This window comes from Anopheles moucheti, chromosome 3, assembly GCF_943734755.1.
Source record: "Anopheles moucheti chromosome 3, idAnoMoucSN_F20_07, whole genome shotgun sequence".
Lineage (NCBI taxonomy): Eukaryota > Metazoa > Arthropoda > Insecta > Diptera > Culicidae > Anopheles > Anopheles moucheti.
Genome location: NC_069141.1, coordinates 1,132,347 through 1,197,668, shown reverse-complemented (window position 1 = coordinate 1,197,668; position 65,322 = coordinate 1,132,347). Strand labels below are relative to the sequence as shown.

The following is a 65,322-nucleotide window of genomic DNA, read 5'->3' as shown; positions in this document are numbered from 1 at the left end:
GTAGGAGTTACAACAAATTGCAAAACTAGAGATGGTAAATGATAGACGATGCGTATTGTTTGTGAAAAGGTTATTTGTGTGTTGGTGCGAAGAAAGAAAGAAGAAGATGTTCTGTTTTAAGCTCCAGCTAAAGCAAGGCAAAATGCTTAGGTATTATGAAGCGTCATTATTTTTTGGACTGTTAGCATATTCTGGTTGTACGGTGTATTTAAGACACTTTAATTTATTTCAAATACCTTTCATCGTCTATCGTAATATTCGACCAAATCATGCAAGGACAGGAAGGAACAACACGAAAGGAAAACAATACGGCCAAAAACCAACATAAAAAACCAACAGACAAACTGTAAGATAAATTCCAAATTTTACTTGTACATACCAGTAATAACACTCACGGATAAGTACTAAGTGTGGGGTATTGCAGCAAAAAAACTTACGCACCATCGAATGGGTGGGTTCGTTGTGATGATCGCAAAAATATATTGATTGAAATTTAAAGTACTAAAATGAAACACTTAAAAAATATTCCCCCATATGGACGACCATAACTCGAGTTATGGTAAAATGCGTGGCAAGATAAAACTTCTGGACAATACGAAAAAAGAAAAAAAAAGCAAAACATTAGACAACGTAACGAAGCTGTATGTGTGGTCGGTGTAATGCGAACACCCGTTTATTGCAATTCATCACTTTAATTCATCTTTAGGCAAGTTCACTAGATTCAACTTCTCATACACATGGGTGGTGGGAAATGGAAATATGAAAACTCATCAAGATCGCCCACAAGGCATGATCTACTTGATCGATGGAATGGAACCATAAGACAAAAAAAGAAGCCGATAAGTCAAAAACAACTACACTAAACGCAGTGAAGGGTGTACTAAAACCAGTTACTATAGTTCAGGTTACATTGAAAGGCCTACCAAAAAAAAGGGATGCCATTTTTCTTGGGTTGTAGCTAAATGTAGCTAAATGTAAATTGCACCAATACAGATAGCAGAAAGCAGCAGCAGTAGCAAACATCACCATCCTACCCCGATGGTACGATGGTTAGTGTTAGGTTACTACATCCATTGCAGAGATTAGCATGTGTGTGTGTGTGTGTATAAAAATCGTACTTACAACGTGCAACGGGCTTAGCGAAATGTTAGTTTGTGATCGTTATGTTTACATTAAAAAATGGGTGGGCTTGTAAAGGTTGGTTTTCAAACAAGCATTTATGCTTAAAAGCTGCTAGCAAGCCACAAAACCCTCCACTCGTGGTGGAGTTTGGTGGAGAGTCCTAGGAAAAAATCTTAGCCAATACTACTCCGTTCCATTGCTGTCAGTTTGCCATAGTCAGTGCTGTCATCGACTTAGCGGGATGGAGGGATGGGCAGACGATGTTAGTAAATTATACTTTCACTTGTGTCTTGGCTTGCGCTAGTTGAATAATTCTATGACCTGAACGACGTGTGAAATGAAACGAGCTTAGTTTGGGTACTTGTGTTTGTTATCAAGGCAAAAAGAAATTAAAACAGATGAAGGCAAATACAAAAGACATAATATTAACTTATTTCCAAATCTCTAACATAACTTGACTCGTTTCGTTACTGACTTCAAAAGAAAATAATTCAAACAATACGGAAACAACTATGAAACATGAAGATGATTAAATTAATCGTTACAGGTGGTGGGTAAAAGCGTAAACAAACAAATCTGGTTGTTAGTCGAATAATTAGCAAATGTGCCTGATTGATTTCGTGTTTGCCTTTACTAATTACAAATAGATCAAATTCATCTTACGTTACGATTTGATGTGTTGAATGTTTCACTTCACGAATGCAGAAATTAACAGTAAAAATTCCCGTATTCCACTTTTGTTACATTGCAAAAGGTTATATTAAGAGATGTTATAAAGAATTTACGAAAACTATCAATGAAACCGCACGATACAAATGAACGAGCAGCAATAAGCGAACCAGATTCGAGCAACGATCGAACGATGCATTATTAATATTTGCTTTTATGAACATGGCGAGTACCAGAGCGTGTGATGGAAAAGCAGAACGTGTGGCCGATTAGTATGATAGTGTCGTTTCCTTCTTGGTTCCCCTTCCTTCTTTTCACTCGCAAAGCCCCTTATGAGCCCTGTTTTACGAACAGAAAGAAACACTAAACTGAAAGTGGCAACAGCGTTCCAAAACATACAGAAACACACACTATCGTTATCTTTTCAGAAAAAAATCACACATAACACATTTGCCATTCATATCGTGTACCGCCAAGCTTGTACATTTACTAACTAAGCATCTATACGAAACATTACGAGCAAAACTGACCGTTGCTAGTGTATCAGCGTACGGGCAATAGAGTCATTTACACGCTCACTCACTACACTCACATGCATTAACTTGCCACATACAATTTTTCCATATCACGTCAGGATTCAACGCTCTCATGCTATTTCATAATCTGTTCCAAGTGACTATATTTCCATGGGAATCATCTAGCGTTAGTACACGAGCAGTTACGGGGCAGGTAGGAGGTACGGGTTGAAGTACGAAGGAGAATATGCATTAGACAAATTGGTGAAAAAATGTCGTAAAGGATCGGTAAAGATCGAATCGTACCGATCCACAAAACTAACACAATCGAAATGAGAAGAAGCGGCAGTAAAGGGTGAAGTGAATCGGGATGAAAAGACGGAATAATAATTTTATATAATGTCTTCCATATAGTACTGTAATGTAATGCAGAGTAAGCAACACATAGTTATAAACTACACAAGTACACGGCTCTACGATGGCTCTGACAGTGGACGATCATCTTCTATGAATCAATGTGGTACGAGGTCAGAACCGAAAGATGCGACAGGAGGTGTTTCTGGTTCCGCTTCCGGGTGGGATTCTAGCTGGAGTAGGTTGAAATCCATCCGCAACTCCAAATTGACTAAACAACGGAACGGTGTTTGTTTATTTGAACAAATTATATATACATATATATACATAAAAAAACCTATAGAAATCTAATTAAAAGAAAAGACACACACACTCTAGCTAGCTATTAAGGTATCTACAATATTTTAAATGGAACCATATCTGATTCTCTGTACTGGCACGAAAGGTAAACAAAGAGAAAACGAGAAAACTTTTCCCTTTAACAATGAGGGGAAAGCGAGATAAAAATCAAAAACCTTTCAATACGATGAAAGAATGTGTTTAATTGTATTAAATTCAACTTCAAAAATGGGTTTCATTTGCTTTTTTTATTGTTTTGATCGAGCAGTCCCTTGCCAGTTGTAACAATTCGAACTGTTTATGCGGGGACAGAGTTATGTTTGCAAGGAAAAGTGTTTTTCTTGAAACAAACAAAAGAAGCTGGAAAAAATAAAGTTTTCCTTTAGCTATGAAAGCACACGTAGCCGGTGGTTCTTGCGTGGTCGGGTGACATTATGAAATGTGAAAACAGCAAACGAGAAGAAAAACAAGAAGGTGGACAAAGCTGAAGTGAAAATAATTAGATAGTTCGATATTGTAATTGCACTTTAAACACAAGAAACAAAAGAAATAACAACAAATAAACCATCTGACATAACAACAAAAAATATACGAAATTTCATAAAGTATAAAAACGATCCATAAACAAGGAAACATCAGCAAAAGAACAAAAGCCACACACTCACACACATATACAATTAATAAAAATAATAAAAATCACCTTTGTATTCGAGGTGGATGAATGGGTTTACTTGCTGCACCCGTTTCAGTTGAAAAGCTCGAATTCGAAGAAACATTTGTAAATAACATCAAACAAAGGAAACAGACACTTTGAAATGGAACAACCGTACACAAACTAGCATGGATCTGGAAAGAAGAAAATAAAGGTATAGCAAACGGAAATTTAGAAGAAAGTTTCCGGTTGGAGCGGCGAAACTACAGAAGAAGTAAAATAAAAGAAACTGGAGATGTTTTTAATTTAATTTAAATGATTATTTTTGAAATATCTTTTAATTCGAACATTCGACATACAAGTTCAATAGGGCAATATTGTCATGCGAATTGCATTAGAGCGAGTGTTTCGATCAGCGGGTTGCATGTTTAGCAATAACATCCAAGTATGAGATAAATGCCTGAAGTAATACTATCCACACGACATGGTTGCCTTCTTCTGTTTACTATTCCAGTTAGTATGAACCATTCTGCGGGAGAAGTGTTAGTCCTGAGAAAAAAAAATACCCACAAAAAAACTGTTCAGCAGATCAGTTTTCAGTTCCAGGCTTATCGAGGTTGTATGTGTCGCACAAATTTTGTAATACAATATCATCGGCAAGACAACTACTTGTAACGGGCATATCAGTTGTTCAGGTTGTATGTATTTTGTCGTTGTGTTTAAGGTCAATTGTGAGAGTTTTTGTTCTTCAACCACCCGATTGTAAACCAATCACATATCAGGAATCAAAACATTTCAAATCTGTAAACTTTTTACTGTTTTGGCGTGAACTTACATCATTTGTATACAATAATAATCGAATAATTAAAAACCTGTACCGCACTAAGATTATGTTAACATAACCAGTCTCTTTTCACGCACCGTAGAGGTTATTGTTATAACTCACGAAGAGTCTATTAATTGAAGGATGGTTTTATTTCATTGAGGATGATAAAAACAGGACTAATATCTAATTTAATTCGATTAATTCTAACAAGTCGTTTAACCTTATGTCAAAAATGCATACCTTTTCGAAACTATCGAAAATACAGACTATCAGTGCGGTGAAGAAGAAACCACCTGGGAAACAAAATTTGAAATAAAAACATTCCACAAGAATGATGAAGGATAGTGAAGCTAGAAATAAACGTAGTCACAAAGTCATACCTTACACGAAAGGAAACAAAATACATTTGAGCAACAAAATGAAAAGCAAAAACATATTTGGAAACATTTAAGTGTACAACAGAAACAGACAAACTATCAAACCATAGTTCACCCTACAACACACTCGTCGCTCATATCGACTATCCGCATACCAGGACGATACCAAAAATTAAATCAATCACAATCGATTTGGCCTCACACAGGGTAGAGGCAGACGTGTCGGCCAACAGGTAATGGGAGCTGTTTCGTGCTTATTAAAAAAGTGCGTTTGTATGTTGCGAAACCGGGGATGGTGATAAGGTTGTTGGAAGTTGTAACATAAATTAAACCAACTCGCCGAAAGCATGGATAATGTTTTAAGCTGTAGGCAAAGGGTAGGAAGTGTGTGCGGATAAGAAGAGAATCGAAACAAAAACATAGCGACAGTATAATGAAAGAGAAGGAAACCAGTACACACCACGAGGGCAAATATTATTTGCGTGCGAAAAACAAGCAAAAGAAAAGAAACAAGAAAGAAACACAAACAAACACTAACTATTATTAAATAAAGTCGTACAGTGAATAAGTGACAAATAAATTAACTAAAACCGAAGGCAGAATGTTTCACATTGAGAAATATCACGGTAAAGCTAAATTTTAACCCAAATCAAAAACATTTACTATTTACTATGAAAAGATTGTCAAATAAAAAATTAATTTAAAAAAATAAATAAAGAAATTAATTCAGCAACGGTTTTATTTTCCACGAAATATTTCAATTAAACAATGCTGTTGAAATATTTCAAGTAACGTGTGTTTACGTCTCTTAGTTCGGTGGTCGTGTTCGAAAGAGAAATATGCCATAGTTTGACAACAGAATTCACCATCTCTTTTCAACAATATTTGCCCTCTCGCTCTAATTTTCGTACATTCGCAGGCCAGTTGTTCCAAAACATAAACAGAACGCGGTAACTATGGATAACAAAAAACGCTTTCCGGGTCTAATCGAGCATAATAAAAACTCACCGTTGAAAATACTGGACGTACGATCGATAAATGAGACACTCCCCACATCCAGCTACACGCTACACAAGGCGGAAGCAGCCGAACAGTCGGATGATTCATCTGGAAGTGAAAAAGAATTGGTGATTGACATGGAGGACGCCGAACCCGAGCCTCAGGATCATGAAGAAGAGTTTTTCGTGCAACAATTGGGCCTTGAAATACCGCATGCAGCGTGTAAAATCGAATTAGCACCACCGTCATCAGCATCGCAAACGACCCCAAAGAATCGAATCAATAGAAGAAAAAGCCAACACATTCGGTTGGAGAATGCGGACATAATGTTTGAGGCGCCGATTGACCCAGGATCAGCACTGGAACCAAAATTAGAACCAGAAACAGAACGAGATGAGTTGCAAGAGGCTATCGAATCGAATCGTTACATTATGCAGCACATTGCGCTGTTGCGTACAACGATAAACCATCTGCTGCAGCAGCACCATCAAAGTACGATCGCTTTTCCCAACAAAGCGTGTGATTTCGAGACGGTGGAATCATGGATGGAAAGCTACGAGCAGATAAAGTACGATACCTTGCCAGGAACTAGTCAAGCGAAAGTGAAAAAATAAGCATAGCATAGTATACTGTTTAAAAATGACTTACCATAATGTATAATATAGTAATGTAAGCATACGGCAGCAGTAACTAATAATAAACATCCATTGGTTAAAACGTATCATTGAGCATAGTAATATATTTTAGAGGTAAATGGCTTATCAGGTTAGGTTTGGTTCAAGGATGACTAAAAAAAGGCCGTGCAGTACATTCAGATGTAATTTGTTTTATTAAAAATCTTTCCAGAGTTTTCGTGGTACATTAAAGAAATCCAAAACCAATAAAAAACTAACATGTGGTGTAAAGGATTTCCGTAGAAGAAAAGTGGAAAAGTAAAGCTTAGAAAGGAATACGAAACATGAAGGTAAAATATCCGACAGTAACGCGCTCTAAAGCATAATCGTTTAAAAACGTTCAGTATTTTTTTTATTATTATTGAGATCTGTTTCATAAGTTCACCCCCTAATTCGAATTACAATACTCTCGCACACTCGCTTTCGAAGACAATTCAAGGATATGCACAATAGTTTCACATTTGTTCATCAGTTTTGTTTTTTTGCTAGCTTCGCTTAATTTTCTAGGTTGTGTGTCTTTTTCTGCTTCTTTGCTTTGTTGCTCTATTTTCAATAGAATGAAAAAGAAATAACCGCATACACGGGGAGAGGTTTTGTCACATCACATCGCGTTAGATTGTGAGTGAATAAGTACTTGTACCGGTACGCGAAAGCGACACTCGACAGCTTAGCATAGTTGGCGCGCTGGCAAGTGGCCCAGGAACAACTGCAGAGCACGCTCTGGTTCAAGTGGTCGGCCACCTCGGGTTTGGCCGGGTATCGATGTGTATTGTGCTGACTTAAACAACTTTTATCGATGCAACGCCGTTGCACGTCAAACGCAGCTTTCGGGAACGCGTGTCGTCAGCAGCCGGTCCTTGATCACGTTGATATCGAGCTCGGAACTACCGGGACCAGCACTGCTGGGTACTGCTTTCGATGAGGGCAGAATACCGACGATGCTGCCGTTCGTCCGATACTCGAGTGTGTCCTGCGTTGACACGATGGGATGGTCGACGGTGGCCATTTGATATGTTGCCTGATTGGATGCAAAGTCTCCGTACCGCTGTGCGTCCTACGAGCGTGAAATTTAAAAAAGAAAGGAAATGTTAATAGGAGGACTTGCTGACTGAGCAAAGATTAATGAAATAGTTTAATGTTTTACCTTTTCCCGGGTAGTAGTATCACTGTGCTGTGGTGTCGCAATTAACGGTGTGCAGGACACTGAAAGGGATATGATGCAAATGTTAATTAAGAAAAAGATTAATATGTATTTGCATCCTCTACATCTTATATACATCTTAAACGTTCTCGTTTATGGTATCCTACATCCGAAACGTTCATCCAGTTTCATCTTATCGAGTTGAATAGTTGTACTAATCGGGTGAGAGGTCGTTCGGACCTGAATTACTTATGCGGTCTGGGTTCAAATGCCGATCAATCGATCTGATGACATACAAGAAATGGGTTTCTTCTTGTTATTTACCGGCAAACAACCTCAAGAGGTTTAAGCTCTGCCATTTCTGGCCTTCTTCTTTATTTAGTCGAGGGGGAAGATCTCATAGAGAACCAACATCCCAGAAGGGGAAGCCTGCTAGTTGACAGGAACCACCCGGTCATGGCACTGCCCGATTTGCATTATGCACCTACGGACTAGAAGCCCCTCTATCCTCGGCAATACTAGCGGATCGCCTGTAATGGCATTAACTTCACTAGCAAAGACCTTACGGCACGCTCGAAAACCTCAATATCGAACCTCCCACGGCAGCCATTTGTGGCCTTATATGATTTTTATTTACACGAAGCCGGAATTTCGACGTGTGAAGACAGGCATCGCTACCAATACACCATCGTGTCGCCCTAAATCATTTTCGCTTTGATTAAAAGCAGGAATAATGCAATATCAACCAAAAAAGGTTTGCAATGCATTGCTATCTTATCGAACATTATTCAAACTTCGATTTTTATTAAAATTCTTTGAAATTTTGCTTATTTCAATAACCCAACATCAAGCATTAGCGATTATGATTTCTATAACACCCACTCAGCCGGTTCGTTTTAATTAAGTTCCCCGAGGACTAGATTCCAATATAAAAATGCGACATTTCGCTCTGCATAAACATGCACATATACAATCGTTTCGCATGTAACGTATTCACAAGCACGTAATGATGACGCACTTACCCATGTTGAACTGTGCCGGTATGACGTCCGGTTCCGGTTCGTCATCGTTCGAGTCCTTGGAGCAATTTTTCTTTCGCGAACTGTGCCTCCGTAACATTTGCACGTTTTTCAGCTGCAAAAAAGAGCAGAGAGAATAGATATAATGGAAACAAATTAATTGCGCTTCGAGTAGTCAAAAGGCAGGCGCGGCTGCGGGCGTGTTTTGACAGTTGATCCGCGTGGAAAGATGAAAAGGTCACTGTTACAATTAACGAGCTTGGGTGGCAATTTGCCCCCCTTATCTTCAACCAACTGCCTAGTGTGTGTTTGAGTTGATCTTCAAACGGTACCCATCGGAATAGATCGTCGGCGGCCACTATTGATGGCAACCTTTTGCAAACGTACCTTCAAACAGTGTGCACCACATTCGTATTCGTCCGGCAGGAGCACGTTCTTCGTCTGCTGCTCACCACTTTTATCGCTCGCATCGCTACGTTTCGCGGCCCCACGGCAGCACCATCCGCTGGGCGCGAAGCACCGGTTCAGGTATGTTTTGGTGGAAATTGATAGAGCCAATATTATGACGGTGAGCAAAATGCCAACGGCTATCGGTAGCCACTCGACGCTGTCCGTCCGGCGTTCGGTTACTGTTTGCGTGCGGGGAAAGACCAGCAAAAGAACCGGTGGGAAATGAGGAAGGTAATCGAAGTGTTACGCGCGAGAGCTGCCGCTGGTACTTACCGGGCCGATAGGGCTGGATGCGACCAATTTCAAAGTCCTGTATTAGGACGGGTGTGCTGCGACCCTTCTGATTGATTGCGTACACCACGCAGGAGAGTGAATTGTTCTCCAGTGTCATCAATGCGCTCAGCTTTTCCAGCCGGTCCAGCACGAAAAGTGGCTCATTTTTGTTGGAAAAATTAAACCTGCAGTAATGGGAAATTTGTAAAACGGTTGCGTAGATAAAACAGTTAATTAAAACGTAACTTTATTCGAATTTAAATAAGTTTTTATCTAAAATATTATTTCCAGGAAACATAAGTTTGTTTTGTCTTCAAGTTAAGCTTTCTAAACAGATCATAGGGGTTTAATCCATTATATCACAACGTATGAAATTTTATACCTAAAAATAATTTTCTTTTAAAGCTGTATTTATTAAACTTTAAGTTTCATGTTTATATATGTTTAAACTATACGTTTCTCCCTCGGCATTTTTTAAAGGGAGTGAAATGATAATTTAAGAGTGCTTTAAGTTTCTGGAACACTTTATGGGTAGGCAATAGACCGATAATAGACAACGTTTACCGTATATTTGAGGATAAAATTCAAGATAAATAAAGAAAAAGGAAAAATTTGTTCTGAAGATGATCAAAAGAAAATAATGTCATATGAATAAAAATCCTCCTATGAATACAATTTTAAACTAAATTATGTGTTGTGGATTGCATACATTCCATCTTTTTAGAATGACCAATCGATATTGCTATTTAAATGATGATATTGCTATTTATGGGGGTTTTGTATCGGATAATTTTGTATTTCGTTTTGGATTTGTATTCCAGATTTTCTTCATTACAGTATTTTTATTGCAATTTTCGGCTTTAAACAGCCAGGTCTGAATAAGTTCTTAAATATGTCCTGACGAACAACGCATGAAATATCTTGTTTACTGTCTTTTTCACAGCTCAGCTGAGATTTAGTCTTGTTAGAAGTAGGTTTTTATTCGGATGACTGATTATCCCGATATCGGTTTTACAGCAGACGCAATATGTATGTCAGATTATTGGATCAAATAGAAAAAAATCGATCTTTTAAATCTCATAATCATGCTAGGTGTACAAATGCTTGACTTCCGAACTGGATGTTTGCTTGCTGGTTGCTGCCAGTTGAATATTGATACTATATCCACACCACTTTTACTACTTTGTTTCAACTGATTCTTTTGCAATCGAATGCTTAAAGCTTACTGCTATATATATTCTCCATGGGATCGTAGCTTGATAAGACACAACCACTTGAATACGCAAAAAACCCAGTGCCCCACTCAGGGATGGCGAAATGAAATCACCCCCTCCTAGTAAAAATCTTACCGTCGGGTTCCGGTCCTTTTCGATATAAGCTCAAGCACAAACACTTGCGGTAAGCCTCCGTCGTAGCCGGGCGTGCACTGGATTTCCGCAAACTGTTGCGTCCGGTTCGGCAGACTGCAATTACTTACCGGCGACGGTAGATCTGACACGGCCGGAAGATGAATGTCACGGGATAAAGCAGCACCAAAACGAACACCCGGTCCAAAAAATGAAATCAAACAAACAAAAATGGAGAAACGTTAGTATCAGGTGCGTGTTTTGATACCCGACATTACCCAAGGGAGGACGGTCGAGGATGCTGATGGGATTTGTGTGAACGTTTCTTGCGCGTGTGTGTGTGCGGGTTAGACACTGGTTGAGCTAAGCCACGGTTGGCGCGCTGGACATGCGTTGCGTGCAGAACGGATATTCTTTTTCGGATTAAATGTGATGATTGGAATTGGAAATAGAAACGATTTCTTCGTGCGAATTCGCCCGGGGCCTTTCAGCGCACCAGTAAATTTCGGCAAGAAGAAGTGCTCAAGTGAGTTGGAATTTTTTTTGGAAGAGACTAACAATTCCAAGCGATACGCTACAAGAATTGAAAAGAAACGGGGAAAACGTGAGAGGGACAAAATACTAAAATGGAGAAAGTCTGCACAAGTTAGTTTCGTGCACCGAGCAGCAGATGGCGCTGCATCGGGCAATATACACGTTTATGTCAGCTTTCCAAGGCATGCTTGGAAGGGACAGAACACGAACAGCAATCAAAAAAAGAAAAGAACACGTTCCACTTTGGGCACTTCTGTCGCATTGCACGCAAACCCGGTTCATGCCGTCAGCGAAAGGATAATGACCGAATCGGAGTGGATGAAATTCGAACTGAGCAAAGTGATGGAGAACGGTTATGGGAACGAGAAACAAAACAAGAGGAGAATAAAAACACAAGCAGGCTAGAAAGTAGGATCCTGACAGTTTCCAATGTCACCAGTATCAAGCGCAAGGACCAAACGGTCGAACCGGCCGATAGCCATGTTGAGTGAAAAGTAGGATGAGATGAGGAGAGGTCAAGGGAGAGAGAGAGAGAGAGAGAAAGAGAGAAGGACAAAAAATCCTGATGTGCAAAATGATTGATGCCCACAGTTCTGTCGGATCGGGTTGGTAGATGGAATACTGTCACTATCACACGTGTGCAAACATACTATCCTATATAGACGGAGGCACACACTCAAACACACCCACATATACAAAACAAGGTCGAAAAGCTCGAAGGATCGTAGTCGGAGACGTACGTACGTCCGGAGTATTAGAGATGACACACGGTGTGGATGATTTGTTATTGGGGCTTCATTTCGCAGGACGCAGGAACTGGATCGTGGTCGTGGTGCGGTAAAGTGCCGGCAAAACATGGAGGGTTGCTTATTTGTTTTTGCAAGCCTGCGTTTGCGTTGCGGTCGAGGAACATGTGAGGAGCAAAATAGATCGAAATCGACTGGAACCGGTCCGAACTGGGGTTCGGGTTTTGCGGGCTGGGCTGGGTGTTATTTTTGTTTCCCATTTAATCCGTTCACGATTCACGATCCTTTTCCACGCCACCGCAGCGGCATTGCGTAGCTGCATTTGACAGCCGATGTCGAACCCCTTGGCCCCTGGTACCGATGGCCGATGGCGCACTGGTGAAGAGCACATGATGTTGATGCGGTCAAACGAAACTACCACCCCGCACACACACACCCACACATAGACTCGTGAGCTTGTCTGTCTGCCTAGGCCCAACAACGTTTGTGTATGTATGCGAGCGAAATGTTCGATTGGCACACTGGCTGGTTTGTTCGAGGTTGGTACGGGGATTTTTTTTAGGTCGAAGGGAAGGAGCATGAGGAACGATTGTACGAAAGAATCCACAATCTAGGTTAGGTTTGGAGAGCTGGGATGATATTGATTTTGCGGACCTCTCGTCCATCCTCCCTCAAGTTTGTATAAACCTTTCCTAAAAGCAAACCAAAAAAAAAAAACATCATTACCTGCCAGGACGAGCTGAAATGTGCACGGTTGGCTTTGAGGACCAACTTCGTTAACAGCCCAGCAGGTTAGTGTACCGTAGTCCTGCAAAGATAGAATAAATAATAAGTGAAGAGACGAGACAAAAACTCCCGAAAGGAAAAGGAACAAGAAAACAAACACAAGAGAGAAAGAGAGAGCGAGAGGTTATTGTACGACCGTAAAAGTGTGCTGATGCTACAATCTACATGAACTAGAACAAAGTGAAGATGACAAATCGATGACAGGCTGAAGCTTTCTTTACAATGACACGTTTGCAAACATTCGTTGTAGGCAGCATGTTGAGCAACAGAGTTGGTATGAATTTTGTAAAGGAAATTCATCGTTGCCAAGGCTTTCCAGTGGCACATTTGATTACAGATTACGGGGGAGTGTCATGCTGCTTAATTAAAACGCTATCAGTGAGACATATCATCGGCATGCCACGTGAGTCTAGAGGAGTTTTTTTATTAGAAAAAAGGCGTTGCTTTAAATTTCATAACGAGATATTCAGCTTTCGTACCTTCTATTTTTAGCCTAGACGATTATGAAATATTTAGACAGCAATTTGTTTCAGGATGAGTAATCATGTGTTCATGTCATTGAGAATGTACAAAAGTAATTTAATCTCAAAATGAATGTATTTTTTTTTTCTTCGCGTGTTTGGTACACCTTTCTGTATCGACTGCTATTTTCCATATGGAGACGCCTGGTGTTTTATATGAAAAAGCATGATGTCTTGCTTGGAGACGCCCAGTGAATTATATGAATTTAGTTATCAGTTTAGTAGAATAAATAGAGTAAAATTGATTTTATTCCACGCCAAAAAAATAATAAGGTGAATAAGAAATGTAATGTATCGTATTTTTATAACGTTCCACAATTTCTAGGGATGGAGAGCAGTGAAGGCATTTTTTTTGGCTTTACTATATTATTAAACTAGCGACAAAAGTAGTGTGTAACTTATGATAGTATGGTTAGTCATTATCAGTTTTACAGTATATGGAGAACCCAAACATAATCCCATCTGGGATTATGACCATTCTCTCACAGAAAGGACTAACTATCCGGCTGAGAGGTAAAATAAGTCTAGTAAGCCAAAAATGGCCAACATCTCCTAGTAGATCGTTATGAGATTATGAAGAAGAAAAAAAATGATCAGAAGAAGAAGAAGCCACGAATACAAAAATAGCAATGCAAACATCTGGATAAAAATTAATTTTCAAATAATTAAATAGGTCTTGGAAGACTATCAGTCCTGCTGCACCAAGAAAACACAGTGAGCAGTAATTGAGCCAACAAAAAAAAAACACAATGATTCCAGGTGGAGTAAAGAGTTGGAAATGATGCTTCACAGCATGATATTTATTTGATTTTTCCAGTAAACCGAAAACTAAATTTCCACCAGACACTAGGCGTCTCCATTTAAGAAATGAAAATGTTTTGGTGTATTTTCCATTTTACAAACGAAAGCATTTCAAGCAGCAAACAGATCAAACAAACTTTAAATCGAGAGATGGTCAGTACATTAATAGTTTTCCTTCACGTACGCAGCTTTCAATGTCTAAATATGAACTATGTATGCTTGCAGCACTGTCAGCTGAACCGAAATGGGTTTATACGCCAACACGTAACTCGCTCTTTCTTATCTGGTGCGAATACGGAAGTAAGTGACAGATCGTGTACCACCCGTAAAGCCTTGACGATGATGGTGATGGGTCCAGACACGGCCCCAGCCTCGGACCAATTTGAGCACAATACACCGCAGAGTAATCGGTTCACTTTTATGCATAATTCGATACCAACCGTACATCATAAACCAATTTTACGGACATTTACAACGCGCGTTCGGATCGAGAAATGAATCACCCCTGGGGTGGGTGTAGTCTTTCGTCTCGCTGCCATATAAAAGCGGGTGGATACCAGCACCGAATGGAGGTAGTAAAGGGATAAGCGACAACACACTCTCTTGGAGCCACTTTACTGGTGGATAATGTGTAAGCCTTGCTTTAAAACGCATTGAAAAGCACACACACACACACACACCTAAGGTGGAGGGGTGGTTCCATCAGAAGGTCCCCCAGAGATTTTCGGCATGCTATCGAAAGCCGACAGCTTCAGGCTATAGACAGTGTTTTGTTTTTCTGTGTGTCTTTCCAGCTGGTGTATATGTATACTGTAAGTCATTTTTCACACGCATAAAAGACGCCGGTTAAATAGCAACAAAAAAAAAGGACACATCCGGCGGGCAACTTAAAGCAGCGTTAGCACTTGGTAGGGTTTCGTAATCCTTCCGAGTGAAGCTTCTGCTCGAGTTACGAGACATTATTGTGACGGTGACGGTCTCCCACCGATTGATGAGATTGACGGTGAAATGCTTTCGGAAAAGCGAGAGTGAAAAGAGCTCAGTGGGCGTAAGGTGACTACGGCCCGCAGAACGAGAGCGTGCTGTAAATTGGGCAAACGTTACGAGGTGATTTTATGTTGGGTTTCATCAAATTGCTGATGCAAAAATTAACAAGATGTTTGGTAAATTAAATGAAGGAAACGCCATAGGAAGAAGATATGTCATTCGAAATGCATCACCATACAAATGTATATAATTTTTAGTATAAGTATTACAGTAAATTCCTCATTCATGCTTAGCAATCCAATTTCATGATACTGTAACAAATTATAGTAAATGTAAAATGCAGGTATGAATTAAACAAAAACTCATAACACATTTCTGAGGCAGTGAATTCTGAAACTTTCAGGTGATCCAAACAACATGCTATCACCTCCTCCCGAAAAATAACACAATCTCTCATGTCCACCCACTTTTGGTCGAATGTGATATCGAATCAAATCACCAAATGTGCTTGGGTGTGAACGAAAAAATCTACGTAAAACATTCATCGAACCCGTTGCTTGCTCACCTGATCCGTCACCGGTGCGTAATTCAGTATGCTCATGTTGCCTTGGCTAGTGTACCGATGTGCATCGACCTGTAGAATTTCGGCAGTGTTGTTGAATCGCCAGTGAAACGACCTGGGAAGTGGTAAAAGGAACGAAAGGGGCTTCTCAATCAAACGCACTGTTCGTCAAGTTCGGTACTGCTCGAGCACCCGATGTACCCCCGATGGTGGTGAAGCGTGCTAAAGGTTTTATCTGTTTGTTTGGGTTTTCTTTGGCACATCTTAATCCACCAGCATGTGTCCCCTTGATGTGGGAAAGCTTTCCCTTAAAGACAATTAAAAACTCTTTTTCGGAAAAGGCTATTAAAACACTTTTAAGCAAGCATTAGCGGCAGGATGTAAGGTGAGTCTCTCACTTGCGCTTTCATTCGCAGAAGGATATTTTGAAGACATTTTCTAAGCGAGACAAGTTAAACAAAAAGTAAAAAAAGAAATAGATTTTCCCTTGCCACAGTTAGGTGGTGTCATTTTAACCGAGGTTTTAGGACACCGTCCTCAGACACCCGGTTCAGGTTGGTCAATAATTAAATAGTTCTTGGAAGACTGTCAGTCTTGCTACACCAACAGGTACAGCGAGCCGCGATGCGAAGAAAAATAGGGGAATGGAAATTCCACCCCATCCTGCATAGAGTTTGGCTTGTTAGAAATCATACGCTAAGACTGGAAAAAATGGAAAAAACAAAATGAATGTTAATAAAATAACGAGACCATTGTAAACGAAATTACCATACCCGCCGCCATGGCATCCGGCACTGTGGGTCTCAATTCCGTCCCGTTCGTAATGTGGCAACTTTTTAATAAGTAAACATGCACCGGATCCATGCACCGAGGCTGCCGTGGTTCGCATACAACATACAACCGAGCCACCACCGAGCGCAGAGGCTGAAGTTGTGGCAGCAAAAATGGCAAAACTTTGGCTCGCGCGCACTCCGGCGAGCATCTTCAAGCTGCCCACACTTTCAACCGGGCTGGCAAATGGTTTTTGCTCGTGGTGGAGGTTCTCATCGTTTGGGGTGAGGATGGTTTTTTAGTTTTCTGCTACATATATGGGTATGTGTGTTTGTGTGTTTTTGTGTTTAAAATACTTTACCCGATCTGCTCGATGCTTTCGGAACGGAACGGTGTATTTGTTTTGTTCTGTTTTGATTATTTTCTTGCTGTTGTCTCATAACATTGCACCGACGTGGCTTGTAATCAGCGCACGTATTAGTGCAGCCGGTCACAGTGTTTCGTGCGGAATGTCTCCTTTCCTCCCGTTCAGCCAAACAACAGCTTGCAGCTTGCAGGAGTTTTTAACAAGAGCAAGTTTTGCGTCAAAAGTGGAACTCAAATCAAACAGCGAATACACATCCCATCCCACCTGAACACGCGTGTATAGTTTTCGGGGCGGCTCATAATGATTCGGGTGGTTGATTATGATGCTTGTTTATTTATTTTTTCTCTCCGTATGTGTTTAGTGGACGTTTTGTACTTTCACTAAGCTCGGCTAATGGAGCCCACATTTAGCCAACGGAGCGCTGGAGGCTACTGCTAGAAGCCTTAGGTACACCCATACGCGTAAGTCGAATGAATGAAGTTTGCTCGGTGAGTGAAGTAAATATACGTGTGGTTCGTGGTGTTTTGTAGTAAACCGGCTAAGTTGCCATTGTTTGATAATTTTACGAGTAGTTTGCCTGAGCTAATAGATTGTGTTTTGCAGCCAGGTTTTGATGATGCAAGAATGTTTGTTTGCAGTGCATGATGTTTTCAATAATGCATGGAAAACTATTACGTATGCCTAGGAGGAAAATAAAACTCTATGAGACTGCACAGAAACACAATGATAGTTGAGAATCGCTTTGTAAATGATTCACAAGCACTTCATCATATTGGGTTGGCCTTCCCGTGTTAAAACAACAATTAGAAGACAGGTTCAACGGCCCTTCTAGAAACGAAGTTCAGCTAGCAGTCACTAGAGGATGCACCTGATCGCTTCACGATCAGTAGCGTTGGTAGATGAGAAGGATGTGCGTGGACTATGCAACCCGAGCGGGGATCGAGCCTTCACGAATCATATTTGAACATATCAAGGTATGTATACAGTTTCAAGGAATAAAATGAATCCGACAAGACAAATCCAATCCAAAATCCAAATTGTCTTTAGTTATAAGTTTTTAATTTTAGTAATGTTTTGCATCAATGTACGTAACACATTTATGATTATTTCAATGTAAAGTTAAGTTTAAAAGTGTATTTCTTTTTTAATTAATCTATAGTCGAAGCACAATCAAGATTTAAGCATAAACTGCAATCTCGACGATTATTATCAATTACTCAATTGCAACTAGTCGCTACAGGTTTCCGAATCCAGTTCTGTCGATAAGTACACCACTGCATTCACGATAAGACTTGCCGTAATTAAATCATTTGCTTTGTAATATAATGAAATCCTCATGCATTTTACTCCAACCACCAACGCATTGCGTGCAGTGGACGATGGGCGTAGGCTTAAACTTGTTTCCCTAACAGAAAAGCTGTACGTTCTTGCAACAGGGTAGTAACGCTAACACCACATTGTGAGCCGTGTTGATTTACCTGAAGGAATCATTTCGAATAAAGGAGCAGGATGCTAGTTCCGGAGAGTCTTGACGTTGGTGAGTAACTAAATGAGTGGGCATGTTTGCTCCTTACCAACAGCGGCTCGGTTTGCCTGGTGCGTTTACTCCAACAAGTAAGTTTTCGTGTGCTGCGGAATGACGGAATGTTCAGAGTAGGGCGATATATTTGTTGCTCTGTACGCTAGGAAGCATGAATAATATCCCTTCTCAAGAAAAAAAGCCCTTGCTGAAAAGCAAATCCTTCGTGCAAGCCGGATCCTTTTTAAACTTCATTCATCCATCGTACACTCTAAAGACCGAGCTCTCAACCCGCATGAACCAGTTCGTGACGCAAAACGGCAAAATAAAAGAGGGCAGTAGGTAAAAATAAAATAAAATGCACTTACCTGGCCGGTGGGTCGGCGAAAATGTGGCACGGAATTTCCACATTCTCGTTCCGGGACGCGCCAATTAGTATGGTATTCCGGTTGCCTCCGGACAGCTCGCTACCGTTCCCAGACACACTTCCAGCCAGCCGTTCAGTGGCACAGACGGGTACATCTGTAATGAGAGTGCAGCAGCACCAGTGATGCGGCATGCAAAGGCGGGAGAAAGTGAGTCCGTTAATTACTTTCATCAACACGCGTCCCGTATCGTACACGTGGTTTGCACCCTGGTACACACACACACACGCTCATATTCTCCTTTGGCAACCTGCACCCATTCCATCCCCAGAGTGGCATTGGCAGAGATTAAAGTTCCAAAAACCTGCTCCGCGTTGGTACTGCCGATTCCCGTACATAGCAGTGGTTGCACGTCGGGGTCAGTTATGAACCGCAATGAAATCAAAAAATCACTTCACCTGCATTCGAAGCTCCAACTAAACTGGCCATCTAAAGGAAGGTCATTGATGCGCACCGAGGTAACTCAATGTAGTACGATGTTGGAAACGATTTTGGCACATTTTCATGCTGCCAGTTGAATGGAAGAGTTTAAATGGAAGTTGTTTTTTTTTTGTTGTTGTCTGTTGTTGTCATAAAATGAGCGTCTGTTTGTGGCAATTCAGACGCAAGACTTAGGTGTGCAACAGTGCGCAGAGATGGTACCAAAGCATCGTTGCGGATGCGGATGAATACGGTCTCTGCAGAAGGGTACTTTTTTGTCTTGAAGCAAGATAAGATGGTTATGATTGCAAGATAGTGTGAAACTCATGATGACTGCTAATGGAAGTGTCGTTGAAACGTGACGCACGATTAGCATGGGAGCAAAAGTTGCCAAAAAAGGGGTTGTGGTAGGAAATAGTATGATTCTTTTTGCGGAACATTAAACAATGTAATTCATTTAATTGCTCGAAAATGCCCTTGAACGATCAAAAATATTATAGAAATCACTATCTATTGCAGTAAAGGATGTAAATAGAGCCTTTTTAACAAAAAGTGTGCAATATGTAATTAAAAATTAAATGTTTGCTAAATTCAGGCGTGCACAACGTAGATTTAATGGTAGCGGCGAGCTTGTTTAGTGAGTGTAACAATCTAATAAGATTTTTTTTCATGGCTATGACGCACAACCTACGAAACCTTGAAAGCATTAATTGTCAATTGCTCGCACAAAGAAACATCATCTGCTAGGGGTTTTTCATGTTTTATAACTGCATCCTTGCATGAAATTCGCCTTAAAGTATGCAATCCGCATTTCATGATAGAAGGGCAATAGGGCGCCTATGTTGGACAGATTATTTGCCAATATAATACTTGGTAATTCAAGACATTAAATGATAATTAATTGCAGTTTTGGGGTAAATTGGACAGAAAATTAGTTGTCATAATCATTAAGTAAATATAATTTGTGTAGATGTTGTATTACAAATTCACAAATTCAAAATGTAGAAGGAACTACAGTGGAACTTTTGATTTGTAAACGTAGTACGCATTTTAACTGTTGGAAGCTTTGACCTTTGATAAGCAATACCTCTTTTGAAACAAATGAATCACAATTCCAGTTCTAAGTGCAGAAAATAAATCTGCTCATTTTTCATCACCTGTAATCATTATGGGTTGTCCGAAATGATAACTGTGGTTGTTGAAGAGCCCTAGCAAAATGAATCACCTACCCATATGCAGCCACGTTTATTTCATGTTTGATTATCATATCGACCGCATTGCAATTGTTTTCCTCCTCGCCAGAACGTGTCATCCCCGGATGGGCATGTTTCATATGTGGCCAACTAATCGTGGAATTAGTTCCAGTTTGGCGAGGTGATTGGTTAGGCTTCTGGTCAGCTGCATCTCTTTCACACGCAATGCAACTCACCTTGCCATGAGTGTAACCAGGTTATTGGAAGCAAAAGCGAGAGAAATGCGCACAAAAAAAAAAACATACAGCAATGGAAACAAACGTGAACCGGATGCGATTGTTCGTTTTCATTTGTAAGCCAATATATCGGTTGCGAAAGCCGTTTATCGGAATGAAAATTTGGTTTTCATGGTCGGGCGGTTTTAGGGGCACACGCGATATGTGTGTACGCCAGTATTAAACTCCACACGATGCAGCGCTTGTGCGCGATTATGTATGTATGTGTTTCCTGTATAATAATGCTGCTACAAGCGCCCTGGTGGCAATTATTTTGTTTCATTTTTAACTGTTTAGCAGTAGGGTATCGTTACCCTGTCCTGTGTGAAGCTAAACACGCAACAGTGCGGGCCGGATTCGGTCACGTAAGCCTTCTAAATGTGCGCCAAACCATAAATGACAATATTGCGAAAGCGCATTTTGCAATAATCTGATTACGGGCGGCCACCTTTTCCCGCTAACGGGATGGCGCATATTTCAATAATATGCTAAATATAATTAATCGAAACGATTCCCGGTTTCGGCCAGGTCCACGTGCGGGTAACACGAGCCAGTGCAGGGCCGTATTTTAGTATGGGGAATCACTTTTTTTTCGCCAAAATTACCTTCACCTACCTACAAGCTGGCTAGGGGTTTCGTGGTCCGAACCTTTTGCCCTGGCATTATCGTATTCAAGTGGTCACTTCATCACTTTTGATAGAATAAATCGTTGCCTAGGATATAATTTGCATATTTAGCGTGGTACGGCTTACAGTGCACCCGTGCTGGGAATTAAGTTTCATACGATTTTGTAGCACACGGTACTGATCATTTAAAAAAGTAAAACATAAGCTTCGTTGGGACGCTAGCCAGCGTTTGGTAATGCATTTCTTTCTTTGACTTATTAAAGTATTGAAATTTGCCAATTTTCTACACCCATAAAACATTTCTGTTTCACTTCAATTGGATGTATTTTTCTTCACGTTTGGGAAAATAAAATCAGCCAATATTCTACGCCAATATATAGGGTGGGTTAATTATGAAATAATCGGATTGCATGATTGAACGTATGCTTTTTGGAAAATGATTGTAATTAATAATTTTGCTACGTTTACGTAGAAAGATTCCTATTTGATGAACTAGTTGACTCTTGTCTGAACGCTTGCATTTATCTGTAGCGGTAAAATTAGTTCGTTCTGTTTCTCTGAAGTAACGCAACAAGCAACACATATTGTGCGTTGTTGTGAATTTACACTTGGCTTACGGGAAAAAAACTGTGAACAGAGATTACCTGACACAAACATGATTTTGTGTTCAGTTTATAATTTAATTTGTTTTATAATACTGAAGTTAGTTTTGCTCTTGAACAGGAATTCTGCATAATGTTGATGTGAGACTTGAGGTATCATTTTTAACTTAGTTGCTATAATCAGAAATCTTTTAATATGTAACTAGTTAAATTATGTTTTAGTGTTTGAGTTATGTCCAAACAATCAACAAAAATGTTTCTATTTACTTTACAGGGTTAATCCTAAAAGTAGTGACAATAAATAAAACCCGTTACGCCAGTTGGGACAGGTAGTGGTGAGGATTCACTTTGACGCACACTAGGTATCAGTCATCTTTGAGGTTACGCATCGATAAAATGGGACTTTCCGTGTGCCTCTCCTTTGAGTGTTTGACACGGTGCAATGGAGGCGCCCAGTCAATCAACGTGATTCCACAGCCTCCTCATATCCCGCACTAGTTCTGGCTGCTCTTCATTTTTACGGTTGGTAAAAAAATCAAGAAGAGACACTGGGGCTCAAATAGAGACATCCAAAAAATGCCAAAACAACCCTTAAGGGCATCTCTACTGAGTTTTTTGAGAACGGCTTCATGGCTTGAAAGACCCGTCTCCCAAAATATTCCGTTTTGGTTCGAATTACGAACATTGCGGACACCTTTAGCACACTTTTTTTTAAAGGAAACACAAATTAAATTGATCGCACCTCAGTATATCCCAGCCTTATATAACAAAATCTTCTAATTTGAGAAATGAATGAGGATTTTCTTGAAAATTAACGCGAAAAGATGAAAAAACTATGAAATTGCAACGTTATTTTGAAATTACAACCTAACAGGCGCCAGTATCTTTATAAATTGATTCCAGTATATCGCGTCATTCGTGTAACTTAACAAGCGGTTTGGTGATTGGCTGGGTATGGACTTGAACATGAATAAAGGTGAAGAATGTTCGGAATTTGAAGCTGTCCGTAATTCAGAAGCAGAACGGGTTTGATGCAGATGCCTATTTCGAAGACTATCAAGGTTTATTGATGTTGTCAATGCAATTATTTTTTCAAAGTTCATTATCTTTTGGATAAGCCCTGTACTTCGGCGTAAGTAGTATCTTAATATTTACATTCTCTCAACAAGAATCAATTGATACGCTTCGCCTTTAGTCCTTAGTGGAATAATTAAACAATAGTAGTTTATATTCATAAACCATTACCATTTTCTATAAATGATTACAAGCGGAACATTATTGCACAGAACTAAATGTTTGAAGCACCTTGACCAACTCTCCACCCATTGTAGAGCTAAATATTTACGCGTTTGAAAACGCACCCAAGTGTACTCTAACATGCTACGTTCCAGAAATTGAAATACTGTTATGAGAGTGCTTCACATTGATCGACAAAATAATAACTTGCAGTACTTCATCGTGTTTAAAGCATGCATATTATTTTGATCGAGTGAAGCGTGGGAACCCTACGAAATGAATAACCAAATATTTACGCAGCAAAGGTATATGTATGTGTGTGTGTGTGTTTAGGGTGTGATGCATTATGATGCATTCTGTCGCTTGATAGCAGCTGATGGGTGGAATGGAAAAATCGTTAAGGACTTAAGGAACGGGTGCATGTTGCGGGAGAACAAAAAATGGGACACATATTTGATGCAAGCTGCCCAGAGCGATTGCATGGCAGGACTGCATTTGACTGCATGATCGATCAATAGCGCGAAACTTTTGGATACTGATGTATCAAGCTCGCTCGTGTGTGTGTGTGTGTGCTGATATGGCACGTTGTTTGAAAATGGTGACAGCTGGTACTAGAAAATGGGGATGAAATTGTTCCGGAAAAAGCCACAGCCACAGGCCGCACCGTAGCTCAAAACATGACGCACCATATTAGCAGTGCAAAGGGTCTACCGCCTACATTTAGAGATCGGGACATTTCGTGAAAGCCCAGGCGGTCATCATCAGTTGCGCGTGCAACATCTCGAACAACCGGAACAGCCCATCGGGTTGACCATATAGGCGTGTGTGGGCAGCGAGTGGTTGCGGCGTTCGCGTCACTATTTCGACGTATTGCACCATGCACCGGTGCATCATCAACATTTGCTTCGTTCGGTATATTTCATTCGGCATAACGAGGGCAAAGCGCTCGTAAGTGTAAGAAGACTAGAGCGGCGAAATCGCAACACACACACACTGCATGTGCTTATGTACACCTCCATTAGCGGGATTGTACGCACGGGTGTCAACGAAAATTCCCACAGGGAAATGATCCGCTTTCATAGACCCTGTGGCTGCTGTCACACTCTGGGTAGCGGTGTTTTCGGTAGGTGGTGTAACACCGAACTGAAAAACACTCGACCATGAAAATCGCATAAGCTCGCTCGCTTGATTAGGGCCCCTCTTACCACCGATACTGAGGAGCAAAAAAAACAGCAGCAGCGTGTCACAGCTTTGCAGTTTATGCAATTTGTTGCATTTTGTTTGCCGCAGCCTACCACCCACAAGCGGAAAGCGGAGGAGGGAGGGAAGGTGGGGATAACGGCATCGGTCAAATTAGGTGCGGCGACGCATACAGGTGCATTTGTCACCGTCCGGTGCTCTATTCTTCGCACTAACTAATACACCTCGGCACTCGCTTCACCCTGCCCGGAACAGTTCCTTCCTCACTTGCCATAAGGATTTTCCGCCCCAGGGTAAGCAATCAGAGTTTGCACAGCGTAGCTTTTATAAGCGAGATTGGTGTCTCGCCACACCGGTACGGTGTGGGCCACGATGGTTTAAACCACGGTGCCGCAGTCGTTTCTATCTTGACAAATAATTTAATCGTACGTTTTGTGCGGATCAAGTCAAGTTTACTGCGTTTGGCAGGGGCGCATGCGGTCGAACGTTGGAAACCGGAACGCAAACGGTAGGCTTAGAGGTTCTGTTCCGCCTGCTGTCAAGAGGATAATGAACGTAAAATGGGCTATGAGAGGTGTTTGTGTTACCATACCATCCTGGTAACGACACGCCACACGGTGCACAGTGTAGGTCATCCCCAAAGGGATACTTCTGCGTGTACTTCACCTGCACCTCTGCATCGCTTGCCACCCATTACATAACCCGTTTTTACACCGAAAGCGGATGAAGCTTTACACTGCAACTTCCTGCTCGCGCCTCTCTCTCTTTCTCTCTCCCTCTCTCTCTTTCTCTCTCTCGTTCAGATGCATAATTAGTTTCATTATAAATCCGCAGCGCAAATTATATGTTTGTCGGTTTTTCACTCGCTGTAATTGGGATGGAAATGGAAAGCGTTTGTTTTGGGATGGTGTTAGTGTCCTGAACCGTAACCGACGTGGTAAACAGTAAATGCGCATACAAAAACACACCCACACACATTCTAAGCAAACGCACGGTATAATCATATTTCCAAACAGTGGTGTCTTTGCGCTGGGAAGAACCACAAACGCTTATCACCGGGCCGGGAACATACTAATGAATTAGTTATGGTATGACGCGTTTGGATGCCGAATGTTTGCTTGCGTTAAGGTTCGGGGAACTTGCCGTTTAGCTCATTACGTGAGGCAGCGCGATTGCAGTTGTTGCTTTTGGGGAATTGTTTTTTCTTTCGCCAAGCCGCTGCGCAGATGAAAATAATTCGTTTTTCACTTACGCGTTCTTCGCTTGTTGTTGGATTGATTTTTTTACTGGGAAAAAATACCAATTATAAGAAACACTAAAATACGCATTGAACAATTTTTATGATTTAGACAAATCTTTAAGAATCATACGAAAATGGATTAACGTTAAGACCATCTTAATATGGAGGGTGTTCGTTAATTGGTCAAACAAAAAGGCATACACATTAGAAAGCAATAATGCTTAGCCCCAAAATCGGACAGTTTTTGCTTAAAAGTTTAATAAAATAATTTTGTACATACAACATCAATCACTGATTGTTTTAGTTTATCTATGAACTTAGTGTATTTTTTTGACAATTTGCATACTTTTAGGCATCTGACGTAATGTGCGTAAGATAAATCGTGGAATGCCATTCAAGAAAATAAATCCGTTTAAGACTGTTTCGAAACAAAACTACATCTACTTTCAGCTTTGTGACTATCAGCCGATGCTTGATCGGAAACCCTGTGAGTCCTCCCAAGGGTATCATTGGGTGTCGACCGCAAATTTCCGGCCGCCCCGGGTTAAGTGTTTGGGAAGCGGCAATTAAATGTAATTTCATTTCTATCAACTATCAATTTCCGCCACCGGAGGCAAACGGAATCGGTCAGCCAGAAATGGTTCACGAGAGCAACGATTAAAAGGGGACGAGGAATGGAGCGAGGAGCGGCACCAGGAGCTTTAGCGTGATGTGATACAGAGGTTGAAAATGGGCCATGTCGCATCACTGAAAAGGGTCTCCGTGATTGAGAAAAATCCATCAACTATCAATTTCCGGTGAGATTTACCACCCGGACCATATTAAGGTCCAAGCTACTGGGGTTTGGCATTGGTTTGGGCTCCATTGGGTGAAAGGGTTAAGCGAAATAGTTGCGGCACAGTCCAGCCATCGCTCAGCTGTGCCAATCTCGGTCAAGATGTCCGTTCGCATGCCCAAGATGGACGAAACAAAGATGGTGCAGGAAACGGATGCTAGCAAAACGTCTTAAACTTCACACTTACGCTTCACTCGCAGGTACTGCTGATCGCTGACGGTTTCCCCTTCGGCGTTGATTGCACTGCAAGCGTAATATCCGGCCGATTGTTTCGTTACCTTTTGCAGCACGAGACTTTGGCCGCTCTGGATGATGCGCGCGGTACCGTTGTACTGCAACAGGATATCCTGTCCGATCGGGAATGGTGGAATAGAGAGAGAGAGGGAGAGAGCAAAGGATTGGTCAGTGCTGTCGTTCATTAGGGAATGTAATTTAATCTGGTTTAATGCATACAGCGAAGTGTTGTAGTTACGATCAATGCGATCATTAAGCGCACTATTTATGACAGGCCTCATGTTTTTCGTTTCCCGAAATATTTGTTCTACGTTTATGCTAAAATCTTGGCAAGAAATCATTATCTATAGATTAATCTAATTTTAAAATACATTCATAATAATCATCCAAACCATCTTTCAATTAATTTGCATTAAATAATTGCTAACCACATTCTTACTATTCGTTGTAAATTACTTGTTAGAGAATATTATGATAATGTTAAAAAATTGCTGGCTGTTTAAAACGGTTTCTGTTTATGAACATTTGCTGATTCTTCTGATTAAATTATGGTTCATTTGAATCCTTGAATATGGATCTGTTATGTTGTAATGCTAAGTAAGCAATGCGCAATGCGCAATACACAGAAGTACCTTTATTTGAGTATTCCTAGTCAATAGAAGTCTATATAATATACACTTTAGAATAAAAAAACATATAAATTAAAAATACTTAGATTCAAAATTTGAGTGGTTTGTTAAAATGTGTATATTATCCTTCACTGTTGAAGGTTTCCAAAATGTTTTTAAAATGCCCGCCACATCACTTACGAGCTCTATAAAGAAGCAAATTCCTACCACTTAAATTCGATAACATTCCGATAGACAAATAGCCTTCATCTACGCTACGGTCGTAGACAAACTCACATGCCAAATGGTGCTACTTATCATGCTGAAAAGCTCGAAAGTTCTGAGCACCGTCAACGGAATCGTTTGCCCCATCACTGGCCGTACGATGCTAATGGCGCAATCAGCTGATTGATCGATCGAATAGGTAACGTTTGAAGGCTCGGCATCTGGCCGTACCGCCACCGTGTCGCTACTTACGTTGTGGAACCACTGCAGCCTCTTCCAGTCGGGATTCGCCCGTACGTGACACTCGAAGTACACGTCGTCACCTTCCTTGATATCGTCAACGACCAGCGTCGGTCCCAGCTGGATCGAAACCATCGGTGGATCTGGCAAGCGTGAGTGATCCATTAGCAGAGCGGTGATAGTCAAGTACACCCGGGCACGGGTTGTTGCCGCATACTTACAGACAACATTCATCTTCCAGTCCGTCTCGAGAAACAGCCCGTTTACGTTCGGGTTTTCCGCCCGGCAGGTAAGCGTCTTGCCGTCGTCCTCGGTGGTCGGCGCAAAGCTGAGCGTGGATGTGGTGGTGTTGTGGTCGAGTATTTCGTCCTTGGTGCGACGCATCTGGCGCTTGCCCTTGTACCAGGTGATGATGGCGTTCGGCCGGGAGCCCGTACTCTGGCAGACGATTTCGTAGCGCTTGTCCGCCACCAGCGTACTCGGTGGATTGATCACCTTTATCGTCAGTGGTTTCACTGCAGCAAATGGAACCGGAGACGGTAAGGGAGGAACCCCCCCTCCCCAGAGGGGGTGGGGAAGGAAAATGAAGTGAAGGTAAGTAAATGCCAACATAACGGGGGACACACGGACAGCGCAACTCATGCATTTGGGGAAGGTAGCAGTGAGATGAAATTTTATATCCCTCAATTCCCGTTTCGTGTTTCTTGCACGAACATTCCGGTACCAGACATGCTACTGTCCGTACCATACTTTCAAGAGAGCATTCTGCGAGAGCTTGAAATTCCCTCAATCGACCCGGGGACGTGCATACCCAACGTGGGCAGGCCGGGATAGGGGTTTGCAAATATTTTTACAATAAATATCACTCGTTCCGCAGTGCGAGTACTTACGGTGCATGTCCAGCACGTAGCTCGTCTCCTTCGGCTCGACCAGCTTCGTGTTCATCGTCTGGCAGGTGAAGATGGCATTCAGATCGCTTCGCTGTATCGTTGGCCATAGCAGCCGGTTCTCGATGACATCACCCGAGTTCTGCTCGTACTGATCGTCCACGATTACGCCGTTGATAAGCCACCGCACCTCGGGCTGTGGCCGTCCTGTGTGAGTGTTGTGTTGGGTTTTTTTTTGTTGCAGAGGAAGAAAACCACCGAACAGTAAGAAAAAAGGGCATCATGGGGACTGGCCGGAACGGGTTAAAATAGATGTTCCGGTGTTGGTTGGGAAATGAGCCAGCAACAAAGTTGGTAAATGGAATTAAAAAAGAGATCCCTGCAGTGAGGTGAAAACAAGCGTGGCGAAGCCAGCGAAACGAGATGAGTGTGTTTTCCAACGACGAGTACCATCCGCATCTCGACAATAAACCTCTTACAATGGGGTAACTACTAAAATTTTTTTGTCGTGTTCCTTACTTCCGTAATATCCCGTCCCAACGTAAACACGTCTGCTGCTAATTATTCCGTCGGCTGTCATGTACAGTGCTGAGTGTTTTGTTTTGTATTCCAACCGGAATCGTTGAGCTTCAGGTATTGTTGAGTTGCTGCTTGTATGCAAAAAAACACATGAGGACAAATTTTGACGCGCTTTGGAGCTTATGTCAAAACGTCTTACAGTTGTACCCAATAGTTTGTATAAAACTGTCATTTTGGAAAGAATGTTAAGGTTTTTAAGTTTTTTAACACAGCCCCAGCGATTTTTCTGTGAAAGAAAAATGCGAATAAAATTTGAAAGCGAAAGAAAAATGCGGATTCTAGAACCCTCAAAGATTTCAAAAGTGCTTTATTGTTTGGCTCTGAGAAGAGCTTAGACCTAACAAAGAATATTTATTACTGATCCGATCTAAAAATGTCGAGAATATTTTGTAGCAGCTCGTAGAGCTTTAACAGTTTAATTTGTTGTGAGAATTGCATACCTTTAGGCGTGGTTAACAACCACATATAACGCTTTGATTTAATCAAGTGAATTAAATCTTGTCTCTATTTACTCAGCAGTAACTGATTGAAATTCCATGAAGCAGACGAATTAATTAGCAGGCGACACTAGTCAAATGATCGATCAAAATGATCGTAAAATTTACGATTGCATAACTTTAGGCGCTGCTCATCCGGTATCGAAAGGCGATAAGTTCAGGCAGGTAAATTACAGACATCTAATACATACTAATGTTGATCAATCATACACTAACCGTTTCCTGTCGAAAGAAACGAACCGAAAGTTTAACTCAGTTTAAACACACTTTTGGCTAGCATCGATGTCTTTCGCACCAACTCTTTGCCATTTATCGCTCGCCTCCAACACCCATATCGCCTGCAACCGCGGGCACTGATAAGCTGTATTGAAATTAATTATGTACAGCTACATCCGGCAGAGAAGCCATTAAAAATTCATCACACCCTCACTGACGTGTAACGGCCGGGGTGCCTGGCCAGCATGTGCGAAATACGTACCCGAACTTTCTCGATTCGCGTCTGTTTGTCAATCATTCGAGACTCGAGCCAGTATGGCACGTGAAACGGGTTAGCAAGCAAGGGAATGCTGAGGAGGTAGTAGTATCTATCTCCCCTCATCGGCCTTAAAGTTACACAAATCGAACTTACATCCGTCGGCGAGTTACCGCACCGGAAGTGCAGTCGAAAGCGCACCAGGAAAGCCACAAAAAGGCAACCGAAACTTATCCAATATCTGTGAACTTTTTAAATTAACTATCATTCCCCATCATATCCGCGGTAGCTAGTGGACCTTTCAGATGAGCAGGTCGTCAGATGAATGGTTTGCCTTTTTCCTTTCTATTCTATTTTATATTTAACTTCTAACGCTACGATCTACCGGGGACATCATGGTGGGACATCAAATCGTCGTGTAGCGATTGCCATCAGAGTGGAGGTTTGGCATCGGGGCGGTACGTCCATTTGACGTTTCAAACCGATTGCGTTTCTCAAACGGTACCGACAAGTGGGTAGGTGCCTTGAGAAACATCGACGCATGTTGTCGGTTTAGTGTTTCCGGTACGGTGGCAGCGACTGTTTGGTGAATGTAGCGAACCAGGATGCTGCTACCGCTGGACGACATTTTCTGTTGCGAACGGGTAGCAGTAGCAGAAGTATATTTGATGTAGTCTTGTGATTATTATTAGCTTTTCCTTCCTTACGCTTGCGCTTCGCTACAACTTCCTGATGAGTGGTGACGCTTGAAGCACAAAGTTAGCTTCCGGTTGAGAGCCACGAAACACGATGAAGGGCAAACCCTGGGTGTGTAACGAGGGGAAAAGTAATACGAAAAAAGGGAAATAAAAAGTTCCATTCCTAAGTGGATGTGGAACTGTAGTACGGTTTTAGCCAACTTCCGGGTGGTTGTTGGCAAACGGAAACGGGAAGGATGCAGCTCGAAAGATGCAGAGCTGTAGGGAGCGCATACATGACGTCCAACGCTGCGAACGGTCGGGATGCAAGACGATGTTTGCTCTCATTATTCCTAAAGCGAATCATCTTAAGGTGACTATTATGACATCGTGACGATGCTACGGCTCTTTTTATCTCGCTCTTTCCATTACACAACCACTGACCCAGGTAGAAACCTGCTGGGTATTCGTTGGTGAAGGAGAACTTGAAGCTAACTCGGGTGCGGAGACCCTTGATTGAGGTTTGACGGATACAAAGGTCGCCCGACTGGTGACTGGTTGTCGTAGCACGTTTGAGGGAATGGTGGATATTTGTTTAATGGCTAGGGACGAGGTGCCGAGCAAAAGCGACACACATACACACACACACACCCAGAGTGTTAATGGATTTAAAGGACGCCTTGAAATGCTCGCTGAAAACTCCCGGACTCGGATTGTCCATAACGCATACCGGGAACTTTGCGTGCTCGTGCGCTTACTGTGGGGTTTGACAGCTAATGACAACCCGGCGACACCCGACCTGATGGGTCTGAAGAGCCAGAGCTGACCTACGACGAGCTGTGAGCTTAGACAGAGGGCGCGCACTACTGTGTGTGTATGAAAGTGTAGGTAAACTTACCACCAGAAACACGGCAGGTGATAACGACGTCATCGCCTTCCTCTTTCGGGCCCAGCTTCGTACCGTTGATATGGCGCCCCCAACGATCCAGAACCACCGGTTGCTCGGGCAGCACTGTAAATAGATAATGAGGGCTTAGTGTCCGGGGAGTAAGTAGTGTCTTAATCTGCTGGTAGTGTTAAGCGGCCGTACGCACCGGACGGAACAGTGTCTGCTCATTATGCGACCGAGCGTTCAGTTTTTAGCCAATTCGTACAATTCAGGACGAAAGCTCATAAGCCCGAATAGATGAAATAGAATGTACAGGTAGTCATTTTATGAATACATAAATATATTCACCGTAATAAACTTGAAGTTGGAAGAATTTGTACACATATACACTTGGTACCGTAACGAACTACAGGGTGTTGACGTTAATGAAAGTACTGCTCCCACCAACACAGTTAAAGCATATCGGTGACAATTCCTCTTGGTGTGATTAAGTTAAACCGTACTGAAACCATCAAGCAAGCTGGTCGTGATTTCAATTGAACTCTTCCAAAAAAGGCAGGTTTAAAAATTTCTTCACAGAGGGCGCTTGTTGAATGTTTAAAGTGTAAAATTTTTACTACTAACTAACGGGCAGATAACGATTTACATAAAAGCAATGCATATTTTATTCATTTCGCAATATTCGCACGAAGGCTGATATTAATTCTGCATTAAAATAAATTTGCATTACTAGTTCAGTTTATGGGGAAAGTTCCAAAGATTTAAGCCAGGGTCTCCTGACCTAAGATGCTAAGATAAGATCAAGTATATTAACAAATTGTTCTAGCTTTCCGAGACTTAGACTCGTATATCTTCGCATACCTTCAGGAACTAGGATACCAATTGTTATTAACTGCAAATGTCACTTCAAACCAATTTTAAGTATACGCGAGCATGTTTTATATCAAATCATCTCATCGAAACATCGCTTCATGGCTAAAGAGCCCGCAGTGTACGGTGTGCACGTACCAATCTACTGATGGCAGGCACTGGTGCATTGTTAATAAGGAAGTTAGTAAAATGAATTTACGATTCATTTCATCTCAGTAGCTCATCAGTAAAGCCTGAAAGCGTTTCCAAGACATTACATCCGTACGCCCTGCAGTCTACAGTTGAAAGGCATGGCAGGAAGGTTGTGTGGCAGGCAGCTTGTGGTGGTGCTGGAGTGTGCATTTACAAAGGTACGTGTGGTATGAGTGATGGAATTGCATTCTCACGTGACGAGATGGCACACCGCACAGATAATGTGATGCTATGTCCCAAGTGCACGGGACGTGAGTCTCATTCACCCCCGGGTGCATTATTGCACATTAGCAGCCAATGACAAGTGATTGTCTTGTTTTAAGTGCATCAATTACATCAAGTAGCTGCTGGATGGATGAGTGGTAGCTGTCGTAGTGGAATGGACCATGAAGCTGCTAAGTGTACTGTGTGTGTTAGGCTGACTGAGCAGCAGTTGACGCAGCGCCCGGAGGACAATTATGCCTGAACGCTTCATCGCGAGGTTCGAGAGTGTGGCTTTTTTTTGCATCCATGCATCGAACAGAAGATGCTGCATGTGCTTGACGTTCTCATGTTAATCAAAACAAAGAGGCGCTAGCGCTTACCAATGACGGACAGGTTGTATCGATACGTTTGCGTTTGTATCGTACGAAAGTCGATTCGGCACCGGTACATTCCTTGATCGTGTCGTTTCAGGTTCTGAAAGCAGAGAAAGAATGATGGAAGATTGTACAATTAGTATGGGACCACGTTCCAGAGGTAGTTGAAACACGATTTTAAAATATCTCCTTTACTGACGTTCGTTGTTCGTGTGTCACTTTAGAGTCAGTGAAGAATTGAAGTTAACAACGCAACTACATGAGCATATCGAGTTGTCTTATTAAAAATGAATACTTCTAACCATGTGACAAATACATTTTCTGCAACAAAACGAAAACAGATCGTGAATAAATGATGCGTTTTTTTGTCCATATCAGCTATGTCGATCGGAAAACATGCTCGGTTATCTTCGTGGGAAAGATGTATCGATTCTATACATAGAGGTTATTGTGAGATGGTTCTGAGAATGGTTCGGCAGTCTAAAAACTCAACGTGTAACTGACGGATCAACGGTATCATAACGACCATGACATACATACATTAGTGTACTCGATCCTAATTTCCTGACTTATGTTACATGTGGCTAACGTATGCTAGCATGTAATTATTGATGATGTTACTTTATAGTGAGGTAGAAGACATAGAATTTTATCACTGATTACAAGTTAGCGAATGTATGCTCGCTTTGTATAAAGCGCTCATATGACAAACATATTGCATACCTTTAGGCGTTTTGCTGCATTAAGCTGAAATTGTAATCGCTATCGGTTTAGAAGTTAAAACGAAAGCTACCAATCGGAAATTAACTCCAACCTTATCGAAAAGCATTAGAAACGATCATTTTTTAAATATTATACTACTACTTAATCATGTATTTGCTGATCAAAATCGTAAATTTTATCATTACTTAGCCATGTGCACAGATTGAACTAATTGATAGGAAATTATGAAGTATTTGATTCGAAATTCTGTGAAACGTTGTTCTATATGTTTTTACTGAATATTCCAATATGATATATGCTTTTGAAGAATTCCTAAAAGCACAATATACTCTACATTCACTTTTTTGTCTGCCATTCAGCTCATCTGTTGCCACATTTCTTAGCAATGCAGCTAATTAACTATAGTATTTGGTGCACATGAAAGTTTCACCCCTCGTATCAAAGGAAATATATTACAAAAATAGCACACGTGATCATTATGGCAATTAGTGTTTTTAATTAAATTAAGTGAAAAAGCTCCACTTTACAAGTTCCCACACCGTAACCAACATTTCGCTCAGTCGCGATGGCAAAATTGACAGCGGCAAGGAGTACAGCACGAAACGACTCATCATTTGACCATCGAATACTTCGACTAATTACGCACGTACCGAACGCGAACATTCTCTTGCATGTTCTGCAAAACAGCCCTCTCCAGAATCCCTCCGGCTCCGGTATCCGCCCATCGGTATGATCACATTCCGACATGGACATGAGCTACACAACGCTCAATGATTTTCGGTACGCAACACGAACGGGGAGGTAAAAAGAAGTTAACAAAAATATAAAAAGCACACACACACACACACACACACACACACACACACACACAGCATGGAAAATCACAACACAAATAAAACCGTGCCAACAGATTCGTTACGGTCTCACAAAAATGAAAAAAATGCGAGAAAAGTGAAATAAACTGAGTCACTTGGCAGATGGGTTACAACCGCAAACACGATTTTCTTTGGTTAAACATTGATTTTACTCCTACCCCATCCTGGGATTGGTCCATTTTCCACCTTTTGTACTCTCTTTCCATCTCTTTCACCCTCGCTCGCCTGTCCAGTCCGGGTGGTACGGGTGGCTATTCTTCCACACATTTCATCGACACCACCGGAATAAGTACATGAAAGTGTAGCGCATGTGAGTACGTCAGCAAGGACTCACGAACCATGGATCCGCCCTCGGGGGAGAAAGGACCCGGCATAATCTCAACAAACACGGTGTACGTGTGTATACCCACCTGGTGTGTGTGGTTGGGTGACATTAAATTTCAATATACATTTGCGCGCGTAATGAATTCGGCTTTCCAACGGGGCGGGTTGTAATTTTTTGTTGTTGTGGCCGTTGCTGTTCGTTCATTAATTTTACAACTTCTTGAGTTGCGGTCTGCGTGTCATGTGGCTCGTGTTGCTTGAGAGATTCCGGCGTACGGAGCGCACTCCTTCATGCCCGCAGCAATCTTTTTATCGAATTGTGAACGGTGTGAGCAATCTGTAGCAAATTATTGGTCTTGTAAAAAATAAGCACATACGAGCGTGACCACACAGCGTGTGTGTTTGTGAGTTTATAGCGGAAGTTCCGATTGGATGTAGTGGCCCATCAAGCGATCCAAGTGTACGCGGAAGCGTCACCATGAAGTGGCGTTATAAACGTTCACCCTAAATATACGTTAATACAGCGCCGGTGGCACAGCAAGAATTTATGAGTCATTTATGGTTGATATTTATATTATCCTACCATTCATACCGGCTCCCTCCAGCAAACAGTATGTGATGCCACTATTAAAGCTAATGGAAGGGTGTGTACGAACGCTTGTTTCGGTGAATGACGTCGGACACCCGCATCACGCTCACTACTCACCCAACCACTTGTTTGGGAGTCCGTCGGTCAGGGGGTCACAAATTAGACGCTTTCGAACTGGTTCTGGTCCACGGACACGGTTTTTGATTGAAAAAGTGTGCATGTTTGGTGGGTTGCATGATTAAGTGGATGCATTTCTATGCCACTTTTCGGATGGGTGGTGAAAATGGTCACCAGTGGAAACAAAGGACTGTGGGAAGTTTAAAATGGCAAATGTGATACTACCGCGACCATTTGCGTCAACGGTGGAATGCGTGTATTTGAAGTTCATGCTTTGCGTTGCGTTTTTAATTGAAATATTTACGCCACTGTTTGATTCCACCTGATGGTTCACCTGTGGGCGTAAATTGCAGGTTAAAATTGCTCGTCGTTTACGATGAAAATGTTTTGCACGATTGAAATAATTATTTGCAGCTGTTTGCCGGGCCTTTGCCGGGTGTTTAGCAGTTGTTAGTGAAGGGTACGTGTGAGTGTTTTTAATGTTGAAGGTGCAGTTTGTAGAAGAAGTCATAGTCACTGTTGATGCTTATTGAATTGGGTAAAGTGATCGAAAAGTTAATTGATAAAACCCATGTTTAGTCATAGATAGTTAAAAGTATATTACCTATTTTTACGCTGCTCTTTGGCTATTAATGAAACACAGTTAATTACAAATAACACTCAAACAAATGTTACAAAACTGTTTGTTTGTTATACTTGTTTTGGCAACAGAGTACAGGGGGGTATCACACTAGGGCATCGTTTTCTTCCACGGCGGTTAGCATAATTGTATACTAACACCGACCTAGCGGTTGCATACTTCCAGGTGTTACGAATATATCACTGTTGTCATACAAATATGTATTGACAACTACCTTATGTAAGTCTTCTGTTTGGAAACTGTGTTTAGTAGTAGTAGGATAGTAGCAAAACGGTATTGTCACTCATGGTTTTATTTTATTTCAATAAAGATCGACTGGCCATATTGCTTTTCTACTTCAAATTTAGGAAACAGTTCAAATTGAGGGCAACAAATGTATTTCCAGCACTCTATTTCTAAATAAAAAGCTGCTGTGGAGTTTAACTCTGTGTGAAAGTTGTTTGTGGCCTCTGGGTTTACGACAAAAATGTTGAAAGAATCTTTGATTTAAACACCTGAATTATCCCACGCCAAACCCAAATCAAGCGATCGTAATTAAAATTGTAATGGAATGTGCTAAGGATGGTTACGGGTGCATTTGCCCAACCACCGAAAACTTACCTTGATCAGCAAAGATGCCGGTGATTTATCAATATTGAATTTGGCACGTGATCCAAATACTTCCGGCGCTGACCAATGTGCCGGCTGGCGGGAAATTTTGTCACGTACATCGACACTGTATGGTTTGCAGCACATTCACGTCGTAACATTACACCGGTGTTGGTCGTTATCAAAATCGGGTCCCAGTGTTTTCACGTACCGAATGAAGCGCACAGGAAGAGGCGAAGATGTTATTTCGTGGATGTATGATGTACTACGGTGCGATGGTGAAGATGTGTCCACCATCTCCACCCGAACCGGTGCTGTCGGGCGTTGGCTTACCTGTAAAGTGGGATGCCGGCATTATCCTTGAACCACAGCACCATGTACACCTGGGACAGGGGCACCGTAATGGGACACTGCAGCTCGATGTTGCGTCCCTCGACACCGTCGACGCTGAACACATCTGGAAGGAAGTTGGGGAAATTGCGAATTATATTACTATTATTACTATCGCGAAAGTTGACGCTCGGGATGGTTGGGGTCTCTTAAGTTAACGAGCCTTTAAGCTGCAGGCAGCAGCAGGAGCTCTATTAAGAGAGTTTTGTCAGCTTGCTGGTACGTGAAGGACTTCTTTGGGCGATGGTGTTTTAATAGCTATGAAAGGATTTCTTAAGACAGCAGGCAGAAACTTTCCTGTCCTATGTCAGGTTAATACTTTGGCGTCGAAGGTAAAATAATTCGACTGTTAACATCATGAAAACAAAAACGCATGTGAAACATTTGGTAAGTACATGGCCTTTAAATAAACTTTAGAATAAGTAAATTATTCCTACTATAGTATATATTTTAAGACCTCAAATAAAATATATAACTCAAAGTGCGAAAGTAGATTGCTGAAACAATAATACCTTGATTTCAAACCTTATTTTTCAAATGAAATCAGTACCTCATGGCTCATGGATAAATGCAATTGCATCAAATCATACATTGTTTGTGCGCGAATCAAAACGTACATTGCTTATTCGTTCACATCATGGTCTTCAATGTTAATCGTTCACGGATAAATCTAGGTAAATTTCAGAAGTTTCTTGAACATATTTTCAAATGTCTACACGTTCGTCATTGCAGAAGTAGCAGAAAGTGCATAAATAATGAATGCTTCTAAAAGGTGAGTTCTGACAACTACTATCTCATGTTTATCTCTTGTCAGTATTGCAAACCAATCAAGCCGCATTTTACACTTCATATTTCCAACGTTTTTTTGTTTGTCGAAAAGATCTATCAATTTTCCCTCGTTACTTGTGACCCCGTTCAAAAACAGGTATAAAACATTCGCTCGGTTTGAAAAAAAATCTCAGATTACAATTGCACAAGGGTTCAAAGTTTGCAGCTATAAATAAAATCAGCGTTTCCAATTAGTGGCCTCCCATGCCGGTCACCAGCGTGCATTGCCTGCATGCACAATCTACTGGCCGTATTCTAAGCGTCCGTGTACAATTCGCAATGTTTTTTTTTCTTGGGCGATTTCGTGAATTTTACCGCTTCCCATCGCAGATCAAAAACTGCATCCCAATGGGGACCGCAATCGTGGCGAGTGAATTTGATAAATACGCACACGCAGTATGCGCACGTACGCAAACAAAATCCCGTTCCGCCGCAGGAGCGTAGGAGTTGAACGATGATGGTGGAAAACCAAAACGAAAGCACACGTAAGCGGGAATCGACCGGAAACGGGATTAAAACAAACCGAAATGATGAAAACGATAAATCGAACATCGGTGCTGTTTCACGTTTTGTCGCATCGGGGCCTGCTGACAGATTGCAGAGAATGGTGGGGAAAATCGTTTTCTCATCGGTTGTCATCCGGAAACAGAGGTTCCACAACGCAGTAAAAGTGTTTTAAAGCAAAAACCAAATACAAAAACAAAAACAACGACAAAAGCAGAACTGCTATGAACGAGTGAAAGGGAAGAAAAGAACGAAAATGGATGATGGATATTTGGGGGTGGAAAAAAATGGAAACTCAAGCCCAATTTCATTCCCCATTCACCCTCGTTTTCCGATGAATCGCTTTTCAGAACGTGGAAATCCAGTTTATCGGTGCACCAGACAAGCTCTCCACGAGCTGCCACCAGCACCAGTTCAAACCGACGTAAAAATGCACGCACCCGAACGCGATCCCGGATCAGCTAAAAACCTCGAATGAGATATTTGATGATCTCGAAAACAGCAATCACGTGTTCCATCGATGCGCATGAAATGACTATTCGCGTGCACGGCCGGTGCGTTTGGAACTCGCGGATGTGATGCAATTTTTCCTTGCTCCCGGTTTCCCGGTTCCCCCCTGTCGTTCCCCATCCAGGTGGGTAGCTGCACTCCGGCCATCGAACGAGCCCACCCGACGGACGAGTGCAAATGGAACAGATAAGGCATTTGGCGCTGACAGTAATCTAATTTCCCTGCCATACCAACATTCAAATCAATCCCATTTCGACAGGCACACATCCGAAACCGACAAAACGGGGCAAACGGTTTTTCGTTTGTGTGAAACCATTTTTGCGGAAACCTCGAAAACACTCCAAAACCAGGTGCGGATTGTAAAATGGGGTCCGGGTCCGTTTAGCATTGTTTGTGATTTGTGTGGAAAATATGTTTCGAGCTGCGCTTGTTCGATGGAACACGGCGGCCATCTGACGCTGACCCTTTTGGCCATTTGAAGGAAGTGATTGAGCGTTTTTAGAACATAAAACTTGGTACAGCGCTTCGCTGTCTCGTTTCGATTTCACGCGAGTCAAGTTGGAATGCAACTAGAGGGATGCAGTTGAAAGGATGATAACATGAAATATGGTTACTTCTTCCACGAGAGCAGCAGAAGGTTCATCTATTACAGAGCAATTTTTTTGTTCCGTATGGAATTGTATGGAATACTATTTTGCATAGCAGTTAATTTCCCATCCGTTCTTAAATGAGAATCATTAAGTTACAAAGGAATTATACAGAACACATAAAGTATAGCGATGGAAGTTAATTTAATGTGAATCTGGAATATCTTATAGCAATCGTCCAGTATTCTTTTACTAACAGCTAGATGCAGTTAATCTTTTTTATAAAAAATAACTACACCACAAATTATTGCCGCCACTTAAATCGCATAATTTGCGATATTGTTGTTGTGCACATAAATGTAGGCATTCCGTAGAACAAAGGTGGTACATTCTAGAGGTTTATTATTAAAAAACTCTGTTCTTACTTAAAACATATTTTCTCTCAATTAAATTAAAGCATTTCAAACAAATACTTTGACATTGAACATGTTTTCATTCATGGCATGCACTAATCATAAGTGTACTTACAGGGTTTTGATCCATAAATAATGGCACTGTTCAAACATTCTCTGTCTGCATGCAATACTGTACTATATTTGTAACATTTTCCTCAGAGTAATTGAACTGTTACATTGTATGCATCGAAACCCTGTAAAGTTATGCATCGTTTTAAGTAATGTGGATTGCCTACTTTATGGAAATAACAATTTAGATGTTTTTTTCTGAATTTTGATAAGCTTGCACTCAAAATACAAGTAAAACTTAAGAATAAAACATAAATAAATTGTGGAATTTTTAAAAAATATTGACAGTAAAAATGAGCATTGGAAAACATCTCCCTTCGTGCCACCGCTGACCTTTGCACACTGGCGTGTCGATTGTGGTTGTGGCACGTCAAACCGAAAGAAATAATAACGGAAAACCAACCCTGCAACACGACTCCAAAGCCAACCGATAACCGATCCCGCGCATGATGAACGGCCCGCAACGAACACGATTCGAATCGGCGTTGCGTTGCGTTGTTGTTTTTGTCCAATTTTTTGTGCTGCCTTACGACCCGCGTTTCAACCCGTTGACAGTTTTTAATTTGCTACCATGTGGCAATCGCACTCGCAACCCGTCCCATGTACATTTTGCTCCCTCGCATTCCGGATCCGTCACGGGCAAAGACAAAACCACACAAGTAGGAGGAATGGTCCTTTGCCACAAAATACCGTGACCGTGACGTGAACCGCTACGGCAAGCGCCTGGATGACGATGACTTGCCACTGTGGTTCGCGTCGTGATTGGATGCGGGCTTAAGATTTATGTGCTCGGCTGTGTTTGGGTTGATAATTTTTAAGGCTACCCCATCGCTCTATTGTTTTTGCTCCACACCATGCCATCCTTCTCAGCCTTTATTTCGGAATTGGACATTGTCGTGGGACTGGCGGGATGGTGGTGGTGGTGCTGATGCTGCTCGGAAGCCTCCGTCTGTGGTGTGAATGGTTATGTTTTTCCTCTCCTCTGTTTTTTTCTTCTTTTCATTCTCTCCCACCCCTGACGTTATTGTTTGAAACTCGCATCGTGGAATGAGTTTCGCTATGGACGGCGCCTTTACCCGTGTCTGATAATTCCAACGCTGGGATTGTGCAATCTTGCTGAGCCGTGTGTATTTTTTTTGTTGCTGTGTTTGTTGTCGCGCTTTCCCGAGATCCATTTCCGATGCACGTGTGTCAATGTGTGGGTGTGTGTATGAGTCCGTGTGCGCGACTGTGTGTGTGGTTTTATGTTTCCTTCCCGCTTTTCAGGAAAAGCCATTGTTGAAGGTACGGATGGTGCTTCGCAGTGAGGTTTGTTGTTTGTTGTTTCGGTTATGTTTCATTTTCATTTCCAGCACCACCGTGGCATGGCAAAACCCAATGTTACGGACGAAGCAGCGTGCTCCGGTATTGCACCGGTTGCATTTCACCATTTCTGGTTGCAGCGCGGAATAATGTTGACACAACGATGGGTGAACCGGTGGGGTATTTGTGCTCGGGTGGGACACGGGATGTACAAAAAATGGTACAGAAAGAAAAAAAGCAACAATCTCCCACACAGACACATACACACAGTATTCTACCCAAACAGCAAATGCGAAGATGCACTATAATCAAGTGAAAACCATCTTCCTCTTATCGTAGCACAGGCTGCATACAGAATCCTTGTAGATGCGGGCATTCGATACGCATTCGTAGGTACTGCAAACACTGCCAGTCCATTTCGCCGTCCGTGCAACTGCCACTGCACAGCTACGGAATGTGGCAGCTGTGATGCAACTGGTCACTACGACTGTACGCTTCCCCTGCATGCAGCTTCCGTAAGTACGCCAGTAAGAGCATCGAAGTGCATCGGAAAAATAAGCAAAACTCCACCACCTCGGCAAATGGTACGAGCGCTTTACGATATTAAAAAGCAAAATATCCATTGAAGAGTGTGGCTTCAGCTCGCTAAAGCTAAACCTTCTTCGCAACAGAAATATAATGCATTTTAGCGCGCGTTGTGGAAGCATCGCACCGAGCAAAACTGTCAGAAAGACATTGCAATCTACATTTATTGCCAGAGTGTAGCACCGGGAAGTGGTTGGGCTTTGGCCGTGCCGTTGCAATATTAGGTGATTTTTTTCATCCGCATTGTTGTTCGCATCTGGCAAAATGGCGATGGGATGGACAGGGTTGCACACCTGTTAACTTTCTACCACAACAGCAACACAACGGCTTAGTGCGCCTGGTGCAACGGATAATGAAATGTATTTTCCCGGCTACGCAACGATTCCAGGGGCACTGGAAGTGAATCGCTTTCTTAGATTGCTTAATCAATATTAGAGGGTAGGTGTTCACTAAAGAGGATTAAACATTGTTTTTAATCTGCCATGGCAATCGTGTGCCGCAGGAACATCAAACGGCATATAATGTGCCTAATTGTGTACTACATCCGTAATACAATTTTGTTAGGGATGCTAGCTGACAGCTAACTACTTTAATAAGTGGTAAAAGAATGAGATATGGTTTCTTTTTTGACAAACTATTTAATTTAGTAGCGCTAATTTAGTTCAGTGTAATTGTACACAGTGCATAATATCCATTACAAAATTGCGATTGGAAAATTGCGTTACAAACCTCTAGGAGCATGCGTACAGTAGGAATATAAAATATTTTTTTAAGAAAGCGTTTTCGTTCTAAAACCGCAATGGAGGCGCCCAGTCATTGCATGCTCCTTGAGATTAACTACCATCTCGTATTCTCTTCGGCGTTTTTTTCCATCCAACGACGTTTGGAAAATTGCGTTACAAACCGCTAGGAGCATGCATACAGTGGGAATATAAAATATTTTTTTTAAGAAAGCGTGTTCGTTCTAAAACCGCAATGGAGACGCCCAGTCATTGCATGCTCCTTGAGATCAACTACCAGGTTCGTAGTCTACTCAGCGTTTCTTTCATCTTTCCTGTATCCTGGAGCCTTTCCCTGAGTTATTTTCATTTCCAAGGTTGAAATGAACACTATTCGTTAGGAAAAAACTAAAGAAACTCAAAGTAACCTATCATGAAATCGGCCTGAATAAGTTTTTGTACGATTAAATGGTGATTTGCAATAACGTCTGAAAGTAGGCATATATTAATTTTCATAGCTGTATAAAAAGCTATGTTCAGCTAGAAGTACACAGTGACACACACCCTTAGCATCTGCTGATTAAATCTGATCAGGCTACAAGAATATCAGATTAATGTCAATATCAAAAGCACCAAGTTCGAATAATCAGTTTCGGTTGCAGGTGCTTGACTGTATAATTACTAGTTTGAATGTTTATTTTAACCAGTTGTTAATGTAATTGTTAACTTTGTTAGTCATAATCACATTCATTACACATTTTTAATGAAATTAGTTTCGTTGAATGTTAAAAACCAACAAAATTACATGAGAAGCTATCTTTCAACAACCCGTTTATCTCTCCTCTGAATGTTCTGTGCTTTATGAGGAAGCTCCATTTTGTTTGCCGTTTTCATTTTATTTAGCCACATTTTATCTGATACGGAAGTTGAGAGAAGTTCTGCCCTTTACTTGCATACATTTTTTATTCGCTTTAGCATGACAATAAAATAAAAGAAGGATCAATATACCTCCACGTGTTTGTACGAGTGTGGACGTTGAAGTTGAAAAATCACCGAACAATAAGCCAATGCAAACCGGTCTGCAAAACGAAAACGATGAAAACGACGACAATTCCCCAGAAGGAGCGCGAAACCCATTGTGCGTCGATTGCATTGAAATTGGAAATGGAAAGCTATTGTTGGAGTTTGGGAGAAGTGGGAGTGTTTCATTTTTTGCACTCGCGCGAGATAAACTATGCTGACGCTCATGATGACGCTGATGATCATGATGGTGGCGTTGATGGCGGTATGCGTGTATAATGAAAATCGCTCATGCACACACCGTCGTTTTGGGATGTTTTAAATTTTGATCAATGATTCACCATCCGCCCACCAAGAGGGTCGCCATCTTCGTTGGCGATGCTTCCCCACCCACCTTGGTGCATTTGAGTGGTAGTGGTTTATGTGCGGCCTGGGGGTAATCCCCACCGGTACAGTATTATTTCAATAATAATTCATTAACGCTTATGGAAATAAAATTAAAAATAAAATAGACCATCACTCTAGCATAACAACGGGGGGTGGGGAGGGGCAGCTGCAGGTTTTGCTACTGGCAGAAGACGCTGCAACAACAGCAGTGTAGCATCAATCGATGCGCCTGTATGCCTACGCGCTCGATTTCCTTTCACCCACCCTGAAGTGGTGGAATGCGAACAACGCGGTCGTTGGCCGTAATGATAAACAATTCGATGTTATGAAGCATGCATCGTAGCAGCGTACGCAGCCAGTAAGGATAACCGATGCACACCATGAAAAAACAATCCCGTATGTATGCGAGTTTGTGTGTGTGTGTAGGTGTATATGTGTGTTATTATTTTTGCGAACTATCGAATTTAAATTTTTCACCTTCCCTTACCCCGAAAACGATACACGCATACTGATTTGCGATGATTTATGCAGTGGTCGATATTCGCTGGTGGGCGCAGTGTTGATTGTTTGCAATGGTGCGGCAGTTATTGTTTACACGCCCGCGATCGATGCGCCAACGGAAATACACAAAATTGTGTCGCATGATATATGCCATTTGTGCATTTGAATAAAGCGTTATAAGCAGAGGTTTAACAGACGACCGTCGCTGCGCAGGACGAGAAAGTGATCTGACACATTATTATAGCTTAAATCTAGTTGATACGCATGCTTCAACAGACAATAAGCACCAATTAAGTAGTTTTGTCATAACACCATAGTTAGTGGTGGAAAATAAGGAACGAACGTGATGGAACAGTTCTGCTCCCTAAGGCTTAAGGATAAAAAACTTCGCTCTTCTATTCATCTCCAATACCGCTCAAAATATCGCTTCTGATGCTCTTTCCAAAATATTAGTTCCGATGAGTGAAAGGATTCGCTTTACTTTTTTATCGAAACTTTTCCTATCACTAACCATAATACCATAACCATAACGGCTGACAGTGATAGTGAGTTTTAAAAACAAATTTATATCATGTTCAAAAGGTTGAGACTTTGTTTTACTTTAGTTTACAAAATACCATGTCGTGTCTTCAAAGAACTTCATCGCGAGTCCGATTTGTAGGGTCCAAATAGGTAAATGATAAAAGTATAGGAGTCTAATCCATTTGCGTTGTTTGACTTTGACAGTTTCGGTTCTAGAGCGTGGAGTAAATTTAACAATGAAAGAAACCTGCAAATGAAATGCTTTATTACGATCGTCAAGCCGAAATAGAATTGGCTTTTCAGAATTAGATAACATTGAACAATGAGTTAACGAATAGCTGGATCGGAGAGTTCCCATAGAATACTGATTCATTTGAAAAGAAATCGATCAATTTGTATATCAAATACATTGACGTTTCGTTTAATTCATGATGAAAATTTAAAAAAAAAACGAACAAAAGAACCACGATTGGCTATCCATTACGAAGTTATTAGTAATCTTCATAGAAATCTCGCCGGCATAAACAAAGCAGGTTTAATCCCAGGACAAAGTAGTATAAGTACACAAAAAATAAACTCTCCGAAACGTTTTCCAATAGAATCAGTAACAAATCCGTTAACAAGCAGTGCAGATCATTAATAACTAGGATAAGCTCTGTCGCACTCTTGTACTCGGAAATGCCGCTGCACTTCAAACGGTGATAGCAAACATAGCAAAAAGACGCAGCTTTTTGTGCTAAACGCAGGACATTGGCAGCGAGGGCACTGCCATCCTTTTGTTCACGTTATGAAGCTCCACTGGAGGTCGGTGAGTAAGTAACGTTTTTACTGGCCAGCAGATTGCGTTGAATTTGGTGCCTTTTCAATTAATACGCCCTTGCTTCGCATCCGAATCGGTACGGTCAACATATTAGTGTGCGCTAAATATCTAGTGTCGGCTCGAAAAGTTGAAACACTTCTGCAGTCCGAAACAGCTGCTCGACACTGCCTGGAGCTTAGTGTCACGCTGCACACCGGTAGAAATGCCCTGTACGAGATGAGCCGCAACGATCGAAGGGGAGTCACGGTGTGTCTGTGAAGCGAAAAATCAGAGTGATTAATTGTTGCCTCGTAAAAGTCCACCGATGATGGTAGACCGTCGACCGTCCAGTCTCGCCATGCAGAGACTGGCACTAGCCCCGGCACTAGTCATAATAACGAGCAGATCATCCGTTGGCAAATTTGAGCGACGCGTCCTGTCCGAGACCGGAGACCGGAGACCGGTTGTTCCGTGGTTCGATTTCTATACGTGGTGGCATGGGGTGCTTGGACGATCGGATAAGCGGAAGTGTCGCACACCAGGGGTTCCGCGGTGACGATAATTTATCATCATCACGTGCCCGGTCAACCATGTATGTGTATGTGTGTGTGTGTTTGCTTCGATCGGAAGTGGTCCCACTTTGTACCGGACGCAGCAGGGTGAGCTAGCCCTGACGCTGTGCAGTCCGGTATGTTGCGATTGCGTTTGTGCATCGGATTTTACAACATAATACGAAAGTGTGTGTGTGTGTTTGTTAAGAGGAAGGGAAAGTGTACAGGGTGTTGTCTTTCCTCTTTTTGTGTGTTGCATACATATCTGTGTGCGAATGTGGTGTTGAGCGTTGTTCGGCTCGGCAGACTCATTGTTCGCCATTGTACGTATAGACACCTCATCCAGCAGACCGTGTGGCAAGACACCGCGGTGAATTGACGGTGCTACAGCATTAGAGTTTGATGAGCTTGGAACCGTTTTCCGAAACCCGAGAGGCTGCGGTTTCCGTAGTCTGTAGCTTCCCCGGGAGTCCACATTAATTATTCTGCGGCTACTGTCATAACTACGAACCATCAATTCCGGTTCACAAAACACCAAGAGCCGTTAGATCCGTTGTAAAAGGATATTCGGCAGGGTATACCGCTGATGGCGGTGGCACAAGTGCGGAGAAATGGTTTGATGGGTTTACTGTGGTGGTAATAAAAATTTTAAAGGTTATGTTTTTTTTTATCTGACCCACCCTTTCGGACCGGATAAAAGCGTGTCCTGTGGTACGGTGGTGCAGTTATCAGTAACACGCCAGATCGACCATCGACCGTAACGAACGAAGTGGAAAATTATGCTGAATGGATTGTCAGGAAAATATATTTCCCTTTGCACCACTTTTCTCAAAACGGCGAGTGGTAGAGGAAAAGCAAAACAAACAATTATCGATATGAAATGCTTAGATAGTTGAATGAAGTTTGCAAAATGGAACATTTTCTTTCTCGCCAGATGGTTGTGCAAGTGGAATTCAATCTAGTACACGCGAAAATATGTATTGACATGATTTTCTGTGTCAACGAGAGTTGTACACTGTGGATTTGTTAAACAATATCTACGATTGTTCAAAATGGGATATTTGTCAGGGGTATTGCATAACTCAAGGCGCATATAGCACAACGCTTCTATATTTTAATATGTTGCCATTTTCGGTCATTCTGTATCGTGCTTTCATTAGTGATTGTGCACTCAAATGGTTATTGCTGTTCGCTACCTTAATAATTCAGTGAAAACAGCATCACATTTTCTAACGTGCTATAAGAACACTTTTTTTGCAACACTAATCACGCTTAGATCCGACTTTGTTCGCCCCATAAAATTTAAATAAAGCGGCATACATAACGTCCGATGATATGAACTATACCAAACTCGCGGACGAGTACTTAACTAGCCAGATTACTATATAACAGCACCGAAGTTAATATGAGTAATAGGTTTGAGTTACTAACTTTTCGATTGTCATTATTATGGTCTTGGACAGTTAATGATGTTTCTCGCACTGCCATGTATGTTAAAGTGTATACATGGTGTGAATTTTCTAACGTTTTTCGATAGACGATAAGATGTTTAATTAAAAGTAATCAGAAACGGGTAAAGTTTGATTGTGTTTAGCTGAACTGTAGTAACAAAATAACAAATCGACAATTCATAACCGAAAAGTATTCAAAATTTACTGTTAATTCATAGAAATCTACTCTCATCACAATTATCCCAATTGTCAAAAAACTGAAAAAATATTATGCGAGAATTATCTGTATATCTGGATACCTTTTCTCTTGTACGCATTAAGGTTGTTCTTGCTTATATTGGAAATTTTGGGAATATTCATGCAAAAAAAAAAAAACAAACGAGTAAGCAGCCTATCTCCCACAGATCCACTTTACACTGCTCGATATCTCTTTTCATACCTGTTAGCTTTGTTTTCAGAACCTCCCACCGTGTTTACATAAACCTTCGTTCTTTCTGCTTTACCTGGTACTTCCATCGTATGTAACAGTCTAGTTTAATCGATTCCATCCCTACTTTTATTTCATCAATATCGGTCCCTTAATGCCGCCCGGATCGGCAACAGGAAAACGATGGATTATTTTCACACCCATAAGTCATTAGGCACCCGGAAAGCCGTACCACATTAAAATAAAAGAAAAAGGCAAAATAAGCTACGCCCTGCAGTAAGAACAGTTAATTAGCAATTTCCTAACCGCTTGATCCGATGACAATGGAAAAACTAATTCCATTTCCTGCACCCACACCTCGGGACCTCATTAGGCGTGAAATAGAAACTATTTTCAACCATTTTCGTCCTCTGCCACACATTTTCCACATCCCCCGAAATGCGTTGCAAACGTGGCCGGATGTTTGGCAAGAAGATTGGGCTTTCTACCTGGGTTTCTAACCCACTTAAATGAAACCTCACCCAAGCGGGACACTATTTGTTTGCATAAGGTGTTGTTTTTTGCTTCGTTTTGGAGGTAATCGATGAAACATTTGTCCGTGATGGCACCGGAAACTATGAAAGCGTTAAGCTAAAATGGTATAATAATCCCACCAGCACACCCCCCGTCACGATGGGTTACACAGTTTGAGGCGAAAAAGTTGTTCGGTCGCCATAAGCAAACACTTCCCGCTTCTCGGACATAATTGGGTTGGGTTTAATTAATGCTAGAGTAAACGATGGGAGTTAATCTGCAGGTTTCAAAAAAAGGGATCCAAACTACTGGTTGAAAGCGAATCCATTCTATTAAGACATTAGTGATGACGATTCCGCTATTGGCCCTGTATGAAAGGACGTCTTCGCGGACGATGCGATTTATTGTTGGAGGATGAGATAACCTACCAAGTTTGAAACATATTTCTTGGAACATATTTTCTTCATCAACAAAATAATGTTCCCCAGCCCATTGAGAAGTTATGCACTTTCGAACGTCTAAAAATAGCGTACATGAAGAAGTTTGACAGCTGATCGATGGATCAGATGGAAAGCTTTGTTCGAGTCGAACATTCAATCAGAATTCCCCAAGACTACCCACGTCATTTAAGGTGTTTGGGATGTAGTGCTATCAAGCTAAATAAATATACAATTTATTTGATAGCCAAATGCAGGGAAAGGAACAGGGAAAATAGAAAACTTTGATACAACATCCTGGCATCGTAATGGTATTATATTCTAAACATGCCATCTTGAGTTGCAAGGAAAACGGTCAAAGTAAGTAGGGTTGGCATCGGGTGTAGCTGGGAATTGTTACAAACAAAATATTAGCTTCAATTTAGAGTCATTCATTATTAAGTAATCAAACAAAAACTTAGTTCTTGCCGAGACGAATGTTGTATTTAACTATTTTTAGTTTCATTGTCTCGCTTTGTACGCTGACCAGTAACTTCGTTTCGACTACATCCGATTCGTGAGAAGTCAGCAAGTATCTGATTCGTACATTACTTATAATTATATTTTCTCGGTAACAGTTATACGCTTCATTCGAAACCTCTCAGATATTTTCGTAGCACACGAACAGAAAATGTTCACTCGGTGTGCAAATGTTATCTGAAACATAAACATTAAGAAGCAAACAGACACACATACACGCACGTATAGGTCTAACTCATACGGTAGTAGTTCTTAAGGAAAGCCTGATGGGGAGCCAATTCTTTCGAAACGAAGTGCTTCATTAAAATTTGCTCAGACCCAGATAAAGCTAGCGTAGGCTCCGCATTGGTACAATCTCCAATTCGAGAAGGAATGTGTTCTAATTCCGTCGCTCCGGAAGTTTCTCGTGCGCGGGAAAGAGGGCAGAGGTAAGCGTTTCGGTGAGGGGAGTGGTATCGGGGTGGCAGATGAAAAATGATGGCTGGGAAAAGTTGCGAAAAGTCATAAGAGCGCAGAGACATTAATTTAGCAGAAGCTTTTAAAAGAAATAGCTAGACGATTGACGGGACGGTTGGTGTTATCTGTGGCTCTGGGGAAGGAGGAAAATGGGAGGATTGTTGTTGTTGGTGTTGCGTGGTGATTGGGGTAGGAAGTGGCGAGGTCACCTTTTGCAGAGCTTTATCCGGTACTTCGTTTGTTCCGCAGTTCCCCGGGGGCAACTGTTTACCTAATGAAGATATCATTCTTAAGCGTGGCGTCACCCGAGCGCGTTCTAAGACAGCTTAACAGAAGAAGAAAAGTTGTCTGTGTTCCAGAACTGACGTGTATCCGTGTTGCACTGTGCCGCGCTGCGGAAGAGCACGGCACGATGTCTTTTCAACCTCCAAGCCTGGTAATGATTTCTGACTCTGGTAAAGATCGTATGCCTTCTGCCAGGGTACTACGGAAGGGTGAATGTTACCATTGCTCAAAGTTTTGTTCACGCGACGCATCAGCGCAAATATGCTGGTGACCTTCCTGTTGCGACCCCGGATCCTGGTCACGGCACCATGCGCCAAATGGTACGCACGCGACAACGAAAATCCCGCGACCAATTCTCTACCCGTTTATCCGGTTTTCTCGCCGCTGCACCACCGGTTGGTTGGTTAATGGGAAAGTTTGTCATGTTTTCGAGTGCGGATTGTGCAGAGTTGGGTAAGGGAACTTTGAGCTTCACACACACATGGATGTGCGTTACGGCTTTTACGGTGTCTTTCGGCAACATTCCGTCGAATTTTTGGGTCAAAAGATGTTTTATACATCGACCCAATGATGTACGGGTGGAGTGATGTTTGCGCTTCCGTTGAAAATGACTTTTGAGAACTCATCCTTCTCCGTTGCATATGTATGTAGAAGCTATTTCAATGTCAATGGTAGCCTTATTTGAGAAGAAAAAACATTTCAGACTCACAACGCCACTGCTATCGATCGCGAACACGCGGAGAAAACATTAACGATGAAAATGATGATGGCGATTAGCATACTACCGCTTCCCGCGAGCATGAATCATGCGGTGGAAGCAATACGTACGCACGGCCATTGCTACCGGGAAATGAAAAATTCGCAGCAAATGAGAAAGCAGCAAATTTATCGTGGGAAGATGAACGCCAACAAAAAAAAACATAAAAACGAGATTGAAATGGGTTTAAAGATTTTCGATCTGCTAGAAGATAACGTGGGATTAACGAAAGGAAAAATCGATGCTGTTCTTCAGGGGCCTTTTGAATGTTAGGAATGTTTAAATGGTGCTTAAAACATATTTTTTAAAATTTCAGCCTTAGAAAGCGACCGGTGTATGAGTCCCTTGATTCCCAGTAACGGTACAACGTGGGATTGTATATATTAAGTGGTCGCGCCTAAAGATATGCAATATATTTCTATCGTGGCAGTATAAAACCATTGCGAGTGGTTGGGGAATTCAAATATTATGGACCTTTAGGGAACAAAAATGTCAAATGTTGAGAAAGAGATTTGCATACTTTCAGGCGTTACGGATTCGTAACACAAAGGCGATTAATACAGCTAATAAACGAAGAAAATATTAGGCTCCTCGTTAAATCGAACAACTTGCTTGTTTGCAATTCGTACCGTCTCTAAGCAGACAACTAAAATCCATTAACATAAACAAAAGGGCCTCTTCGTTACAGTGTACATGGAAGCATTCATTACATTACCACCATTTTATCCACCAGATTGGTGAACCACATGATAAATGATATGATTGCTTCATCGAGCGCGATGTTATTTAAAAATTGAAGACCATAAACCTTTCCCACCATGCGGTGCCGAATACCTCACGGTAGTTCCCACGCCCAAAATGTTGCCTCTCGTGTGCGAAAATGGAAAAAAATCAAATCTCTTCATACAAGTGCCCCTCTCACCAAAACGGTTGACAAATACCAGCGCAAATGTTGAGATAAATTTATTTATCTTCCGCACCCATTATGATGCTAACTCTTGCGTACCCAAGCATTGGCACCACATCCATGTGTACAACGAATGTACGCAGGAGACGGAATGGTATCGTTGGAAAGGAGTACGGAAGGAGAGCATCAGGATTTCCAACCCGCGGTACGGCAATTTCCTTTTGCCATCCAACGATCAGTGGCAGTGTATTCTGGCGAAAGGAAAATGTCCGCCAAAGGTGGGTAAAGCTTTCGCCACAGGCTCGTAACCCATGATTGGAGGATTACAGTGCTGGGCGATGAATGTGTATCAAACGCTGTCAAAATTAAATCCTAATTAAACAAATGATGTTTGCTAAACGATGACCTTCAGTTTTGTAATGTAAATTGCAAAATTTTTGGCGTAGAACAATGGGTATGCAGATTTTTTCCGGAAGATTTGTCACCTAGGTTAAAAAGTATGCCATTCTTAAATCTCGCACAATCCTCATTTCGTCGATTCTCTTACTGTTCCAGCACCAGAAACCCTCCAATCCCGTTTTACATCTGCGACCTAATTCAACGCCCATTTCTGTCGAAAGTTTACATCGGTTTTAAGACAACGTTCAAGAGTTTAAGCTAACGGTTTCATTTCTTGTCTGACAACGTTGTTCCAGTGACTGCGAGAAAGCATGTCCCGGGCGGGGACAAGGTTGCTTGGTTTAAGGTTAATGCTTGTACCCGACCTCAAAAGCTACGCGTAATGGTGGCAAAAAATCAACCGAAACTCATGCCAAATCTTACCCACCGCTAGTTGCCCACCCCAGAGGATTGAGGAAGAATAAGGATTCCGGATCCTGCGCGAACACAGAACGTGTGTAGAAGTGTAATCCGCGTATACTGCCCCAGTATTCGCTATCTCCTTCTACCCTGTCCCCTGATGCGGTGCGGATGTGATTACAACAAAAGATTAATTCGTTATGTGTGATTTATGCGTAGCGTGCGTATTGTGCTGCTGATATCCGGAATCAACCACCAACGACAACCGCCAGCTCTCCCGAGTAGCACTCCTGCTACTTCGGTAACATTTGGCGCAAAGAATGTGAAGGGAATGAGCAGTGCGTGTGTTTTGTGGGGTGAGAGAATTCTTTGTGAAGGATTTTCCCAGAAAAACACGTGAACTTTTCACCGATGGCAGAAGGAAATGAAATTGGCACGAATGGCGGAATGATGAAATTGTTACCACAACTGGGACATATCCACTTTGCGGCAGGGCGTGATAGGAGGAGGATATTAAAAGTTTAATTTATCGTGTTACAAAACCTACGATGGATGGTGGATTGAAACGTTGTTGAGGATATCCGTAGGAGTGAGTTGGCTTACACCTGAGGGTGTGCAGCTAAACAATACAGCAGCTGTTGAAGTCATTGCAGGGCCATGGAGAAAGTACACCGATTGTGCTGACTTGTTGGATAGATTAGCAAAGCATTCCAGCACACAAAATCCCACTCACACAATTGAGCCGAGTGACCGGAATTGAATCTGACACACAAAGACACACACACACACACATACCCACGCACACAAAGTAGTGTTGATCTCGCTGCTCAACAGTCTCTTCATCCGTTCAAAACAGCAAACAATTTCACCTGCGAGAGGTACACAAGGTGAGAGTTTCAAAAGTTTTCCCTTTGGTGATACAAAAAGACACAGTGGGCGTTCTTTATTTGGTTTTTAAGGTTTTTGTTTAGCTTTGTGTGTAGGCTTTGCAGTAGGGAGGATTTCGCTTTTGGCGTCTAACTCCACCCGTTCCGAGGTCAGAAAACTTGCTGATCGCTCACTCCGTTAAGAAATGTGGTGGAAACGGATGAAATCGGCTGTGCTGAGGTGGGTGCTCTTAGCCGAATTAGGTAGCAGCCACCATTGGGGGCCATTGTTGAAAAGTTTCACTTTCCCGAACCTACCGCGCTGGACGTAAAACCTTGGTCTCAAACAAGTTCTGACGGGCTGGCCGAACGGGGTGCAAAACCCCGAAAACCTCCGACACCGGCACCAGGTGATGTGGCTCCGATATGTAATGGATACACAGCTAACCATCCAAGAACTCAGCTCATCAAGGAGTTCATTAATTTTACCAACTTTATGGTATAAAGCGCGGGACAGGTTGCCCATCCAGCTCAACGTTCACGTTAGTCCCCAGTTTTTCCCAGCTGGACAGACATCCAGCTGGAGTTGGTGTCGGAAAGCTATGAGCAGGGAAAGGAGCATGCAGCGAACACAAAGCCATCGGCCCTGCATTGTGTTTGAGCCCTGCCAGTGCCACTTGAAAGACATTTTCTAAAGAGCATAATCTCATAATCATTGGCAAGTAGCAGCAACCTGTGTAGCGAACGGCACGCCCCGGGAAGAGTGCTGAATTTTTTGACCTTCTGTTTAAGGAATGGTCCACTGGCAGTTCAGTTGTTCGCTTGGCATGGACCACTGAAGCAACGGCTCTAACGTCGGCTTCACACCAATTAAGCGGTGAGTTCAGCCCCAAAACGCGTACAGTCGGTGAAGTTTTCATGGAACATTTTTCTTCAGCTCATAGTACGCTTTTATGTGAGAAAGGGAAGAATGAAGAAAAGGACCAGTGTTGAAAGACAATGAGACCGTCTCGGAGGGGTGCGTTAAATGTGTGCTTAAGCAGAAACTGTTGGTCTCAAGAAGCGTGTGGAGACCTGTTATTTCCGACACTGCCAGACAAGATTTCCGTTCTGCTACTGCTACAGAAGCTTTCATTAGTGTCTTTCATTGGATGATATTTTAAAGCGCCCACTAGCTTTATCTAGTGTATTTTATTTCCTTTTTAACTGCATCACTTTATAGAACACAATGCATCTATTTAACCTTGTTATGAAACATGTAATTTTGTTTATAACTAAACTAAACATAACGTCTGCTGTTGCTACAGACATTCGAAATAATATAGGCCGGTAATGCTATTTCATTTGCATTCCTCTAGGCGCCTTTTGAAATTACATGCATGTTGACGATGCTAATAAAGGAATAATGTCATACTAATTGCTTTGCTAGAGAGGCCTCGATGTAATTAATTGAAACATTGTATAGCGTACCTAAGGGTGCCAGGACGATAATATGGCAATATAGATAACTATTTGAGTAGAGTATTTTTCGTTAAGCAACACCTGTAAACAATTACCAATGAACTGAGATAATAGCTGCAATCCGTATGAAGTGTTTTTTCCCACGGAAAAATATAATTTAAGGCAAAATTTGTTGCTGTTTTTGTTTCCTAAACAGGGCTTGTTCAATTTGCAAGAGCTACAAACGAGCAGACATTTCTGGGAAGGAAAATTAAATAGCTGCCAGGGATGTCATAAGGTACTGTTGTGCATACTGTGCCAGTAGACTTACCGTGTTTGTCCTTTTCGTGCATCGATTTTCCATCTATTAAATTTATAATTAGCACCAGTTTCCACCACGCAACTCGTACGAAACCGTCGATTTTCATCTTTACAGCTATATCTGTTGTACGTGAGTGAGTGTTTGTGATTTTTTCTCTTCGTCTACGTTTGCACTACTGTTTGGTTGGTTGTCTTTGGGCCGTTGCTGGAATGGAGAATGTTGCTTCTTCCCCAATAACCCAACCCTTGGCACGCACTTTGTCCTTTGATGAATGCAGATCCTTTCTCGATGTTTTTTTCCAGAAGATCGGAATCGGTGGCCTTCGGTCGTTTGGGGCAAGTCTTATGGACGAACCTGATGGCTAGTGATGAATCTGGTCGATGCTCAATTTAATGATGTCTGTGGCGATGCTGTTGCTGCCGGTGGTTGGATGATGATTCCACGCGTCAACATATCCCACCGGAACCGGCGGTGAGTTTGTTCCATTTTCTCACCATTGAGCCGGGGCGAGTGAAAGATTGCCACGTACGATGGCTTTAATGGGCTGACTGACGTTTTTCCTGGTTTCCGCAAGACTGATGGTTGTGTGGATGCTGCCGACTTGATGCCGGTTACCTGCGAACGATAGCATGACGGTGGACGGTTAGTTTGGAAATGTTACACGGTTAGTATGTATCCTTGCGCAAGGATCTCCACACTTTACACGAACGAGCTTTGCTGTCATGAATTTTATCTTCAATTGCCCCGTTTGTAGGAGCTCGCTGCATCGACGGAATGCACTGCAAAACTTGCAGTCGGAAAAGCCCAATCAACTGACGAGTGTGTGAGTGAGAAAGAGATAGAGAGATGGGTAAAAGAGAAGAATGACGTCAGCTACTGCACAATTGGGCAAACAGTTCAAGGCGAAGATGCGCCGTGCACAGTATCGCAGCGACTTACGGATGGATGGATGGTTGGTTGGTGTCGTCTACAAATGGTTTGAAATTCGTGGCTGGAAAAGAATGGTCTGCACTTGAAGCTTGCAGCTGCAAGCAACGAATGGGAATGGATTTTACAACCCGCTTCCTTACATTGTGTGGAATCAACCGTTTGTGCCACATCTAATGGAATGTGTCGCGGTTGAAGTTGTACATTCGCTTTGCAGCAAACGAAATGAAGTGATGCAGCGGTGAGGGCTTTTATTAAAACCGCCACGTGCTTATGGCCACCCGAGCCTTGTATCGCTACGTACCGTACGTTCGAGCTTGCAGCAAATTTATTCATAACGACATTTGACAATAGAGCCGAGCGCGTCACCAACGATACGAGAATAACTGACTCTTCATATTGGTTGGAAAAGCTGTTGTGTGCAAAACCGGGCATATGAAGCGTTGCACATGCAATGTGCTTTGGTTCTGCTGAGCCTTTGCACAGCACCGTATAGATTACATTTAATTTCAAGCCGCAAAGAATTACCATTTGCATGTTTCTGTAATGTTTTATGTATGTTTATTTTTAATTAAGTTTCGTTTCAGAAGTGAACGGTTTTGTCTGTTTACCAATAGTAAATTTTCATTAAATTTTACTGTAGTAGGAAGCGTTTTAATCATTTGTTACAAAACTTTTATTGAATTGGCAAATATGCATAGTTTGCTAACCCTGTATGCATGTTGCATAGCATACCTTTAGGCGTTTTTCGAAAAAAAATATGCAATTCTTTAAGGTGTGCTATTTTTGAAAAGACTTTCTATCCAGGGTACACAGTTCAATTTTAGAATCATAAATATAGCAAGGGCTGATCAACAAAGAAGGTAACCGAAAATATCCAAACACAACTTAAATAGTAGTTATATTGTTAAGAAATAGAAGCATGCCTTTCGGCAAAGCTGTATAACTGATTGCTTATGTTTAGGCGTTACTTGATGGTTACCTTGAAAAACTAAATGAAATTGATAGATTGCAATAAATGGGAGAAATATTGAAAAACAACTACATTAACAACTTCGTTATTATCACACACACACACAAACACGCACACAGATGTCTCCGACATCCGATATCGACACATAGTCAAACAACTATTATTTTGATGATGCACCATAATGGAAGAAAAAATTGAACTTGTTAATTAAAACAGTGCACTTGAACAAGTTCTGCCCCAGAGCTTGGTCTACTTGAGTGTTCTTGGGTCCTATTTGCACAATCTAAACGAAATTCGATCGTTACCCGACACAAGCCTTCGACTGTAGTTTCCTTTGCCAAAGCCATTATCGTGCAGGCTAATTACGGTGTGATGTATCAGCCCTGCCTTTCACCGAGGCAAGGTCTATCGTCTTTATGTGCCGGTTATGAGAAACCAGAAGACGTGCCTTTACGCCTTCCCTTACCACTCGATACGTGTTTCCATAACTTTTGTTAAGGTTCTGGTTGCGAATGCCACCTCACAAGGGTATTGATTATTCTTCGACGGTGCTCGAGGCTGCAGATCGATATTTGCAGGATCTACGGTAGTAAATATTGGTTGCATAAAGCACCGGTACTCTACCACCGCCATCGAAAGAGCAAAGCTTTGCCCTTCCGACAAGGTCAACATGCAAATTCCGGTTTGCACTCTGAGCTTGCCAAGATATGATCGTTTTGCAATAAATTCCATTCAGATTCCTACATCGACAGGGCGATTATAGTTGTGTGAAAGATAGGGAAAATGTATCCCCAAAAAACATGCATGACCACGAGAGAACAAGAGAAAAAATGGCGCAAAACCACTCACATCATTGCATTGGTTTCCTATGCTCCCTGTCCGACCAATTCCGACACGGGACGTGTTGGTGGTTTGGAAGATTTTTCATCAATTTATGGATGAAATTATATTTTAATCCAAAACTAATTTACATGCACATGAAATCAATTGCTCGCAAATGCTTGATTGCAATAATATATTGCGGGGGAAGAGAAATTCCAAGCACTGCGGGCAACGAGAGACAGAGAGAGAGATAAAAAAAACGATCGTGCTGTATCGTATGGACATCCAATAATCAACCATTTGTAGCACGCAGCTATTCACCGATCAGGCAGTAAAAAATGGTATCAACAAAAAAAGCTGTAAGCATGATCAAAACCGTCAGCAGCTACATGTTCGGAAGCTGATTGCTGGATGGTTTCGAATTGGAGTTCGAGCACAAAAAAAAACCTCTCCCTCCGGACGACACAGTGGAGGACCTCTTTTTACAGCCTCGCTCGAATAGCGGGGCTAGAGATGGATGGACAAAGGCTTGATTATGTGTACGGTGCGCATTAAATCATTATTTCATTATTTTCATGAATTGAAAATTTACTCATTATGCGTACTCGACCATGTGGATGATTCTGGGCCTTCGCTACCGGGAACCGTGCTGGGACAAATCGAATTCCCCCATCGGTTGAAACTGGAACGGAAGCCAAATAGTGCACATTGCCCTCTCCGATTCACACACACGAAACCCCCTTCGCCCCTTCTCTACTGAACGTAACGCGGGAAATCTGACGGAAGTGGATGGATGCGCCGATCGGTTTCGAGGCCGGTAATTGTGATTGGTCTCGCACAGCCATGCTTTCATTGTCGTCTGTCGGGTTGATTAAAATGAGCGACAACAATCACTACAAAAAACCCAGTAAATACTGACGGCGAGGACATCAAATTTGTCTTCCTTTTTGTTCTTTTATTGTCCTTTTTGGTTCATTTCGTGTATCAGCAACAGTCAAATGGACAGGGGTTGTAACATGCCAATTAGAACTATTCGAACAAATTGTACATGTGAGGTAGTGTGTGAATGTATAGATGGGATGAATGCAGCACAGCAGTATTGTAGGATAAACAAAACTATGAAAACGTTTGACCCTGTTCAATCGTTTGATGCTTGTTGGAAAGAGAATGAAAATTTGAGTTGAGTTTTAATTGTACTGTCATATAGCAAGGAACGATAATTAGTAGTCAATAGTGCAATTTACTTGCAGTTGACAGAGCGAATGCTTTACAAAGAGACGCAGTGTGTTGTGTTTTATTGAAGGTTTTGCATTAATGTGAAGATTGAAAACAAATACTGTCGATGCATCTCTACAATAAAGGTCAAATGTGCGCTTTGGGCAGACAATTGTAATGGATAAAGACTTTTGTTGTTGTTTCCTTTTCATAACCAAAAGTTTTCTTTATTGCATATATAAATTTCTGCATCGAATTGTTTGAAAGCTTCTTTTCTAATTATAATTTTAATAAAAAATAACAATTTGTACAGATAAAGTATAAAAAAACTCATGACAATCGTCATGTTCTATGCAAATTGAATCATAACTTCGTGTTGTTAACATTTGTGTGAGATGGCGGCGCGTTCTAAATGTGAAAGCCACTTTAGAGTATTTCGTAGCTAAGATAACTCAAGATAGTTGTATTATTCTTTAAGCCCAGTACGTCAATGCAGTAGAATACGCAATATTCATTACCGAACGAAAAACATTTCATTCAACTTCCATTTTCGAGAAAACTGTCCTATGTTTGGTGAAACCAATGAGGAGAAATTTCTCCAATTGCTACTATTTCTGTTTCGTTCTTCTCGTTAGACAGTTCTACCGTTCCTGGAAGTAGCACGTTTACCGTTCGCGACAGATCCCCATCAGAATGTTTAATTTATATTCCCTGAAACATGAGCACGATTCGCTCCCTTCCAGGCATTCATTATTTTTTCTCAATTTTGTTACGGCCCCGTCGGACAATGTAGCCGCGTAATTTTATACCACTTTTCCGTTTTGCATTTAATTCCACGAAACCGAAGCCAACACTCGCTTTGTACACTTTCACGAGAACAAGCATTAATTCGACATCAAATATTCACCATTTTGCAGAGAAATCTGAATCCTTCGACCTAAAGGGATCGAATGTATGGTTGAAGAACCTAAGGCGAATCAAAATTCTCTCTCAGGGTTCTAATACAGCAGTAAAAAAATGGAAAGAATTGTTTAGCCAAGATTCGATTCAAGTGCTATTAGGAAAAAATAATGTACTCTGAGGTGGAAAAGAATTACCGTGTTTTTTTTCTTCAGCCAGCCATGTCGCAACGGGTGCACCCATTTGTCGTTCTGAGCTATGCATTCCTTTAATCGTTTCGTTGCGGTCCACTCATTTGGTCAAATAATGGTCATGAGAGGTTCCCCAGTTCAAGCTTTTTTGTGTGTAGTTTCGACCGGGTCGTGCTCGAGTTCATTTACCAGGTAGCATTTAAATGACCAGCTCCGGCAAAAAGGTGCCAAGAAAGAATGGCCATGCACCGGATGACCTTCTGGCATCGGTTCTCGTCCATCCGGAAATTGCCACCCATTCTTTTCCCGACACCAAGATTAATTTCCTCCCGTGTGCTTCGGTGCCAAAGGAACGGTTTGAAGTGCTACGGGTAATTCGTTCGGTGTGACCCCTGGAGCGTGTGGAAAACAGTGGTAATTGTAAATCATAATGAACCACACCTACGTGACCGGCGTGGCGGGTCCGAAAATCGGCCATCGATCGTATTCAGCCCTCCACACTATGACTGTAAAAAACGGCAGGAGCAAAAAATGCATCACCAGAATAGCGACGCTCAAGCCCACCCCGGAACGGAACGAACACTCCTATTCACTAAACGTCAAACGTAGATTGCGAAAGTATCCCGCAGAGGGCGCCGCTAGGCGCTCCACAATAGCGCCATCTATAGTGGTGACAATATTGAACGCACGTCACATAACGTCGCCCTCCCCATTCATCACGCGTCCGGCGGATCTACAATTGCATCCCCGGATGCAAGCGAAAGGGATTAATTTCCATTACAATCGAACGGTGCAAGTGCATCCTTCGGGCATATCAATTACCGTACTCGGGGAAATTCCAACTGCGTTTCTCCTACACTCCCAGGAAGGGGCAGGACAAGTGCACAGCATGACGGTCGACTGCGTGCCGTCATGGGCGATTAGTTCGCTGTACGGGCTTAGTATTCATCATGGTTCTGTTTTTATGCAGGACCAACTCGGCACACCGCACCCCAGACGGTACGGCCAGACAGTCGGCTCTTGTTCTCAGAAACCGGAAGACCGTCTCTTTCGCTCCGTGTGGTTATATCGGGGCGGGAAGCTGACGTCGAACTAGCCAATTGGAAGTGTGGTGAGTGATGGGGGGGAAGGGGGGAGAGGCTCATTGATTTAGCTCTCGCTCTCGGACCGCTTTTTCCGCTTAAGCTGCATCCCAGCAGAAGGGAACGTTTTTGAATGGACTAGTCTGTGCCGTGGCTTTGAAGTCGACTAGAACGAACCCCGATCGATCGGTGTACGGAAATAACCGACACACGCACCCGGGAGTTTGGCTTAAGTGGTGGTAATTTATTTTTTCCTTCCCACACAAACACAACGCGTTGCCGCGCCAACACATGCGGGACATGGAACAGCGATTATTGCCCTCCATGGCAATCACCAGTTTGGGTAAGGACGCCTGCTCTGGAAAGGCTAGCGGGGTTAGATTAGTCCCCGAAAAGCGGTTCGATCCATTGTATTAGGACTTTTTCCTATCCCTTTCTCTTCCTCTTTTGCACTTCCACATGGGCAACTCATATCAACAGTTTGTTGCGTTTTGAGCGCAACTTTAAAACCTTGCTGTGTTACGGCTGTGAGCAATGAAGGGTACAGGGTAGTAGTTAGGGATTTTTTTTTGCAGGAATTATTACTCATACTATTTATGGTTCCGTTTGGCGTGGTGATTTTTAAAACCGGCCTAGGAAACTAGCGTTCAATCGAACGTTTAGAATACAAATGTGCTACGGTGTGTAAGTGTATAGCTTGGAATAGCTTCAACACAGCATGCGAGCCCCCTAGTGGCACGCAACACATTTTGCACTCTGCTAATATTGCAGCTTACAAACGCTAATCCCTTAATCGGCTCAGTTAATAAGCTGTCATTTTGCGTACGGCGCACTAGGCGCAAAATCAAGGTTTTGTACGCTTTTTACATCTAGTATATTTTGAGGCTTCCATGTAAAATATTTTTGTTTGCTTCCAACGAACCTTTAAAACAAACATGCGAATTCGAATTGGGGCCAATTATACACCGTAAAATGTTGTGAGATCTTCTTTCACCAATAAACAAAGTTAATGCCTCAACTTTTATCATTTTTCAAAATTGAATTCCCCGCACCAATGTTTCGATGCCAAACCATTCTCACGTGCTGAAGCCTCCCATTGGCTGCGTTCATGTTCTGCATTGGACTTTCGGCGACCATTTCTTCACTTTCCCTGCTGCCACATTTCCATATCCTCCCTTCTCCCGAAACGAACCGACACGTGCACGTACCGAGTTGTTTGTTCTTCTGTGACAGACGCAGAATAAAATCTTCAAAATCAATTTTTCGCGTACCATTCGTGCCGTCGCGTGGAAACCATGCGGGCGGAAACGTTGACGGCACCGTTCGGGCATTCGGCAAAACCATTAGTGATATTATTGTTATAACTTTGCATTTGGTTAGCGCCGATGCGTGAAGGACGTAATCATAATTGGAACGAACAGAGTGTAAAACGAAAAACACACGAAAAGGTAGCGCGTAATGATTGGATGAATGGGACAGGTGAAAAATGGACCTTTTACAGTACGGTATTTGTGGTGGAGAGATATGATTTTATCGATCGGATATGTTTACGCTACGCGGAGAATCTGTTTTAGTTCTGGTTTTCAGGTTTCGTTTTAGAAATTTCGATGTGCTTGTTATATACATAAAATATACTTATTAAATTATTAAAAGTTATAATAGCAAATACAGTGATACAGTGCGTTACTGTGAAAATCAGCAGCAAACTATGTAGTTGTCAATTTATCCAAAACATTTCTTCATTCAAATAACTTACATCATTTTTATTAGTACCCAAAATTGATATTGCATCCGTTCACCGTTTCTCTCCTCATTGCCTTATCGTTTGAAGCTTTTATTGTTTGCCTAAACCTCAAACCCCAGTATCCTTCTTCGCTATCAAACTCTAAAGTTTCATCATAAAACATTCATCATCAGTATTTTTCGATTTGATTTTCTTCAAACCGCACCGCAGCCGGCTTTCGGCTAATCTGCCAATCGGGAAACGAATTCACGATTGGCTGCATCATTAATTAACTATCCCTTTTTCACAAGGATGTACCAGACGGCGAAGCAAAAGGAAAAGCAGTCCGGTCGGGCAGTGATTTTCATCCATTCCAATCGAGGGCAAACCGCAGCAGATCTGACTGCCATCGTCGGCTAGGAGCCGATAACGGTGCGGGGTCGTCTATTATGATCGATCAAATTCTGCCAAATCAGAGCCCGCACGGGTTTTGTAGACCGCAAATAACGACAGAAGTAATCATCATAAAAAGCACACACAAACTCACACACGTGCCAGAGCATCTTTTGCGGCTGTTTGGCCACCGGACGACTGTCAAGTCGATAGCAGTTTGGAGCTATTTTCCACCTACTTTCGCTCGAAATCATCATCCTACGATTAAGGTTTCCTGGCCGTGGTCTTCGTCCAATGTCCGCCATTGCTGTGCCGTCCGCCTACTCCAGTGTAAAGCGCACAGTGAGTTGTGTTAGGTCATTTTCACTGTACTTTGCTGCTTGTGTCCTTGATGGCAGAGAGCCAAAGAAGCTGGTCCTGTTTGGGGCTCCTTCTCCGACGGTCGGACATACATTCACGGTATGTGGCATTGGGTTCGGTGGCTGCGTCTTACCGTTCGACCAATTTCGTTCGATATTTAATGGACCATTGGCTCGGAAAAGGTTTAATAAATATTTCCGGCGAATATGGGTGAGTGGGTGGGTGAAACAGGTGGCAAGGCCACGTACCACTCCACACAGCGCGCCGCACCCACTCCATCACTCGCTGTCCAAACGGACGTGCCAAAACGGAAAGCTTCAAAAAGCTGCCCAGCGAAAAGGGGTACCGTGGAACCAGACCCCACCGGTATAGATTGGCTGGGGGGCAAAAGGTTTTAAAGGACATCGGTGGCAAGTGGACTGAAAATAAAAAGAAACAACCCCTGCTACACTATTTGAAACGATATTACGTGATTGAAATTTTAAACATCCATCGCGCCCTCTAGCATTACGGTGATCAAAGGAGAGGGAAAAACGTTTTCGCCTCAAGCCGAAAAAAATACTCATGGGAAAGAAGAAAAAGGCACCGAAAAAATGGCGCATACACACGCAAACACACACGGG

General features: G+C 42.0%; 2 protein-coding genes across 2 annotated transcripts; one reads left to right on the top strand and one right to left on the bottom strand.

Annotated features, from left to right (window-relative positions):
- Positions 1–5,795: 5,795 nt before the first annotated feature.
- Positions 5,796–6,877, top strand: LOC128301021 (uncharacterized). Its single transcript, XM_053037315.1, has one exon. The coding sequence runs from the start codon at positions 5,811–5,813 to the stop codon at positions 6,465–6,467; it is 657 nt and encodes a 218-aa protein (XP_052893275.1). The 5' UTR covers positions 5,796–5,810; the 3' UTR covers positions 6,468–6,877.
- A 22-nt stretch (positions 6,878–6,899) lies between these two features.
- LOC128301020 (nephrin-like) lies at positions 6,900–56,219 on the bottom strand. The gene is made up of 18 exons (XM_053037314.1): positions 56,123–56,219; positions 37,540–37,663; positions 37,219–37,333; positions 33,357–33,450; positions 31,720–31,833; positions 28,600–28,803; positions 27,931–28,224; positions 27,722–27,852; positions 26,590–26,749; positions 18,719–18,872; positions 15,697–15,808; positions 12,763–12,844; positions 10,760–10,901; positions 9,411–9,595; positions 9,075–9,316; positions 8,691–8,802; positions 7,672–7,730; positions 6,900–7,581 (listed from the first exon to the last, which is right to left on the bottom strand). Exons 1-18 carry the CDS (start codon positions 56,217–56,219, stop codon positions 7,342–7,344), a joined length of 2,661 nt encoding a protein of 886 aa, XP_052893274.1. The 3' UTR covers positions 6,900–7,341.
- Positions 56,220–65,322: the final 9,103 nt, after the last annotated feature.

Coding starts and splice junctions, on each gene's coding strand:
- LOC128301021 (XM_053037315.1), top strand. CDS start 5,811: ATGGATAACAAAAAACGCTTTCCGGGTCTAATCGAGCATAATAAAAAC.
- LOC128301020 (XM_053037314.1), bottom strand. CDS start 56,219: ATGAAAATCGACGGTTTCGTACGAGTTGCGTGGTGGAAACTGGTGCTA. Junction 26,750..27,721: donor GGCTGCAGTGGTTCCACAAC/GTAAGTAGCGAC, acceptor CCGATCGGACAG/GATATCCTGTTGCAGTACAA. Junction 10,902..12,762: donor ATTTCAGCTCGTCCTGGCAG/GTAATGATGTTT, acceptor CGGCCGTGTCAG/ATCTACCGTCGCCGGTAAGT.